The sequence below is a fragment of the Miscanthus floridulus genome, chromosome 2 (genome assembly GCF_019320115.1).
Source record: "Miscanthus floridulus cultivar M001 chromosome 2, ASM1932011v1, whole genome shotgun sequence".
Taxonomy (NCBI): Eukaryota; Viridiplantae; Streptophyta; class Magnoliopsida; order Poales; family Poaceae; genus Miscanthus; species Miscanthus floridulus.
This window is the reverse complement of record NC_089581.1, coordinates 40376702-40447719: the sequence shown is the minus strand read 5'-3', so window position 1 is coordinate 40447719 and position 71018 is coordinate 40376702. Positions and strand designations below refer to the sequence as shown.

Sequence of the window (71018 nt, the reverse complement as noted above, 5' to 3'; positions counted from 1 at the left end):
AAAAGAGAAAATTACAGGCTAGCCATCTATCAAAAAGCAGTTAATTGGAAAATCCTGAGATGCTTTTGGATCTACTGCAGTACTGCAATCATGTTACATACAGGATATATACTAATTCTTGTCTCCCTAATCAAACATCTTAAACCCAAAAATGCACTCGTTTGACTGTGGCAAGTGGACAGAACCTTCTATATCTGGTATCGTGTCACCATATACACCTTTAAACATAAGAGCTTCCCTCAAAGGTATAAATAGAATATGAATGTGCGATAGTGAACTGAATGAATACCAAAACTAAGTGATCGCTAAACCCATAGGTATGAAAATTTGGTAGTAGTTAATTGAGTAAAGGATTTCACCTCTGCAGTAAAACCAAACTATATTATTGATTATATTATACCTAACTGACAACTTCATAATGCAGTAGAGATGGCAATTGTTGTCAACCCTTTAGATGAGTAACTTAGGTGAAGCCACCGTGATACAACAATAGAGGATACACTTGAATGTCACTAAGTACTTCACATTGAGTTAAACAAAAACATGTTCTATCTTCTAATAGGGTTTCTACCTGTCACCAGAGTTGATTGTACATCTGTATTTCTGTGTTCCCTGCACATTCATGCAGTCCAAGTCCAAACAAAGAGATGTACAAGCACCTCCCCTTGAAGAGTGGTTGCCAGTTCAAAAATCAATGAGCCTCCATATCCTCATCAACATCGTCATCACTCTCGTGATCCTCGGACGCAACACCTGCTTCCATGTCCTCTTCGTCCACCTCGTCTTCGTCGTCTTCATCATCATATCCCTCCTCATTTTCATCATCCTCCCGTATGGCACCAAACTCTTCCCCAATGTTTAGTTCACTGCGACTACTCCTTTGGTCTTTGCCCTTGCCCTTTCCAACCTCCTCCATCCCCATATGCATCAGATGCAGATACTGATACCTTATCCCCATCATGGGGTGCTTGTCCACAAGCATATGCCGCCGGTATGATTCCATGAGAACTACTGTCTGTGTCCTCAGCTTGTGTGACAAGTAGAAAATCCCAGGGTGCCTAGCCACCATCTTCCTGATGATGGATAAGTCTCTGTGGTCTTTGTGGGGGGCTGCAGCAGCAGACAGCAGCATGGTGGTGTGGTCTTGCTGCCCATAGGACAGCATCCTTGACTGGATGACACCCTTGACTAGAGGACAGCATATTAGCATCTAGGACTAGCATATCCTTGACTAGAGGACAGCATATTAGCATCTAGGACTAGCATCTAGGACAGCATCTTGATATATGCTTGGCTGGCTAGCAGCCTATAAATATGTATCCCCAATCTTTCAGGTTGGCATGACATTAAGAAGTAAACCAGAAAATTGTTCCAACTCCTAATGTTATCCTCTCTCAATGAGAGTAAAAATTCTGTCACTTCCAAAAGTGAGAATTCAGCGACTAACACCTGAACCCGGTGGCAGCCGCAGCGCCTCCCCAAGCTTGAACAGCACCTCCTTCTCCATCTTCTTCCCCACCGTGAGACTCAGGACCTCGTGCAGCACCGCCACGGTACTCTTCTCCGTGATGTCACTCCTTGGCGCCAGGTGCGACCCATCCTCATAGGGCGAGATGTACGGTAGCCTCTGCCACTCGTCCAGCCATTTGCCACCTTCTTGTCGGGCTCGAATCCTCTGGGGAACGAGAGTGGGAAGGCGACCGCGTCACCGACCTTGTAGCCGCCGGTGCGCTGCGCGTAGGCCTGCATCGCCGGCACGGCGAGGTCCTTCCTGCAGCAGACGAGCTCGAGGAGTGTCACACCGGACGGTGGTGCCACGCACAGCGAAGGACACTGAAGGACAAGGAGAAGTCGTATTCCGTATTAGCTTAGCGTATTTATGCATTACGTTTTCATTTACGAACTGTTATGTGGGACTAACAAGCACATAAGTGCTGAACCCTGTAAATCGTAATATCAGTAAGCTAAGGCAGAGGGGTTTGCCCTGCCCGCTTCCTCGCATCTGTGCTTCCCGATTGCTCACGTCCACGTCGACGGCGACTCGCCGGCGGCCAAGGATGTGACAAGGAGGCTGCCGTCCGGGGAGAGCGCGAAGTAGTCCGGGTAGTTGGGGAGCAGCGAGCGTTGGAAGTCCGACGCGAGGCCGAGGTCGAGCCGGAGGCGCGCGACGAGGCGGAGCGGGAGCGCGCGGGAGGGGGCGAGCATGAGCAGCCGAAGCAGGCGGTCCGCGGCGTCGAGGAGGGTGGTGTCGACGACCTGCGCCTCGGCGGCGTGCAGCGCCGAGAGCCGGGGCGTCGGGGAGACCTCGATTGGGTGCGGGGAGAGCGCGAACGCCGAGGGGTATTCCCGCAGGAAGCGCAGCGGGCGGTACGGGAAGGGAATTGAGGAGGGCAGGGAGTGCGGCGGCACGGCGTGCGGCGGCGGCGTGGCGGCGAGGAGCGCGTCCTTGGTGAGGAGGAACGGCACCAGGTGGCCCTCCCGCTCCACGACGTGGTCGAGGGCTCGGTCTCTCACCCACGGCACGCGCGCCTCGAGGAGGCCCCGCGCAGGCACTAGCAGCGCCGCCGGTACACGCCGCGCCCGCGGCAGCGGCAGCAGAGGCATCTCTTCGTGGGGTCTTGGAGAAAAAATTATAAAAATGACGCTCGAAAGATCCCGTTACGACGACACTCGGGTGGACGACGAGTGAATATGGGTGTTTCGAGTCGGAGGCGGCCGAAATGCGGCGGCGAGTGCGAACTGGAAGGGGAGATCGGACGGTCGTCGGTTATGTCTATTTTTAGGTGGGTCGTCAGTCGTGGGTGGGTTGGACCGTGCGGTGCCGAGAGTCTCGGCCCAATTGAGGTCCAGTGGCATGCCGCAACGGCGGGGAGTGAAACGGTGGGCAAAGAGGCAAGAATCTGTCCGTTTGAACGTCTATTGATGCGGCGATTTGGGAGAAACTGCGACCTCTAAGGTGATGATGCATGTTTCAATGTCCATCAACAACAGTGCTTCGTTTTAAACCTGGATTCTTGCCGTTCATCCGGCGAATTTCTCTATGCCCATCAGCGGATTGCACTTTTGATTGTGCAAGAATTTGGCCTTCTGCTACATCGATTAGAAATCCACTCATCTTGGTTTGTCGATCACATTTTTGTTTGGTCTTCGACGCAGGAGAGATGAACGCACTCACGAACTGACCATAATCCTCCGCGACGAAGCGCGAGTGAGCATGGCACGATTGATGGCGACATGATGAATGAATCGAACAGATCCCCTGGAGGCGCCTCCTTCCCCTGCCCCGGAGCGTCGTGCCCGGTTGCGGCAGCTCATCGCCGGCCATAAGCACACGTTCATGCGCATTGCTTCCCTAGGTTCAATTTGACGACGCCGACGCCGACCTTCGGTCCAGGATGTCGTACGACCAGTCGGCTTTCCAGATGGACTACGTGGGCGTGGACGCCGGCGCCGGCGTCAGCGCGTCCCGGCGGCGGTTCATGCCTTCGGAGTCGCTGGCCCGCGGCGTCATCACGCACGGCTCGGCGCAGCTGCGCACGATCGGGCGGTCGATCCGGGCCGGCGCCACCATGGCGGCCGTGTTCCAGGAGGACCTCAAGAACACCTCCCGGCGCATCTTCGACCCGCAGGACGTGGTGCTGGTGCGCCTCAACCGCGCCTTCCTCATCTCCTGCATCGTGGCCATCGCCGTGGACCCCATGTTCTTCTACCTGCCCATGGTGACCGACGAGGGCAACCTGTGCGTGGGCATCGACCGCTGGCTCGCCGTGTCCACCACCGTGGTGCGCAGCGTGGTGGACCTCTTCTTCCTGGGCCGCATCGCGCTGCAGTTCCGCACCGCCTACATCAAGCCGTCCTCCCGGGTGTTCGGGCGCGGCGAGCTGGTGATCGACACCGCGCTCATCGCGCGGCGCTACATGCGCCGCTTCTTCGCCGCCGACCTCGCGTCCGTGCTCCCGCTGCCGCAGGTGGTGATCTGGAAGTTCCTGCACCGGTCCAAGGGCACCGCCGTGCTGGACACCAAGAACAGCCTGCTCTTCATCGTCTTCATCCAGTACGTCCCGCGCGTGGTGCGCATCTACCCCATCTCCTCGGAGCTGAAGCGCACTAGCGGCGTCTTCGCCGAGACGGCCTACGCCGGCGCCGCCTACTACCTGCTGTGGTACATGCTGGCCAGCCACATCGTGGGTGCCTTCTGGTACCTGCTGTCCATCGAGCGGGTGAGCGACTGCTGGAGGAACGCGTGCGACGAGTTCCCCGGGTGCAACCAGATCTACATGTACTGCGGCAACGACCGGCACCTGGGGTTCCTGGAGTGGCGCACCATCACCCGGCAGGTGATCAACGAGACGTGCGAGCCCAAGCGGGACGGCAGCATCCCCTTCAACTACGGCATCTACTCGACGGCCGTCACGTCGGACGTGCTCAAGACCAAGGACACCACCTCGAAGCTGCTCTTCTGCCTCTGGTGGGGGCTGGCCAACCTGAGCACCCTCGGGCAGGGGCTCAAGACCAGCATCTACACCGGGGAGGCGCTCTTCTCCATCGCGCTCGCCATCTTCGGCCTCATCCTCATGGCCATGCTCATCGGCAACATCCAGACGTACCTGCAGTCCCTCACCGTGCGCCTGGAGGAGATGCGCGTGAAGCAGCGCGACTCGGAGCAGTGGATGCACCACCGCCTGCTGCCGCCGGAGCTGCGCGAGCGCGTCCGCCGCTACGACCAGTACAAGTGGCTCAACACCCACGGCGTGGACGAGGAGGCGCTGGTGCAGAACCTGCCCAAGGACCTCCGCCGCGACATCAAGCGCCACCTCTGCCTGGGCCTCGTCCGCCGGGTGCCGCTCTTCGCCAACATGGACGAGCGCCTCCTGGACGCCATCTGCGAGCGCCTCAAGCCCAGCCTGTGCACGGAGCGCACCTACATCACCCGGGAGGGCGACCCCGTGGACCAGATGGTGTTCATCATCCGCGGCAGCCTGGAGAGCATCACCACCGACGGCGGGCGCACGGGGTTCTACAACCGCAGCCTTCTCGAGGAGGGGGACTTCTGCGGGGAGGAGCTGCTCACGTGGGCGCTCGACCCCAAGGGCGGCGCCTGCCTGCCGTCGTCCACGCGCACCGTCATGGCGCTCTCGGAGGTGGAGGCCTTCGCGCTGCACGCCGAGGAGCTCAAGTTCGTGGCGGGGCAGTTCCGCCGCATGCACAGCAAGGCGGTGCAGCACACGTTCCGGTTCTACTCCCAGCAATGGCGCACGTGGGCGGCCACCTACATCCAGGCGGCGTGGCGGCGGCACCTCAAGCGCAGAGCGGCCGAGCTGCGGCGCAGGGAGGACGAGGAGATGGAGGAGGACGAAGGCAGGTCCAACAGGATCAGGACCACCATACTGGTGTCGCGGTTCGCGGCCAACGCTATGCGCGGCGTGCACCGGCAGCGCTCCAGGCGGGCCGTGGCCGTGCCCGAGCTCCTCATGCCCATGCCCAAGCCGCGGGAGCCCGACTTTCGCGACGACTACTAACGTCAGAGTTTGGCGCGCGGGTGCATGTTCTAGTTTTATACAGGGAGCAAGACGCTAAATTCCCGGCGTACGGTGTTCTGCTTCTGCTTGTTGTACATGGGATTTGATTCAACTATCTCACTGATGACTAGTGACTTGGGCGACTTGTATCTGTTGTACTAGCTACTGGAGTAGAATCTTGAGACATTCGCTAGTGTAGTGTTGTGCACCGGAAATCCTTTTTTTTTCCCACGAAAAACACCAGCAAGAATATGTCAGGCATGTACTGACAGAGAAGGATGCACCGGCCACCGGGAAATCATGACTTGATGCTTCCCTTGGGCTCAGGTATTTGCCATAGACCATAGTGCCAGTGTCGGAGCCAAGTAGGAAATTTTGGGCCTTCTCTCTGGTGGTCGAACCCGTGATAAAGTGCGACTGAGCTGAAGAATCGATTCTTTATTATTGATGAAGGATATCATTAAACAATCATTTTTTTGTGGTTGACAAAGAAGAAGAAGAAAAAAGGCAAGACAAAACTAAATTCATTCTCCGGACCGTGCTTGAACACTTAAACTCTTACATATATGAAAGAGAGTAGTATATTATGTGTAACAACCCAAAAATCAACACACCAAAAATCACAACTACAAAATTTTTCTTAAAAACCCTCGTGTGATGATGAGTGACATTGTAGGAGCCAACCCTAAGTGTTGCATTAGAAGTAACCCAACTAGACAGTTTCATGAGCATGACATGTCATTTGTTATCAAGTGTATTTAATTACTGACAAATGAAACATAGCTCACATTGTCAACTCAATAGTGATTTGGGTTTTCATTTATTTTATGTTATGTCTTAAAACTCCTTTAAAGAAAACACCATGAAGAAATTATGACTCAAACCAAAGGATAAATATTTAAAAAGGAAAAACTAATCCTATTTATTGTATAACAAAACCACCCCATTTTTGTTATACAAAATAGCAAAATAAATTCCTAATATATGAAAGAGAATGAAGTGGGCCACATAACCAAAGACTCCAATGAATAAGGTGCACCAAATTAGAATTCAAATTTCAAACCAAATTTAAATTCAAACAAAGGAGAGGAAAAAGAAAATAGAAAACAGTAAAGAAAAGAAAAAGGGGAGAAGGACACGCAGCTCAGGCCTCGCAGCCCAGCTTCTCGGCCCGCCAGCACAGCCCCGCCAGCGCGCAGCAAGCCGGTCCAACACGCGCAGGCCCAGAGGCCAGCCCCGCACGCCGCTCACGCCCCGCGCCTCCCCGCCTTCGCTCGCTGTCGCTGCCACTGGGCCCCGCACGTCAGCCGAGCGCTGCTCACCCGCGCCCCCTTTCTCTTCGCCCGCAGTCGCTTCCAACGGACCCCGCATGACAGCCCTCCCCTGCTCATCTTCCTCGCGCTCACGCTCAACCGCCAGCCGACTGGAGGCCGACAGCGATGGCAGAGCGGGCCAGGGGGTCACGCCCGGACCATGGCCTTGCCCCCCTTGGCGCCACGCCCACGCAAACTCCGTGCCAACCACCCACGCCCCGCAATGCCGCTCGATGCGCTCGACGCAATCCCCAGCCGTCCGCCTTGGAGCTCGGAGCTCCGGCTATAAAGCCACGGCCTCGGTTGCCCTAGCGATCGTCCCATCGCCCGCCACCACTTGGTGGCCATCCACTGCGCACCCGAACCAAGGGAGGAGGGAGAAAGGGGAAGGAGAGGGGGAAGCGCCGAAGCCGCTGCGGGGGGGAAAGAGATCGCCGGAGCCAAAGACGACGCCGTCGTCTTCATCACTGACGCGGGCAACGCGGCACTACACGGCTTCCGGAGCTACACGGCAGCGACTCTCCACCGCGTCACCATCCACTCTTCCACACCACCAACGATGAGCCTCCCGGTCTCCCCCTTGCCGCCGCCGGACAATACCTTGTCTACCATGGCGCTCCACCCCGAGAGCGCAAAGGCTAGGGCCGTCTCCGGTCCGTAGGAACACATGCACCCACGCACACACCCGAGACCACACCGTGACCACCCCACCGGAGCCCCGTAGCGCACCCGCGTGCCTCGTCGTCATCTTCATGGTCGCCGTGGCCACCGAGGAGCCCCTAACGGCCACCTTGAAACCGAAGCCCCGCCTTGAGCCCTGGACGCTTTCGCCGTGCACCCACGGATCCGCTGACGCCCACATCTGCCTAGTCGAGCCACCGGAGAGCCTGCAAATGCGACCTCGCCACCGGCGAGCACTGCCGAGCCGCCGTTCGCCGTGGCCAGTGCCTTGGTGAGCCCCGACCGCCACCTATCCCCCACCATCGCAGTCGCCGTAGCCTGGGTAGCCTTTCCCCTCCCCGATTGGGCGCCAGCACCGCCATGAAGGCTCATAGCTAGCTCACCGCCGGTAGGAGCACGACCGCGGGAGAAAAACAGGGGAACACCCCCTCGTCGGCCACCCGCACGTAAACCTGGTGCACGTGAACCACAGACAGAGGGAGAGAGGGGTGGACGTGGCTCACCGGAAGAAGACGCGGTCCACCGTAGACCGGCGCACCCATCCACCGTGAACCGTGGACCACAGCCCAGTGGAGGCCCATGGCCGTGACGTGGCTGCACCACAGCACGCCACGTGTTTGGCCCGGCCCGGCCCAGACCGGCCCAACCCGAAGCCCGTTTGAGACCAGGCCGTATTGATCGTTGACCTAGACCCACCTGTCAGTAGCACAGACACCCTGGACCCACACATCAGATGCTGACGTCATGATGACGTCACGCGGGACCCACATGTCAGAAGCCAGCACAGCCGAGGTGACGTCATGCTGATGTCACGCTGACATCAGCTGCTGACGTCAGCAGCCCAGGCCCCACATGTCAGTGACCCTGACTGTTGACCGTTGACCGTTGAGTTGCCGTTGACCAACGTTTACTTTGACCGGACCCACCTGTCAGTGACCCAATAGCCTTTGGCCCCACCTGTCGGTGTGGATGACGTTGATGACGTCAGCTGGACCCCACCTGTCAGCTCGGAACCGTGATGCTGATGTCATGCTGACGTCAGCAAGCAACGTGGACCAACCACAGCAAGACACGTGTCAGCCCAGGATTAATTCAGCATTTTTTCCATTTTCAGAAATAGATTTAAACTTCGGAAATTCATAACTAATTCATATGACCTCAGAAAAATACGAAACCAGGACCAAAATTCATCTAAAATCGAGCCCTACGCAATGAACCCATGTTTGAGTGCATTTGGCTCTTTTGAATTTTCATTGCTCCTTTGTGCTATTCTATAGACGTCGCTAACGCGACTATAATGCGATCGTTTGCAGACTCGGAGGAGCACCAGACCGACGAGGATCGTGAGTACCATGAGGAGTACGGAGACGACTACACCGAAGGTGCCACATCCCACCCAATTTCGTAGCACCTATTACGCACGGCTAATACAAAATTGTTATTGGTTTACTTTACTGCTACAATAGGACTTGCATGGTAGTATGCTTTCTGGATGGCCTTTATCTTGACGCAACCTTACCCCTGCTCACCCTGCTATTAGGCTAGACACACGCTTGCTGCTATCTTACTTATTACTTCTACTATGTTTGTACTACGTTGATGCGTGGTGGAAACTGGTGTTATCTGAACGATGGGGAGAGTGCTGTGTGTGTGACTTGGGTGTGTGGAGGGTGAGGGTTGTGTCGACCAAGTTGGAGTATACGACGAGCCTGGGGCAAATCTTGCCATGGGATGCTACCTGGGCACCCTGGGAAATGAATACCTGTGGTGGGTAAATGGGATACGAGGTGGTCCTAGGTGTGAACCTATGATGGGAGGAGCCTGGGATGGAGGTGCTGTGGTGGCACAGTAAATGGAACCCTGATGAAGACATTTTGGCTTGGTCATCCTTAAGGACTTACTAGTACTCAGATTCACCGGGAAGCCTTACGTACCACTCGCTCTATATAGTGCAGGACGACCGGACTACTTGGTAGGATATTGCCACTACTGCTAGGTTGATAGCGGACAGTGTAAGGAGGTACGGGGCGTGGAGGATTTCCCCCACACCCTTCCGAGACTTCATGGAGACCTTGTGGACCCGGCTCCTAACTCACAGTTTCAGCCACCCCAGACTAGACTTGGGGTGTACCAGGGCTGAATGGTAGAGTGGCATTATCCTAGGCTAGCAAGCGGCCGGAATCAGCCCAGTTGATGACGGTCAGCGAGGAAGGCGGATCTTGTGGTTATATAAAACCTCTGCAGAGTGTATGGTTGATCGATCGATACATGTGCCGACTTGTCGGCTATGGACCTTTCCTGGGTTTCGCTTAAACTAGATAGAGAGATGAGTCCTTCTTTTCTTCCCCCTAGAAGTGAGTGTTCGGTCGTAGCCAGGGCTACGGGCCTTGAGACAGTGCCGAGAGGGAGTTGACCTGTCGATTGAGCAATAGTATGGTAGGGTGATGGTGTGGAGATGGTGGTATGTCGATCCCGGGATCGAAACCTGGCTCTAGAATGGGAATGGGTGGAATATGTGTGGGAATGGTGTTAAAACTTGACTATACTGTTATATACTTGATATACTAAAATACATAGGAAACCCCAGCCTTATAGGTTCCTTTTGACTATATATCCAACTTGCATCCAATTTCCACAAAGCAATGCTCATAGGGTTGGGAGTGGCCAGTACAAATCGTACTGATAAATTTTAGCATACAGGTTCTGCTGAGGAGTATAGCTCCGAGGAGTTTGATGGTTGAGGGGTTCGTGCCTACGCTCGAGTTTAGCGATCTTATCTTTAAGCTGTTCTGAATGAATGCTACTTTTGATTCCGCCAATGTGGCGATGTAATAATATTATATAATTCCGCACTATTTGTACTCTGATATTATCATTGTATGGATATGATATTCGACTGGGATTTGGGTAATATGATCTACCACGGTCTTATTACACTTCAACTCTGTGGATTTCCATTCGCAAAAATTAGGGTTGTTTCAGTTGGTATCAGAGCCATACTTGACCATAGGACGAAACCCTTAGAAATAGATGATAGAATAGGACATGGACAGCCCTTCTTTCGGTTATATACCGACCCTACATTTATTTTTATGCAAGGCTTATCTATTATTGACCTGCTAACACCTATTCCTTAAAACATGCAGATGGCAACGAATGTCTACTGGCCGCCTCTAGGACCGCTACCTTTGGACCACGCCAAGCTTACCTTCGACTTATGTGAGCTCGGGGGTTTTGCACAGACCCTCTGCCGAGTTCTCGTCACGTTAGGTGTCCCCGATGAGCTTGTCAAGGTCACCTGCACCGGGAAGCCAGCTCAGGAAGGAGGAATCGATGGACCAATTGTCACCTTAGTCGAGTTCCCAGCTAGCACTACCTTACCTTCTATCCCAGCTTCCACCGAGTTGACTATAGAGGACACCGTCGAGGAGGGACTGCGAGCTATCTCGCACAAGGCACTTTGTAGAGTGATGAGGGACCACTACGAGCACCTGAAGACGACAGAGTTCCGTCTACTTCCCCAGGCCCTCGACCTCAGCCTTACCCCTAGTGAGCAGAGTTTCATAGCCGGCAGAGTTATCCTTGCCGAGGAGGACAGATGCCTTCGCGTCTCAGCTATCCACCTACTGGAGCAGGACAGGTACGTGACCCAGCTGGAGCAGAGGAGACGTTAGGACCAGGCCCTCCGGTGGGAGTACCAGGAGCGAGACTCGCAGGGAGCACAGGAGCGAGCTAGTCTACTGGAGACAGTTGCCAAGCTACAGGACGAGTTCAACCATCGTGAGGAGGTCCATAGAGCCAAGGTCGCTGACTTATAGGACAAAGCAGCCGACCTAGGCAACAGGAACTGCTACCTTGACAGCAAGGTCTTGGAGTTGCAGAGAGAGTTGGACGACAAGAAGGCCGAGTTCAACCGCAGAGGAGATAGAGAGAGATCCAAGGGGATTGACATGCTGAAGATCCAATCTCGGAACAAGACCATGACTCAAGAGCTGGAGGAGTTTAGGAAGAAGGCCGTTCGCAACTAGGGTCACCTGATCGAGGCACTCAGGCAGACCGAGTACCTATAGGACAAGTGTGAGAGGACATGGTAGGCTTGGCAGAAGTCTAACAGGCAGCGTCTTAGGGAGATGAAGGGTATGTGGGATCAGCTACCCAAGGAGGTTTGCAGCAAGACGAAGCCTAGGATAGAGGAGTTTGAGTTAGCCCCGACTCGCCTCAACCTAGACGCCTGCCCTACCCTACCTGGAGCCAAGCCTACTAAGGAGCTCGCCGAGGCCTTAAAGTACGTGTCCCAACTTCACAAGTCTGACGAGGAGATCGAGATCGAGAACAGTCGTATCCCAACTGCGGTGTACGAGTTAGAGTAGATGACCCTGCGTGGTCATGAGTCATGTCAGTAGCTTTCGTAAGTTGTATCCCATGATGTACCCCTTATGAGATGTATTATGAGACACTATGCGTAGAACGATTCTCGCACGTCTTCAAGTGTAGCTACTGGAGATGATGCTATGTAATAAAACCCATGTAATGAATGTTTTGGATCTTATTGCATCTTTATGAATCTTATTGCTTCTTTGTAATGAGTGTTGGATAGCATAAATATTTTTCTTTAAATCATAAAAATCATGTAATCATATTGAATTATAAGCACTTATGGCACAAGCACTAAACTCTCTATGATCCGTGTTGTAGATGCTGAACCGCCATTCTAATCGCCTAATGAATCGAGGACGTGCGCCCACCCCTGAACCAGTTGAACCCAATGGGGGATGTGGTGGCAACAACCGTGGCCGTGGCCGTGGCTGTGGACGTGGAGGGATACCCTTCCACCTGGAGAATACTCTGCCGCTTGAGGAGAACATTCCTCCACCACCACCACCAAACCTAGCAGAAGTGATGGCACAGTAGACCTAGCTTCTTGCAGCTCTTGTTGAAGGAGCAAACCATTGCCAGGGAGGTCAGCAGAATGACTTCCAAAGGAAGCTGGAGGGATTCCTGAAGCTAAAGCCACCTACCTATGATGGCACCGACCCTGACCCACTTGTAGCCGATGACTGGCTCAAGGAAATGGAGAAGAAGCTTGACCTCACTACTTTCACCGATGATGAGTGTGTTGGAGCTGCCACACACCAGCTTATAGGTGCAGCACGCGCCTGGTGGGACAGTTTTAGTGATTCCCATGAGGACCCTGCCAACATCTCGTGGGATGAGTTCACCGAAGCATTCACTGAGTATCACATTCCTAAGGGTGTCATGGAGGCCAAAGCTGAGGAGTTCCGCAACATCAAGATGGGAAAGGACAGGGTGACTGAGTACACTACTCGTTTCACCAATCTTCTTTGCTATGCACCTCCCTATGTTGTGAACTCTGAGAAGGAGAAGCTATACTATTATCGCAAGGGACTTAACCCGCACATCAAGCTGAAGTTTGGTGGTATTGAGAGTAACACGTTGTGTGCTCTGGTGGATCGCTGCATCCAGATTAAGAAGGACCATGCTGAAGCTGGAGAAGAGTACAGGGAGAGGAAGCGTAAGCCTAAGGAGTCTCTCCACGGTCGTGATCGCAAGAGGTTCCATAGAGATGCACCATCCAGGGAACGCTCTTGTCACAACAGGGATGACAACCCTGGATCGAGTAGGGGTAGTGGAGGCTACACCGCCAAATACTCCCGCCCTGCTCAGGATCATTACACCCAGGACCGTTATGCGTAGGACCACAACACTCAGGACCGTTCCAACCGTCCCCGCTTAGCAAGTGAACGCCTAGCACAGAACCGCTCCGCACCAGGCACTAGAAACTAGAAGGCACCCGCGCCAACCCCTATAGGCGATACGCCTTTCACCTACTTTGCTTATGGCCAACCAGGTCACAAAGTCGCTGAGTGCCCTCAGAACTCAGCTGCTCAGAAGTCTCAGCTCAAGGGATCTGCTACTCATGGATGTCTCAACCATCTGGACGCTGAGGAAGCACAAGCTGCCCCTGACGTGGTGTACGGTATGTTTTTAGTTAATGGCAACACTGCATCGGTTCTATTTGACTCTGGAGCAACTTGTTCATACATATCATCCAAGTTTGCACAAGAGCATGACCTGCCTGTAACCCCACGTGAAAAGCCTATCATCACCAGCTCACCTTTAGGAGACCTAAAATGCACCCACATCTGTAAGGGAGTGAGTCTTACCATTGAGGGTCTTATCTTTAAAGCCGACCTAACCCTGTTACCTTTCACAAACCTAGATGTCATCTTAGGTATGGATTGGTTAACCATTCATCGAGGTATCATATCATGTTCACCTAGATATGTCCAAGTGACCCACCCATCAGGCCAAGTCATTAGATGTGAACCCCAGTCTGGAAAGTCCACCTCTATCCTATGTGCCCTTAAAGCAAGTTCAGAATCACAAAAAGAGGAGAAGACAGTTCATGATGTGCCAGTAGTCAGAGACTATCCTGATGTATTCCCTGAAGAATTACCGGGTATGCCACCAGACCGTGATGTAGAGTTCATCATTGATCTGTTGCTGGGAACGGGACCCATTGCCAAGAGACCCTATCACATGTCAGTTGATGAACTAGCAGAGCTCAAGAAACAGCTTGATGAGCTCATCTCAAAGGGATATATCAGACCCAGTGCTTCACTCTGGGGATCCCCTGTTCTGTTTGTCAAGAAGAAGGATGGCTCAATGAGAATGTGCATTGATTATCGGAACTTAAACGCAGTCACCATCAAGAACAAGTACCCCCTGCCAAGAATTGATGATCTGCTTGATCAGCTTCGAGGTGCCAAGTATTTCTCCAAGATTGATCTCAGATCTGGCTATCATCAGATGAAGATTCAAGAAAGTGATATCCTGAAGACAGCTTTTGTGACTAGGTATGGGCAGTTTGAGTTCACTGTGGTGTCCTTTGGACTCACGAATGCTCCCGCATACTTCATGAACATGATGAATAAGGTTTTCATGGATGAACTAGATAAGTTCGTGGTGGTATTCATTGATGACATCCTTATCTATTCACCCACCGCTGAAGAACATGAACATCATATGAGAACTGTGCTCGAGAAATTAGCCCAACATCAGCTCTACGCAAAGTTCAATAAATGTGAGTTTTGGCTACAGGAAGTTGCCTTCCTAGGCCATGTACTATCAGCTGAAGGTGTCACAGTTGACCCAGCCAAGATTGAAGCTGTGAAAGAGTGGGATCAACCCTGTAATGTGACAGAAGTCAGAAGTTTCTTGGGATTGGCTGGATACTATCGCCGATTCATCGAAAACTTCTCCAAGATAGCCTATCTAATGACCAACCTTCTGAAGAAGACCAAGGAGTTTGAATGGACGCTCGAGTGCGAACAAAGCTTCTAGGAATTGAAACAGAAGCTTACCACAACTCCTGTACTAGCATTGCCTGATATCGGCAAAAATTTCGTAGTCTATTATGATGCATCCCATCAAGGACTTGGTTGTGTATTGATGCAAGATGAAAGAGTGATAGCATACGCGTCTCGACAGTTGAAAGAACACGAGAACCGTTACCCTACTCATGATCTTGAGTTAGCAACAGTTATGCATGACCTAAAGATCTAGAGACACTACTTGATAGGCAACAAGTGTGATATCTATACGGATCATAAGAGCTTGAAGTACTTTTTCACTCAAGAAGATTTGAACATGAGGCAACACTGTTGGCTAGAGTTGATCAAGGACTATGACCTGGAAATTCACTATCATCCGGGAAAAGCTAATGTAGTCGCAGATGCTCTCAGTCGCAAGAGCTACTATCACACTTTGATCACTGAATCCATACCACCTGCGCTCAAGGAAGAGATTGATGATTTCCAACTTGAGATACTACCGCACGGCTTGTTGAATGAGCTTCGCATATAGTATGATCTCACAGAACGCATCCGTCAAGCTCAGAAAGATTGTGAAGAAATTGAATATCTTCGTGGTCTGATGAAACTAGGCTATAAGACCAACCACCATGAAGATGAATAAGGAACCATCTGGTTCAATAACAGAATCTGTGTTCCATCTAACCCAGTGCTACGAAAGGAAATTTTGTCAGAAGCTCACGATTCTAAGTACTTTATCCACCCTGGAGGTTCAAAAATGTATCAAGATTTGAAGAAACACTTTTGGTGAAAAGGCATGAAGACAGACATTATAGGACATGTGGCATGATGTGACACCTGTAATAGAGTCAAGGCTGAACATCAAAGGCCTACAGGGTTGCTAAAGCCTCTTGACATTCCCGAGTGGAAGTGGGAGAGCATATCCATGGATTTCATAGTTGGATTGCCCTGTTCACATAAAGGCAATGATTCCATCTGGGTGATTGTTGATCGCTTGACCAAGATTGCTCATTTTATACCAGTAAAGACCAAGACCAATGCCGAAAAACTAGCAGATCTATATATTGAGCATATTCTCAGACTGCATGGAGCTCCCTCTAGTATTGTATCTGATCGTGGTCCTCAATTTGTGTCCCGATTCTGGGAAGCTCTGCACAAATCCATTGGAACCAAACTTGATTTCAGCACCGCTTACCACCCACAGATAGATGGACAGACAGAACGAGTAAATCAGATCTTAGAAGACATGCTTCGCGCTAGTGTACTAAACTATGGCTCTGATTGGGAGAAATGCCTACCCTATGCTGAGTTCTCTTACAACAACAGCTACCAAGCCAGTATTAAGATGTCACCATTTGAAGCTCTATATGGCAAACCATGTAAGACACCTCTGATGTGGTCCCAACCGGGAGAAAGATTGTTATTTGACTCTGTCAAGATTCAAGATGTCGAAGAAGGAGTTGCTTAAGTGAAGGAGAACTTGAGAATTGCTCAAAGTCGATACAAGAGCTATGCTAACAAAAGAAGAAGAGAACTTGAGTTCAATGTGGGGGACTTCGTCTATCTCAAGGTATCCCCGCTGCGTGGAACTGTCAGATTCCATGTGAAAGAAAAGCTTGCCCCTAGATTTGTTGGCCCATACAAGATTTGCAAGAGGATTGGAAAGCTCGCCTATGAACTTGAGTTACCCGAGGAATTGATGGGTGTACATCCCGTATTCCATATCTCACAGCTACGCAAGTGTTTAAGAGTACCCAATGAAGTAGTTCCAACTGATACACTTGACATTCAAGATACACTTGAGTATAAAGAACATCCTATCAGAATTCTGGACAGAGATACCAAAGAGACCCGTAGCAAGACTATTCCTATGTGCAAGATCCAATGGAGCAATCACACAGAGAGAGAAGCAACATGGGAAAAAGAGTCTAACCTCCGGCTACACTATCCTTATCTTTTCAAAGAGTATGTTACGCTATAATCTCAGGGATGAGATTCTGTTAAGGGGGTAGGACTGTAACAACCCAAAAATCCACACACCAAAAATCACAACTACAAAATTTTTCTTAAAAACCCCCATGTGATGATGAGTGATATTGTAGGAGCCAACCCTAAGTGTTGCATTAGAAGTAACCCAACTAGATAATTTCATGAGCATGGCATGTCATTTGTTATCAAGTGTATTTAATTACTGAGAAAATGAAACATAGCTCACATTGTCAACTCAATAGTGATTTGGGTTTTCATTTATTTTATGTCATGTCTAAAAACTCCTTTAAAGAAAACACCATGAAGAAATTATGACTCAAACCAAAGGATAAATATTTAAAAAGGAAAAACTAATCCTATTTATTGTATAACAAAACCACCCCATTTTTGTTATACAAAATAGCTAAATAAATTCCTAATATATGAAAGAGAATGAAGTGGGCCACATAACCAAAGACTCCAATGAATAAGGTGCACCAAATTAGAATTCAAATTTCAAACCAAATTTAAATTCAAACAAAGGAGAGGAAAAAGAAAATAGGAAACAGTAAAGAAAAGAAAAAGGGGAGAAGGACACGCAGCTCAGGCCTCGCAGCCCAGCTGCTCAGCCCGCCAGCACAGCCCCGCCAGCGCGCAGCAAGCCGGCCCAACACGCGTAGGCCCAACGGCCAGCCCCGCACGCCGCTCACGCCCCGCGCCTCCCCGCCTTCGCTCGCTGTCGCTGCCACTGGGCCCCACACGTCAGCCGAGCGCTGCTCACCTGCGCGCCCCTTTCTCTTCGCCTGTAGTCGCTGCCAACGGACCCCGCATGACAGCCCTCCCCTGCTCATCTTCCTCGCGCTCACGCTCAATCGCCAGCCGACCGGAGGCCAACAGCGATGGCAGAGCGGGCCAGGGGGTCACGCCCGGACCATGGCCTTGCCCCCCTTGGCGCCGCGCCCACGCAAACTCTGTGTCAACCACCCACGCCCCGCAATGCTGCTCAATGCACTCGACGCAATCCCTAGCCGTCCGCCTTGGAGCTCGGAGCTCCAGCTATAAAGCCACGGCCTCGGTTGCCCTAGCGATCGTCCCATCACTCACCGCCACTTGGTGGCCATCCACTGCGCACCCGAACCAAGGGAGGAGGGAGAAAGGGAAAGGAGAGGGGGAAGCGCTGAAGCCGCTGCGGGGGGGAAAGAGATCGTCGGAGCCAAAGACGACGCCGTCGTCTTCATCACTGACGCGGGCAACGCGGCACTACACGGCTTCTGGAGCTACATGGCAGCGACTCTCCACCGCGTCACCATCCACTCTTCCACACCACCAACGATGAGCCTCCCGGTCTCCCCCTTGCCGCCGCCGGACAATACCTTGTCTGCCATGGCGCTCCACCCCAAGAGCACAAAGGCCAGGGCCGTCTTTGGTTCGTAGGAACACATGCACCCATGCGCACACCCGAGACCACACCATGACCACCCCACCGGAGCCCCGTAGCGCACCCACATGCCTTGCCGTCATCTTCATGGTCGCCGTGGCCACCGGGGAGCCCCTAACGGCCACCTTGAAACCGAAGCCCCGCCTTGAGCCCTAGACGCTTTCGCCGTGCACCCATGGATCCGCTGACGCCCACATCTGCCTAGTCGAGCCACCGAAGAGCCTGCAAATGCGACCTCGCCACCGGCGAGCACTGCCGAGCCGTCGTTCACCGTGGCCAGCGCCTTGGTGAGCCCCGGCCGCCACCTAGCCCCCACCATCGCAGTCGCCGTAGCCTAGGGTAGCCTTTCCCCTCCCCATTTGGGCACCAGCACCGCCACGAAGGCTCACAGCCAGCTCGCCACCGGCAGGAGCACCACCACGGGAGAAAAACAGGGGAACACCCCCTCGCCGGCCACCCACACGTAAACCTGGTGCACGTGAACCACATATAGAGGGAGAGAGGGGTGGACGCGGCTCACCGAAAGAAGACGCGGTCCACCGTAGACCGGCGCACCCGTCCACCGTGGACCGTGAACCGTGGACCACGGGCCAGTGGAGGCCCATGGCCGTGACGTGGCTGCGCCACAGCATGCCACGTGTTCGGCCCGGCCCGGCCCAGACCGGCCCAACCCGAAGCCCGTTTGAGACCCGACCATATTGACCGTTGACTGGTCAACGTTGACCATTGACCTGGACCCAGCTGTCAGTAGCACAGACACTCTGGACCCACACGTCAGATGCTGACGTCATGATGACGTCACGCGAGACCCACATGTCAGAAGCCAGCACAGCCGAGGTGACGTCACGCTGACATCAGCTGCTGACGTCAGCAGCCCAGGCCCCACATGTCAGTGACCCTAACTATTGACCGTTGACCGATGTTGACTTTGACCGGACCCACCTGTTAGTGACCCAATAGCCTTTGGCCCCACCTGTCGGTGTGGATGACATTGATGACGTCAGCTGGACCCCACCTGTTAGCTCGGAACCGTGATGCTAATGTCATGCTGACGTCAGCAAGCCACGTGGACCAACCACAGCATGACATGTGTCAGCCCAGGATTAATTCAGCATTTTTCCATTTTCAGAAATAGATTTAAACTTCAGAAATTCATAACTAATTTATATGACCTTAGAAAAATACAAAACTAGGACCAAAATTCATCTAAAATCGAGCCCTACGCAATGAACCCATGTTTGAGTGCATTTGGCTCTTTTGAATTTTCATTGCTCCTTTGTGCTATTCTATAGACGTCGCTAACGCGACTATAATGCGATCATTTGTAGACTCGGAGGAGCACCAGACCGACGAGGATCGTGAGTATCATGAGGAATACGGAGACGACTACACCGAAGGTGCCACATCCCACCCAATTTCGTAGCACCTATTACGCATGGCTAATACAAAAACTGCTATTGCTTTACTTTATTGCTACAATAGGACTTGCATGGTAGTATGCTTTCTGGATGGCTTTTACCTTGACGTAACCTTACCCCTGCTCACCCTGCTATTAGGCTAGACACACGCTTGCTGCTATCTTACTTATTACTTCTACTATGCTTGTACTACGTTGATGCGTGGTGGAAACTGGTGTTATCTGAACGATGGGGAGAGTGCTGCGTGTGTGACTTGGGTGTGTGGAGGGTGAGGGTTGTGTCGACCAAGTTGGAGTATACGACGAGCCTAGGGCAAGTCTTGCCATGGGATGCTACCTAGGCACCCCGAGAAATGGATACCTGTGGTGGGTAAATGAGATACGAGGTGGTCCTGGGTGTGAACCTGTGATGGGAGGAGCCCGGGATGGAGGTGCTGTGGTGGCACAGTAAATAGAACCCTGATGAAGACATTCTGGCTTGGTCATCCTTAAGGACTTACTAGTACTCAGATTCACCGGAAAGCCTTACGTACCACTCGCCCTATATGGTGCGGGACGGCCGGACTACTTGGTAGGATATTGCCACTACTGCTAGGTTGATAGCGGACAGTGTAAGGAGGTACGAGGCGCGGAGGATTTCCCCCACACCCTTCTGAGACTTCATGGAGACCTTGTGGACCCGGCTCCTGACTCACAGTTTCAGCCACCCCAGACTAGACTTGGGGTGTACCAGGGCTGAATGGTAGAGTGGCATTATCCTAGGCTAGCAAGCGGCCGGAATCAGCCCAGTTGATGACGGTTAGCGAGGAAGGCGGATCTTGTGGTTATGTAAAACCTCTACAGAGTGTATGGTTGATCGATCGATACATGTGCCGACTTGTCGGCTATGGACCTTTCCTAGGTTTTGCTTAAAGTAGATAGAGAGATGAGTCCTTCTTTTCTTCCCCCTAGAAGTGAGTGTTCGGTCGTAGCCAGGGCTACGGGCCTTGAGACAGTGCCGAGAGGGAGTTGACCTGTCGATTGAGCGATAGTATGGTAGGGTGATAGTGTGGAGATGGTGGTATGTCGATCCCGGGATCGAAACCTGGCTCTAGAATGGGAATGGGTGGAATATGTGTGGGAATGGTGTTAAAACTTGACTATACTGTTATATACTTGATATGCTAAAATACATAGGAAACCCCAGCCTTATAGGTTTCTTTTGACTATATATCCAACTTGCATCCAATTTCTACAAAGCAATGCTCATAGGGTTGGGAGTGGCCAGTACAAATCGTACTGATAAATTTTGGCATACAGGTTCTGCTGAGGAGTATAGCTCCGAGGAGTTTGACGGTTGAGGGGTTCGTGCCTATGCTCGAGTTTGGCGATCTTATCTTCAAGCTGTTCTGAATGAATGCTACTTTTGATTCCGCCAATGCGGCGATGTAATAATATTATATAATTCCGCACTATTTGTACTCTGATATTATCATTGTATGGATGTGATATTCAACTGGGATTTGGGTAATATGATCTACCACGGTCTTATTACACTTCAACTCTGTGGATTTCCCTTCGCGGAAATTGGGGTTGTTTCATTATGGAAACCCTTTCGTGTTTCAATTCATTTCGAAATCGGGCTCTGCACCATTTAACTCGTACAAATATGGGAGAGAATGGTGCACCATATAAACGATTCATATTTTAATTTGTTTTGAAATCGGACTCTAGAGTGTGCTTGGACACACTACTCTAACTTGTATAGGCATGAAAGAGAGTTAAGTCCTTTGGATCCTCATCGAATGGTTATGTGCGATGAACGATGGAAAAAAACTTTAGCTCTTTCGCATTAGACATAGATATGTGTTCCTGTGTTGCTACAAGTAAAATATAGACAAATCCTATGAATATAACCACCATTAAAACTGAAACCTAAAAGAAAAACTCTAGGTCCATGAAGAACTTACCTAAAAGAAACGAACAACCATCAACTATAGCCTTGAAACCTTGAGAAGCATGCATGGCCATGCTCTTCTCAAATCATGTTGCCTGTCCAAAACCCAAGCCAAATCAATATCGAAGACACATACAAGCCATCAGTAGAAAACAAGTCAACAAGTTGTACTGTATTTGTACACCCTGTCAAGGTGGAAATTTGCACATACAGAAGAGGAACATGAAAACTGAAAGAAAAAGATGGTCTCCAACCTTCTTGGTTTTTCCTTTCCCTTGTCTTATCCATTTTCTTTGCAACGACGACAATAATAATAAGTTTTTTTTGTAGCGGATGGTATAGAGTATTCCGTTTGGGGTTTTGCTATGATACGCCCAAATAACTATGTACTGTCGAACTAGATAGCTATTAGCACATATTACTTTCTTGGAGATAGTATACAAAATGTTTTTTTTTATTTTTATAAATAGGAAAATAAGCAAAATATAAGGCAATATATCTATTAATTAGATCTAATATGCATGCACACATGCATACCACATGATTTGCACGAATGGTTCCCAACATTGTCGTGTAATTCTCTAAGAAAAAAGTCTAAATAACCTCTGACGTATCGTTGGTGGCTTACTTAACCCCTAACCTATAAACCCGGGTATCCAACACATTAAACTTTGCAAAACCAGTCACTTTACCCATGAGCCGTTTTTGGCATCTGGTTTTGCCTACGTGGTGCTCCAGCTTGGGCAGCAGTGACACTGTGGCTGCAAGGCCTAGCTGTCATCCCTGACCTCTAGCTCCATCTCCTACCTTCCATTAATTGTGTTGGAGCTGAGCATCATCCCGGTCCCTCTCCCTCGCCTCCTCCTTATTGAAGCACAACCCGCGCACACGCGTTGCAGCCGCCTCGCCCCTTCACGTGCCCTCTCCCCATCTCCAGCGCCTACCCCCGCTGCCGCCATCGCCATGCCCGATGTCATCGCCGCCGGTTCGATTTCCTCATGGGAGCTGTCCCCCGCCATGATTCCACCTCCGTTCGATAGCTCGTGGACTAGGGCAGTGCCGTGTTTGAGGTGCGGAGGTGGTAGGGGTGCGCGGCGCTGCTTGGGAGGGTCCTGGGGTCCGAGTTCGTGGGCCAAGCCAAGGTCCCCTGGAGGGACGCCAGCGGCCTCAATGCGACGGTGGAGTGACAAGTCGAGCTTGCGACGCCGAGAACTGGCGAGTCGAGCGGCGAGTTAGCGGCTTTCATGTGCTATCTTCCCCTCTCCAGCGCCCACACCCGTCGCCGCCATCACCATGGCTGAGGTCACCGCCGCCGGTTCGATCTCCTCAATAGAGTCGTCCCCCGCCATGATTCTACCTCCAATCGATTCGTAGTGACACAAAGAGCCTGCCCAACCACTCCTTGGCGCTGATCCATGCTAGTAGCGTCTTCTCCCATGCTCGTCGGATCTATTCGCCGTCGAGCTTCGCTCCTCGCAGCAGCAACTGCGCCTAGCTCCCTTCTTGGCACCGTGAGCCCCCGCTGGCGACTTCGTCGTGGCCTCCTCCGCATTCTCCGCCGCTGGCCAGCTCCACGGCTTGGTAAGGTCCCGTCATGGATGGAAGGTAGGAGATAGAGGAGCAGGAGGTGAGAGATGCGGGTGGGGACCATGTATCTATGAGAGAAGGTGTGGGGCCCATGTGGCAGAGAGAGAGGAGGGCCACCTGACAGCTGTGCCCCGTAGCCATAGTGTCACTGCCTGCCAAGTTAGAGCGCCAGGTACACAAAACCAGATACCAAAACTAGCTTAGTGGTAAAATGACTAGTTTGGCAAAGTTTAATGTATTGGATACCCAGTTTTGTAGGTTAAGAGGTTAAATAAGCCACCCACGATATATTAGGGGTTATTTAGACTTTTTCTAATTTTTGGGGGTTCATTCACCTTCTTCACCTCTTGTACGTTGCGGTGAATTCGAACACGAAGCTGGCTATAGTCATAATCAAACTGGGCCTCAGTTACTACCTTAAAAGCCCATAAACCTATATGTTCTTCCTGGTCGGCCTGAAAACCCCAAGCCGACTTCGGCCGTTCGTATATTGCGAACCAAATCAGGCAATCGTGCCCAATTCCGCTTCCCCTCGCCACTTCGCCCCGCACCCCTACCGCCGTCTCTAGCCCTCGGGAGAGGCGGCTCGCCGAGACATCGATCCCCACCCCTGCCGCCATCGTAGCAGCTCGCCACTAGGGCTAGGGATCTGTCCATGGAGGATGACGAGTACGAGGAGGGGATGGAGATGGGCTACGGCGGGCATCACCAGCACGGCGGCGGCCACGCGGGGTACGGCGCGGAGGAGGACGACGAGATGGGGTACGGCGGCGGGGGCGGGGACGGGGACGAGATGGAGGAGGCGGCGGATGGGGACCCCGAGCAGCAGGAGGAGATCACGCAGGACGACGCCTGGGCCGTCATCTCCGCCTACTTCGAGGAGAAGGGCCTCGTGCGCCAGCAGCTGGATTCCTTCGACGAGTTCATCCAGAACACCATGCAGGAGATTGTCGATGAGTCCGCCGACATCGAGATCCGCCCCGAGTCGCAGCACAACCCCGGCCGCCAGGCCGAGTTTGCCGAGGTTGTTGCCCCACTCTGACCGTTGCAAGTGGCTTGAATTGTTCACTATTTGCTGCTGTTAGATTCGGCGATTAGGCTGGGGCGCTGGGGGAGCTTGGTATGACGTGGTGTCTCGGTAGCATAGGCCGTGCTGGTAACTTTGCCACCCTTTCTCTGGACACCTGCTTGATTAGATGTCCACTTAGGGTTTTGGAACTAGTGCGAAAACATGTGTTCAATTTTATGGCTGGAGGGTGAATTTTGTCACTGGTATGTAGCAACCACAAACCCTGACATTGGTGGTCAGAGGGTTGTGGAATTGTTTAGTTCTAGTGTCAGCCTCTGCTGAAGTTCCCTCGGCCTGATAGTTAGGGAATTCTTGAGTTTCACAAGGATAGCACAAGAAGATTCTAGAGTGAGTTTTGTACATTGATTGATGAGGACATCTGTAGTGATTTCAGTTGGTACTAGTCATATATGGAGTTGACCTTATGATGAAGATAGCACATCTGATGTTTCATGGGTTTTGGACCACTTGTATATTATTTGTTTGAGGAGCTGCCTGGTGTGATTTGCAAATAATGGATAATGCCAGTAGAAGTGCTTGCAAAGGAAAAACACAATTTCGCAGATTAGCGTTGTGAATTTCTGCAAAATCAATCATTAATGGCAAAGCACTCGTGATAAACAAACGAGTCTCAAGACCTTTCTGAATTCTCTTGAACAAATCATGTAAGACATGAATTGGGTTTATGGATGTTTTCCCACAGAAGTAATCACCGGTAAATACATAACATATTTATCAACAACAACAAAAACAACAAAGCCTTTTAGTCCCAAGCAAGTTGGGGTAGGCTAGAGTTGAAATCCAACATGAGCCCCAATCACGAAATACATAACATATTTATGCTTGTCTGAAAACTGAAGAGAACGAAACATTTTCCCTTTCCTTAGTAAGTATGCAAGATTATAAATTGAAACTTGTGTTAAAATGTTGAAGCTCTATACCGTTGATAGTGTCTGATTCAGCAGTCGCCTTCACTAATATGTGTGGGGCCGCAATGCAGATCCGAAATTGCATAGTAAATCGAAAAAGAATCTTTTGATCATAGCAATCTGATGTTTGGGGTCATTTTAATCCTTTGCAATTTGCAATTCCAAGCAACTTATATCATCCCATCCTAGTCTATATGTGAAAAATATCCATGAAGAAGAAAATAACATATACCAAAGCCTGTAGCATGGCCAACACAAATTTATTAATAGCTTTTTTCCTTTGGTGCTATGTTGTTTCAGTGGAACTCGAATTATCTTATTATTATGCATCATTTTGCCTGTCCTTGTGACTTATAGTTCCCGTTATATTCTTCATTAGACTCTGCACAAGATTAGCTTTGGTCAAATTTATCTCAGCAAGCCGATGATGACTGAAGCCGATGGAGAGACAGCTACTTTATTTCCAAAATCAGCAAGGCTCAGGAACTTGACATACTCTGCACCACTGTATGTTGATGTGTCATACAGAGTAATGAAGAAAGGACATGACTGTGAAGAAGTTACAGAGACTGCAGAGTATCCCAAAGTGTTTATTGGGAAGGTGCTGTACTTAACATATGAAGAAAGTTTTCTCAATTGTATCGGTCTCTCCTCAACCCTCTAATATTCTGCAGGTTCCAATCATGTTGCGTTCTAGTTACTGCACACTGTATCAACAATCTGAGAAGGATCTCACTGAACTTGGGGAGTGTCCTTATGACCAAGGTGGTTATTTCATTATCAATGGAAGCGAAAAGGTTCTTATTGCCCAGGAGAAGATGAGCACCAACCATGTCTATGTTTTTAAGAAGAGGCAGCCTAACAAATTTGCATATGTGGCTGAAGTCCGTTCCATGGCTGAGAACCAGAACAGACCAGCCAGCAGCATGTTTGTACGGATGCTTTCGCGAGCAGGAGCAAAAGGGGTTAGTGACTTATAAGTTTTCAAATATAGTTCTCAATGAATATGCCTGCTTCTGACATCTTGGACAAGTCAGAGGGTGTAGTACTGCAGTGAGGCAGCTGACCTTATAAAATGTTACATCTGTGATATGTTCCTTATGCTGCAGGGATCATCTGGTCAATATATCCGTGCTACTCTGCCTTATATTCGCGCGGACATTCCCATTATCATTGTATTTCGAGCATTAGGATTTGTTGCGGACAAGGATATACTGGAGCATATATGTTATGACTTTTCTGATACACAAATGATGGAATTGCTACGCCCCTCCCTGGAGGAAGCTTTTGTCATTCAAAATCAACAGGTACTTCTTCAGCTGCTTGATTGGTGGAACTTGTTCTTTACTTCAACCAATGCTTGCTTTGAGCATGCTGTTTTATTTGGTTGTTACTTGTGGCACATTTTGAGCTGAGCTCTGGCATATGTTTCTTCTCTTAAAAGCTCTAGTTTGACTGCTCATAGGTTGCTCTGGACTACATTGGAAAACGTGGCGCAACAGTTGGTGTCACTCGAGAAAAGAGAATTAAGTATGTCAAGCAAAGAGTTGACATTACATCACTTGGTTTGAGTTGTTCCACTCATGCTACATCTTTTTCTATTTCAGATATGCAAAGGAAATACTTCAAAAGGAAATGTTGCCTCATGTTGGTGTTGGGGAATTCTGTGAAACTAAGAAGGCATACTATTTTGGGTATGTGCTCCTTGTCAAGCCTTGTGGAGTTGTGGCGGCGTCTGCAAATATTAAATTTCTGTTGAAAGTAGCGAGGTTGATTTACCCTTTGTTTTGCAGGTATATTATTCACCGCCTACTGATGTGCGCTCTTGGTCGAAGAGCTGAGGATGACCGAGATCATTATGGAAATAAAAGACTAGATCTTGCTGGTCCACTGCTTGGAGGGCTGTTTAGAATGGTTTGCCTAAATATACCAGAATATTAAATGCTGTTAATCCCTTTTTCTGGATTAATTGCCTGATTTTGTTTTTCGTCTGCAACTATAGCTTTTCAGGAAGCTAACAAGGGATGTGAGATCTTATGTGCAAAAGGTTTTTTGCTGTCTAAACTGTGAAATTCTATTTTCCCCGCCCATTCGATCCTTGTGGTTATTAACTCTTCATTTTCCTTCATCCTAGTGTGTAGATAACGGAAAGGAAGTTAATTTGCAATTTGCTATCAAAGCAAAAACTATTACCAGTGGCTTGAAGTACTCTCTTGCTACTGGAAACTGGGGACAGGCTAACCAAGCTGGAACCAGAGCAGGGGTTTCTCAGGTGCCTATTTTTCTTAGCTTCTATGCTCATTTTTAAGGCACTACTTCTGACTTATTCAATGAAAAATTTGCTGATCTATGTTCCATAAATCTTTCTTACAAAGGTGCTTAATCGCCTGACCTATGCTTCTACACTTTCACATCTCCGGAGGCTGAACTCTCCCATTGGGCGTGAAGGTGGATATCCCAGATTTTCTCTCATCTAATTCTTCTCCATGAATACTTGATTTTAAAATTTTGTTCTAATCTAACCAATAGGAAAATTGGCAAAACCCCGCCAGTTGCATAATTCACATTGGGGAATGATGTGTCCTGCTGAAACACCAGAAGGACAAGTAAGCGATTTGGTGTCCTAACTCATTTTTCCAAGCCATAGAACATTGGTTATTCAGTTGCCCTATAATTCTACCTGCCGTGCTCAGGCTTGTGGCTTGGTGAAAAATCTTGCCTTGATGGTATATATCACTGTTGGTTCTGCTGCAAATCCAATTTTGGAATTTTTGGAGGAGTGGGGCACAGAAAATTTTGAGGTTTGTTTTCATTTCCTTGTCAGTGTGTACATGCATTTTTATTTGGTTATTGTACCCTCCCAAACCTAGGTTTTGTTTTGGTATAAGTTATTATAGTATTTTGATTTACTTTGTACTCATTTTCTGCAGGAGATATCACCAGCTGTCATTCCACAAGCTGCTAAAATTTTTGTCAATGGTTGTTGGGTTGGAATTCATAGGAACCCTGACCTGTTGGTTAAGACTCTTAGGCGTTTAAGAAGACAGGTTTGTTCCATGCTATACTTTCTAATTGCAGGCAGAAAGACAAATTAGATGAGTCACAAAAAAAGTTCTTTTAAAAATCCCTACCACTATTTATTACCCACTCACATGTACAAATATATATATATATATATATATATATATATGACTGATTGAGGTAATTGTTTTTAACAATGGTGTTCGGTATGCAATTCAAACTTCTTTTCATGACACAAGTATCTACTGGAATTTTCATTTACTTTGGTAGGTTATACATAGACAGGTAACATTGCATATTATTTAAGGGTGCAGTTCAGTGGGCCTTAAGATCTCAAATCTGCTTGGTTTTCATTTTCAGATTGATGTCAACACTGAAGTTGGCGTGGTTCGTGATATCCGTCTTAAAGAACTTCGACTCTACACGGATTATGGACGCTGCAGTCGTCCATTGTTTATTGTTGAGGGTCAGAGGCTGCTCATCAAGAAGGCGCATATCCGAGCTTTGCAACAAAGGGTCTGACATTGATCAACATGTGCTGACTTCCACTTAACTTCACATGTGCATAATTTTTCTTATAAGCTTCTTCTATCCTTTTGTCCACTTATCCAGGAGACTCCTGATGAAGGCTGGCATGAATTGGTCTCAAAAGGATTTATAGAATACATAGATACTGAAGAAGAGGAGACTACCATGATCTCCATGACCATAAGTGTAAGTGGGATATGCATGTGTACCTGATTGAACATATTCTGAGGCCCTTGTGTATGAAAGGATTTTGTCTATACTGTTCTGGATATTCCATGGAATCCCAGTATAGCTTTGCCTTTTTTTCCTTCTATATATTCACCTTCACCTACTGATGCCAATGAAACAATTTCAGGACCTTCAAAATGCAAGGCACAACCCAGAGGATGCTTACTCTGAAACTTACACACATTGTGAGATTCATCCTTCATTGATACTTGGTGTTTGTGCGTCGATTATTCCTTTTCCTGACCACAACCAGGTGAACCATTCACTTCTGCGGGGTTTCAGTTGTATAATATTTTCCCCCCTCTGACAAGGTCTAATTCTTCCCATTGATAATGCAGTCACCTCGTAATACATATCAGTCTGCTATGGGAAAGCAAGCCATGGGAATTTATGTCACCAATTACCAGTTAAGGATGGTGAGTACACTATTTGTTTGATTTTCTTCACATGTTGATATAGGTCTGAACCTTTTCAATCTGCCATCATGATCCAGGACACGTTGGCCTATGTTCTATACTACCCACAAAAGCCTCTAGTTACTACTCGTGCTATGGAACATTTGCACTTCAGACAGTTACCAGCTGGCATTGTGAGTGAGCAATTTGCCCTTAACTTCAGGGTGCTTTCTACATGTCATATTTCCTTTCTGTTCTGTCCATTGATTATCAATATTATTTTGGTGATTTGCGTGCAGAATGCAATTGTTGCTATCGCTTGTTATTCTGGATATAATCAAGAAGATTCAGTTATTATGAATCAATCTTCCATAGATCGTGGGTTCTTCCGATCACTATTTTTCCGCTCTTACAGGTATAGCACAAATTGTAAGCTGGGCTTCCATGAAGTAGTCTAGTGCTTAAACTGCTTTTAGTCTGATGATTTAAACTTCATATATGCAGAGATGAGGAAAAGAAGATGGGTACACTTGTCAAAGAGGAATTTGGTCGTCCAAATAGGGAAAATACTATGGTGTGTTTTCAAAATTGTATTACAGTTTTCTCTTTTCTTCTCACGAGGCTAATATTCTAATGACTTTTCCTGTAGGGAATGCGCCATGGGTCATATGATAAACTAGATGATGATGGCCTTGCACCACCTGTGAGTAGAGGACTTCATCTGTGCAGATTTATCTTTATCAGGGGTAATGCTGATTGCATATGTTTAATTCATGTAATGTATCAGGGAACAAGGGTCTCAGGGGAAGATGTCATTATTGGGAAAACATCTCCTATTCCACAGGATGATGCTCAAGGGCAAGCTTCTAGATACTCGAAGCGTGACCATAGTACTTCTCTGCGTCACAGTGAAAGTGGCATGGTAGATCAGGTTCGTAGTTTCTCACCTTCCTATATCAATAGGTGGTTTGTGATGGGCTTGGAACTTCACCAACAGGGCTTGGAACTTCACCAACAAGCTACTAAGGCTGCGGTATTCTGTATAGGTTCTGTTAACAACAAATGCGGATGGTCTAAGATTTGTCAAGGTTAGGATGCGATCTGTTCGCATACCACAAATTGGAGACAAGTTTAGCAGTAGGCATGGGCAAAAAGGAACTGTTGGGATGACTTACACTCAAGAGGATATGCCATGGACAATCGAAGGCATCACGCCCGATATTATTGTGAATCCACATGCTATTCCATCCCGTATGACTATTGGGCAGCTGATTGAGTGTATTATGGGTAAAGTTGCGGCCCAGATGGGGAGGGAAGGTGATGCCACTCCATTCACCGATGTGACTGTAAGTGTTCTTTTTAGAAGCTTGTTATTCTTAACTCTTGGTAATTCTTAACGAAAGATTGAATTCAAGGGCCTGTGCTGTGCAAAACATGCTATGAACAAACTGATTTGCTATGTTAATTCTGTGGTCTTGTTTATTTTGCCTTGATACCAGGTGGATAACATCAGCAAAGCTCTTCATACATGTAATTATCAAATGCGTGGATTTGAGACCATGTACAATGGTCACACTGGAAGAAAACTGACTGCAATGATTTTCCTGGGTCCCACGTATTACCAAAGACTCAAGCACATGGTGGATGACAAGATACATTCGAGAGGACGTGGTCCTGTTCAGATACTCACCCGGCAACCAGCAGAGGGGCGATCTCGTGATGGTGGTCTCCGCTTTGGAGAAATGGAAAGGGACTGTATGATCGCGCATGGAGCAGCTTTCTTCCTGAAGGAAAGGCTGTTTGACCAGAGTGACGCATACCGAGTCCATGTATGCGAGAAATGTGGTCTCATCGCAATAGCTAACCTAAAGAAGAACTCGTTCGAATGTAGGGGCTGCAAGAACAAGACTGACATTGTCCAAGTAAGTAGAATTGTTTGTGTTTTGAAACAGCTGGTTTGCCTTTTGTGGCATTTACTCTATAAATGTTGGTTTAACTGATGGGATAAAATGTTACTGTATCTACAGGTACACATACCCTATGCTTGTAAGCTTCTGTTCCAGGAACTTATGGCAATGGCCATTGCTCCCAGAATGCTTACCCATGATATGAAGACAGGGAAGGATCAGAAAAAGCGCTGAACGTGTATCACATGAGATGTGTAACCAGAACTCTTGCTCCATTGCTATAATCCTGGTTCACACGATGTGATCGTTATAGTACCCTGTTGAGGAACTTCTTTCTGGTCACTTCTTTTCTGATTTGGACTTTGGTTCTTCACGAACGATAGACAGGCCATTATTGTCTCTTGATGGGTTATCATCCCTATCTGTGTTCACGAACGATGGGCAGGCCATTAGCCTCTTGATGGGTTATCATCCCTATCTGTGTTTTGTCTCGGATCTGTGCTAGCGGATCGTTGAATTAATTTTGTACATTAGGAATGTGCTGCAATGTATTAATCTGTGAGAGTACAAGACTATGGGGCACTAAAGGTGCCAGTTTGGACACTTGGTGTAACTGTACGTTAATACTAATTGCGATGCCATTACAATTTCAGTTTTATTTTGAACTATACATGGGGTTTTAATGGCATGTCTCCAAATTATGATAATAGTAACGGCATGGTTCCAATTAATATATTTTCTTGTGCTACCCAATCCTTGGTTCATAAGACTGTCTCCAACAAAGTACCTAAACCGTGACCCATCCGCATTTTACGTCGTGCACAGTACTTTTACGGGGGAAATTGCTCTCCAACAGAGTAGCCAAACGCAGAAGCATTTTGCGTCTGACGATACACGGTACCTAAACTTGCGTCCTCTCTCCTTCCCTTTGCGTCTCCTCCACGTAGGCGGGGCCCACCACCACGACCGGAGCCAGGGCTGAGGTCCGCCCGCGCCGGGGCCGAGCGCGCCGTGGCCGAGCTCGCTGGGGCTAAGGTCCGCCTGCGCCCGCGCCGTGGCCAAGCTCGCTGGGGCCGAGGTCCGCCCGCGCCCGCGCCGGGGCGGAGCTCGTCGGGGCCGCCGGGGCGGAGCTCGCCGCGCGCCGCCAGGCCCGAGGCCGCCGGCTCCTCCTCCGTTGCCTTTGGGTTGGCTGTTGGAGAACGGAAGTTTTGGGTACACTACCTTTGTACTGTGCATAACCTAAACCACGGTATGGGTATTCGTTTTGGGGCTGCACCGTTAGAGATAGGAGACTTTTCCCTGTGTGGCATTATAAAAGATCGTAATCCCCTGTGTGCCCCTGAAAAAATTCAGCGGTCTTCAGCACCACTACTTCAACTTTTTCGTGTCATCCATGCCACTTCCGTCAGTTCGGGCTCTAACGCCGTCAAACTGCAGGTGTGAAAAGACGAAAATGCCCTTAAGTTCAAATATGTTATTAATTTTTTTGAGCATCTTAACGACTTCAAATGAAAAAACTCAAAACTAGAAAGTTGTAGATCTCATCGAGATCTATAATTTTCATATAATTTTTTTTATTTAATTTCGCAAAAAAAAATATGATTTTTCTAAGATATATTAATCATATCAAATCATATTTTTTTTTGCGAAATTAAATGAAAATAATTTTTATATGAAAATTATAGATCTCGACGAGATCTACAACTTTCTAGTTTTGAGTTTTTTAATTTGAAGTCGTTAAGATGCTAAAAAAAATTAATAACATATTTGAACTTAAGGGCATTTTCGTCTTTTCACACCTGCAGTTTGACGGTGTTAGCGTCCAAACTGACGGAAGTGGCATGGAGGACACGAAAAAGTTGAAGTAGTGGCGCTGAAGACCGCTGAATTTTTTCAGAGGCACACAGGGGATTACGATCTTTTATAATGGCACACAGGGAAAAGTCTCTAGAGATAGCCTAAGAGGATCCCTAGCATGGCAGGTTTGCATGTGGACATTCGAGACCAAAACGGAAGTCCCCCTCCTCCCCCCGCGTCGCTCTCCGTACAGGGTGACTCCCCCTCCACCTTCACCACCCCCACTGGTGTGCTCCCCTGGCCGCCGCCGCCGCTCCCCGGCCAGCGGCGGCAGCGACCAGCTGTGGCACCCAAAAAGGCACCCCACAGCACCTTCCCCTTTCTCTCTCCCCCTCCCCTCCTCTCCTCTTCCTCCAACCTCAGGCTTGGAGCTTGGATGGGCGGCGGCGTGCTCGGAACTTCAGATCAGGGACCCCTTGACCCGGATCCGGCACTCCCCGCCACGGATTTGGTTCGCGGACGGCGTTCGGGCGCGGCGGCCCGTGGGCGGTAGCCGGCCCTTCGGTCGGGCCCCCAGGCGCGCCTACCGGTAGCGGCCGCGGCCGGCCGGCTTCTTCCCATGCCGCGTCAGGCCGAGGCTCGGCATCTGGCGAGGCGACGCCGTCACGGCCTCGGGCTCCCTCGTCTCCTCATCCGTGAGCTCCGTGGGCGACGCAGGGTGCAGCCTCACGGGCGTCGTGAGGATGCCCTGCTCGGCGGCTGGAGATGGTGGTCTGCGGGACACGGGTCAGCGCGGCGGCACTGCGCAGCGCGGAAACCCCCTCCGCCGGCAACGCGCCACCGACGTCGCCCTCGTGCGTCTGTTGGGCGGTGGCGTGGCTGCGGCCGGGTCAGCGCCCCGCGTTCGCGCCGGATCTGGTGCCTACGCCGAGGCGGCGGCCAGATCCACCGTGGGCGGCTGCTGGGGACGGGGGCGCGCGCCTGGCCGCTGCACTCTGGCCGGGCGCGGGCGGCGCAACCCTGTCTTTGGGGGTTGGTGGCCGGGGCCAAGGGACACCCCAGCGACCGTTGGCGAACAAGCCCCCGGGTGAAAACCCTGCCCAGCTTCTCCCTTTGGGCCGGCGGCGGTGGTGCAGCATGCATCATTCACCTTCCTGAAGGCGTCGCCGAAGGATCAGTTCGTCATGTGGATCGTTGGGGCCGGTTCTAAGGCGAAAGTCCTTCTTGTGCCCTCTAAACGTTGTTGGCGTATGTGGACGCCATGCCCTCCTTGGAGTCTTCGTTGTTGGCCACCATCCGTCAATGCCGCTCCTTACTTGTGCTGTGCCTGCCTGCCGCTCCTTACTTGTGCTGTGCCTGCCTGCGCTTCAGTTTTCTCCTCGTTTTGGTCTGTCCGCCTCTGGTGTTCGTGTCGCCGCAGTCGTTTTTTCTTCGCAGCGGCTACCTGGTCGCCGGCGGATACGTCTTCTTCTTCGTAGCGGCTACCTGGTCATTGGCGGATACGGTCGTCTTCTTCGTAGCGGCTACCTGGTTGCTGACGGACACTGTCGCCTTTTTCTTCGCAACGGCTACCTAGTCGTTTGCAGATGGATGCTGAGCTCTCCGCAGCGGCTATCTGGTCGCTTATGGATGGATGCTGAGCTTTCTACCGGTGGATGTTTTGCCACCACGGCTTCACCCACCCTTTGTTGGCGACCTTTGCGTGAATGTATTTTTTCTTTGGCAGGCATAGTCCGTTGGTGTTTTGAGGTGGTGGTTCCCGCCTCATGTTTTCTTGCTATTTGTTTGTGTCTTTGGGATCTCGCCGATAATCCTAGGATTACTTGTGAGTCATTTGTATCCGTGTAAGCCGTTCTTTCGGCATTCCCACTTCTTAATGAAATACACGTCAATGCGTGTTCTCAGAAAAAAAGACATTTGAGACCATTTGCAATTTGCTACTTCAGTAGCCATTGGCTACGCGCTCTGCTAGCGGTTACGAGTCTTTTGAATGTTCCTATCTTTTGGATTGTGGCCTTAATTTTTCGGAAATGCTAAACATCAATTGAGTGTTCTAGGGGAGATTCACACCTGATTTTTGTGCCGTCCGATTCGCGTGGGGATGTGGTGGGGGCTGTCGGATTCGCACCCGCGCTCGCCGTCTTCTTCCACGCCCGCGGCCGCTGTCTTCTTCCTCAATTCTAGCGCGGCGGCTAGGGTTCCGACGAGCTCTCCCCCTCTTTCTTCTCCAACTCCGGGGGCTGGCCGAGGGGAGGGAGGCAGGCCAGGCGGTGAGGATGGTGGCCGGGTGGTTTATGAGCCCTGGCGGCGGTGGAGGTGGCCTGGCTAGGTCGGGGCGGGGGCACTATGGCCAGAGCTCGGTGTCGCCGGCGAGCATGGCCATGGCGGAGCTTCCGCGAGAAGGGGGAGGGGAAGAAGGCGGCCGTCGTGGACGCTAGGGATCGCCGGAGCTCCGGCGAACCCTAGCTCCCACGGCGGGGCGTTGGTCGGCGGCGGGGGCGATGAGGGGGAGAAGGGCGGGGTGCTCGATGGCCGGTGCTCGGCGGCGAGGGAGGGAGCGGTGGAGGAGAGGCGTGGGGGAGGGAGGGAGGGGTGAGGAGAGAGGCACGAGCGTCGGGAGGAAGAAGCCGAGTATTTTGGGCTAAAACACTCGAATGCCGTATAGATATTTTTCCCCTTTTTCCTTTCCACAAACTAAATCGGCCTAAGGCTCTTAATTCGTATTTTCCCGTTCACCAAGCAGAAATAGATTAACCCTAGGATCCTTTTTTCTTCCCTTTTTTTTAACGACAAATCACACGCAGCTAACAAAGGTAACTCTGTCCACGATGTTGGTCCACATCATGATTGGTTCTTGCCTCTGAGGTTCATGAGAGAACTGTAGTCTGCAAGGTTGCGTGGCAAATTGTTTGTAAACCGCCAGAGTGGGCCGGCCTAGGGATCACGAAATCTGAAGGCTTCGGTGGGAGTGGCTCAGGAGGACTGATGACAATAGGACTTGGTCGGGTCTGATCTATAAGGTGGACAAATTGATCGAAGAAGTGTTCCAAGATTCTGGCAGTTTTGTGTTTGGAGATGGGGAACGGGTTCAATTCTGGTCGGGCCGTTAGCTCAACAGCACCTCAATTCAGCTCCTTGCCCCTGCATTATATGCCGCGGTTCTGGTATGTCGGCGAAGACGATCGGTGAAATCGGCTTTGCTTAACCATCAGTAAGTTAGATACGTCCAAGGAGTTCTGACTGTTAATTGCTAAAGTCATGCTCAACTACATCCCAGTGTGAGAACTGGTCGAGGAGGTACACCTGTAGGAGGGTGTCTAAGATCAATTCCTCTTGCGGTGGTCGTGTCGTGTGATTCTGTCTACTCGGCGGCCTCTGCCGATAAAGGCCTTCTTCGCGGGCTCTGTGGGACTGGCAGAAGCACGCGAGCTTAAGATGAGAGCGCCGCCGTTGGTGAAACTTTTCTTCTGGCTACTGTTGCATAAGCGCACCTGGACCGCAGAACGAAGGCGACGGCATGGGCTCCAGGACGAGGACGCATGTGCTCTATGTAGCCTTTGGAACCGCCTGGCCGCGGGGCTTTGACTTGCCTGTACTTCTAGTCTCTTATTAGGGGATATCGAAAGAACAGGAACGCAACCAGAGGGTGTTCCATCTGTAATATGCAATGGCCTTGCAGGTAGTCCAAGCTGTTGTGGTTTTGCTGCTCTCGCGTCGCTGTTGGCACACCTATGATCGTAGGTCTGCCCTGCCTTGTGGCTTTGGTAGCAAATTGTGAAGTTTGTAATTATCTTCGATATAGTTCTTGTTGCTCTGGTGTTGCTGTTGGCACACCTATGATCATAGGTCCGTCCTGACTTGTGGCTTTGGTAGCAAATCGTAAAATTTGTAATTATCTTTGACAGTTCTGGTTACCCAACTTCTGGTGCTTCTATCGGCACCAAATTTGTGGTTTCGGAACTGGTTTCCCCTTTTACTGAAATACGTGTCAAAACAAGAAAAAAAAAAGGTGTGTATCATGGACCAAAACAATCAATGAGACATGTTCACTCTAGCTTCGTTGATGGACTGTAAAGTTACATGTGGTACCTTTTGGAAGGCCACCTACTCCGATTCTAGCTGAAGGCACACCAAGTACTGTAATAGCTTGCTATTGAGGTGTTCCGTGCTATGACCTAACCGAAACCCATCTGCTCGAATGATTTTTTCACTGCGCAGAGGGAGCCAAAATTTCTAGCTTCTCGCGGCCACTCCCCTTTGGTCCACGTGTACATTATACACATATGAGCATCAAATTGTATGTAATTACAAGATCACCCTGGATCAAACGTTCAACTCCACTAAAAAGCTGCTACAAGAGCTGTTGCCAGAGCCATTTTGGCAGGAAAAGGCCCTGCCAAAACTACTCTGATTCCTTTGCGGCTCGAAATCCACAATCACCGCATGAGAGCCACAAACTACCAGACTACATTTATACCACGATTAAATGCACCCACCTGTGTGTAATACTCCCTCCATCTAAAAAAAATACAATTATAAGATACATGCCGTTCAAACTAGTACAAGTTTAACTAAATTTATAGTAAATAGTATTAATATATATGTCTCTAAATAAATTTATTATAAAAATATATTTTATAATTAATCTAGTGATACTTATTTTGTATCATGAATATTAATACTTTTATATATAAATTCAGTCAAAGTTCAAATGATTTGACTTCTCGAAAAACGAGAATTATATTCTTTTATAGACGGAGGGAGTACACACATTCAAAAGCAGAAAAGGTGTAAATAACAGCTCTTTACCTCTGCTATAAATCAAACCGTCCGTCCTCCACCCCCAAAAAATCTCAAACTATAAGAACACAAAATTGTACACACCAGCATGTCTGAAATTACATTGAGTTGAGAGCGCTATTATACAGAACAACTGGACCGCGAGCCCTCCTGACAAATCCCTGTGGCAACTCAAAAACACTTTGCAACATGAGAAAATTCTAGGACCCGAGAAAGAAAAAGGAAAGAATACCTAGTACAATAACACTATTACCCTTGCCATTCCAATTGGATGCCAAAAACACACCATACACCCGCCCCCTATCCACCCAGCTGAGTATATACAAGTGAAGCCTCCAAGGATCTTTGGATGAGTTCTATTTGATGAAACGAATTGGAGAGCACTGTCCTAGATCAAGCTCCCTTCTACCGACTTTATAGTCCCCTCTGCTCCCTGTACACCAATCTTTCGTTTCGGTATGGCCGTGGACCAGCCCCTCTCCCGAACACAAATGAAAATAACAAGATCCTAATCACTCGGGCTTCATATGGATCATACCAACCAATGTGTGGTGAATCTACTATATCCAGGCAAGAGAGCCGCGGTCATTAGCTACTGTTTGGGGACGCCCCCTAGTCGGAGTTGGTGGTCTGTTAGCATTCAGCTCCTGCATTTCATTCCAAAAGGTCACGGTATTAAGAGGTGGACTGAAACACCAAATAGTTTAGAGCATGACTAAAAAAAAGGCAGACCCAGTGCCGGAGGCTCCCACATGAGTGGGGTCTGGGGAAGGGAAAAACCGTTACCTGCATCCATGTGCCCTCAATATGATCCGGCGACGCCTCAGGTGACGTAATTGCAGGGGGCAAAGGATGAATTAGTTTTGGCACAACCACAAGATCTCTACCCAAAACCAAGATCGCACCGGCATTATTTGCAGTACCTGTGTATGCATCCATGTCAACAAATTTGTGTTGAGTAAAGAGAATGAAGCAGATCTTCACAAGACATCTCACCGCAATAATTTGTTGCAGAGAAAAGAGTGATCAGGTGACCTTGAGCAAAGCGCTCAAAGCCATCCATCACACACTCATGTGCTCGTACAATTAACTGAAGATCATTGTTGTTGCAGAACTCCATAACCCGATCAGGCTGGTAACAACAAAATGTGAACACAAGAAACTGAAGGGTCTGAAAGGAGAGAAGACATATACGACACATGGACTAAAAAGCACCAACCCCAAATGTAACAAGACCAGGACCCCGGGCATTGGGCCTCAGTCCTTCAACACTGTCGTTCTCTGTTGGATCAGACCTGTAAAAGTCAGAACAGGATATGAAATGAAATGAATGCCAATTATGAAAGGGTGAGCTGTAGGAGTCGCTAAAAATGCTAACCACAGAAGATCCATGAGGACAACCGAGCCAGCTTCCATTGTAATTGGCCTTTGAAGATTCTCAATTTGCTCAACATGGTTGATTGACCGGCCGATGCCACCATGCATACAGATGATTTTCTTTTCTATAAGCGCAGCCAAAGGAAGCCAATTAAATAGCCTATTCATTCGATGCCATGTCCAGATACCATCTCTCTCGCCCTATTTTTTCACAAAGAGTGCCAACATAAGCAAAAGATTCTAGGTGATTTTGTAAAGAATTCAGTACACGAAAAGGTAATTACCATTCGTTCTATACACTCTATTCGGAAACCAAACAAAGCATTGATGTCTGCAGCTTCATGATTTCCTCGAATCAAGTGTACATTTTGAGGATATTCAACCTGAAATACACAGTATTTGAATATGTGAAGATTATACATTAACTAGAGTAGTCTACATAGTTTGAAGGTAAGTGCACAGTACGATACCTTCAATGCAAGAAGAAGAGTGATAGTTTCTAAACTATGCTGGCCACGATCTACATAATCCCCCAAAAATAGATAATCAATGTAACTGCATGGTAAGAAAAAAATAAAAATATGAGCTGAAAACCCAAGAAGAAAAATCTCCATCTAGAGTCAAGACTACAGGGTTAACATGGGTCATTTTGGTAGGCTCAGTGATACAAGATTACTGTGTCATGTATAAATAAAACATGAGTTAATTATGTATCAAGGAAAGATATACTTACGCAATGTCACCTGCAGTCGAAGGTGCACCATATTCATCGAATAACCTCATCAAGTCCCCAAATTGTCCGTGTAAATCTCCAAATATCTTAACAGGAGCTTTAAGCTGCAAAACACTTGGTTCGCTTGAAAATATTCTCTCAGCACTGTCACACAGATCTGCAATTTCATTGCAGTCCAAGAAGAACTGCCTCCGGACAGGGGGCTTCCAGCCACGAGGTTTCAACAGAGATGCAATTACCTAGATAAATATAGCAGCAGACACACAAAACAGGTGCAAATGGTTAAGTAACTGGTAGCTTTCATTTATCGTGTTGAAAGCTAAAATCATTTCTTATTTACCTAAACGAGCACTAGTATTTTATTGTGTGAGTATATATTAGACCGATGGGAAGTACCTTTTTAGGCACGCTATTAATAGACATTTGTCTATCTAGTAACTTCCTTGCTGCAGTTGCGTTCTCTGGGGTGCCATAGCTGACTCTTCTGCCTTCATTTTCAAATTGGTCAATTGATAGCTGCCTGACCATGCCACCTAGGGCACCTCCAGTTTCAGCAGCCACCACAACCTGCAAGGGGAAAAGGTAAAAACAAAGTGTGATGTTATTGTGCAAATATCTTCTACTAGGACGCCAGTAACAAGTTCCGAAGTAGACACACAGCAGTAAAATGTCAAGTGAAAAATAGCTATAAAGGTGAAATGAAAAAATCAAACATGTATTCTACTCACGGCTCTATGGTGCAACCGAACCCCAGGTGGAGCTGCCATGTTGTTAGAAAGAGCACTGTCCGGTTTGATGAGGCTTGAATGTTTGCTGGTTGATGTGGAGTCTGGAGACTGCTCCTTGTCCGACAACTGCTCCATCTCACCATTAACCTGCCTGGCCTTCACAGCAGCTAATGTAGCACTGATTGCCTCCGCCTCTGCTGCTGATGCTTCAACCAAGTAATCCACGCCTTTGCTTAATCTCCTGTGAAGGATTCTGAACTCATCAGAATGAAATAGCTATTGCGAAAATATTATTAACTTGCTCATAGAACAGCACAGGAATACATTCATAAAAAGTAATACATGTACCTCTGTCCTTGCAGTACAGCATTCTCAGGACTGATATCAGTATACATGTCTCCATTTACAGGAGGTGCAACTGGAGTCCCAAGAACTACAGCCCCATCAGGACCTGATTCTGTAGCTGTTTGTCTTGTTTGTTCATCATTGTACGCATACTTCCCAGGTGCTCGTCCTGCTTGCAAGTTTGTGGCAGCTGCACTTGCTGCTGCATGATTAGCAGCATTTGTTGTTTCAGCAGCAGCAAGATCCTCAGCCACAAGAAGATCATCCAGAAGTACCCCTACAATATCAACTCCAGTAAGTTAGGAACCAATAAGCAATAGTGGGTCGAACCACATCATGCAAACAAGAAACATTATAAACATGATCATTACTACTCAAAATGAGAAACTGAACAGTAGCTTTATCCAGTAATTCCACCATAATCGTTTTAAGTATTAATAAATATAATATTATGAGAATGCAAAGGCAAACTCAAGATGAATCAAGCCAAACCAGCAAAAAAGAAGAAATAAATAATTATTTGCATTAACAAAATTTATCATGGTTTACTAGCCACTCAATGACACAGTACCCACTCAATAGTGAGCAACCACCCAGATAAATAAATTATTAACATGGTCATTTTGGCCCTCAAGATCATACACTTCATTTACTCATCTTTATGTAGTGAATCTAAGTGATAAATGGTGTCTCACAGAATGTAGCTGCAATAAAAGACGGTATGTATTGATTTTAAACAAAAGCACAAAATATTTCATGATGGCCCATTGCCCTGCAAAGTCAAACCTCATCATGCAGTACACACTCAACAGTATAATGTGAAATGAATAAGCCAAGGGCAATTCACGATAATCTGTGTTTGTTTTAAAAAAAAACTATAAATGTGACAAATGACACAACACTGGTCACCAAGCAAAAAGTGGGGAAATCTAAGAAAGAAACATGTGTCTAACCCAACTATCTTACCGCCCCGTAAACCTCCATAAATGAATATTAGATCATTAACAGCAGCTGCTGCATGCCTGCACCGTCGTGTAAGCTCAACAGCAGCATCACCTCCTGCTGCATCTGCACTAAATCTTCCTGTCCTAGGAGTTGTAACAACAGATTTTGTGTCGCACCAGACTCCAGCAGCAGTGTCCAGTACTGAAACAAGTTGAACAACACAAGCTTACAAGAAAGAAAAGACTAATATCAACCATAGTTTGCCACACAAGTGTTAACCTGCGGTAATTGCAATGCGGATACATATACCAAACAAGGCATGAGTGCAAGACAATTCAAATGCTAGGAAAAAAAAGGAGGAAACCAGTTTCTATCAGCACAGCATCATAGGTAACAGGAAAGAGTACAGTATATCATGTTGATATCATTAGCAAGTGTCTTATGGAAGAAAATTGTTTAAAGTAACTAGAGCATTTATTGTATTCAAGTACATCTGCAATGCATATATGTTGACAGAAATAGATATAAACACATAACAGAACACTTATTGTGTTTTTGGAAAAAAAAAAGAACTGATGTGGCACTAAAACTTAATTGAGCTTGGAACCCATGGAATCATTCAATGACTATCTCTGTGAATTAGTGGCACCACAGGACACTTTTCAAAGGTATTAAACAACTTGATATATAAAACTTGAGTTGCTTCAATATCTTAAAACCAGAACCTGCAACACTCGAGGAGTCTTCCACCATCCTCCCACCTCCAAGAGCACCTCCTGACACATGAAGACGTGCATTCACAAAAACCTAAACAACAAATAGCAAGCATCACAACAGGACCTTACAGGGAACTAAAAAAAGTTGAAGCAGAATGAGCAATAGCTTACAGCTGCATGTTGGTATCTGGGCGATGGAGAGACACCGGGGGCAATTGCCCACTCCCAGCGCCCATCTCTATGTTTAGCAAGACCATATGCACTTGATAAGGGCTGGAGGTTTTTGCAAAAGTATACACACATAAGAATAAAACTAGTACTGATACCAAATCAACAAAAAAAAAGTGGGGTGTTCTAGTTCTAGGTTGTAGGACTAGATGTAATGAATAATGATTATAGCATAGACCATAAAGAACATAACCACTGTGCATAAACACAACTATGTATCACCGATACATCAGGTAGGCTGCCATGCGTGTATGTCCGTATCCAATACAACAGGATACAGCGATATGCGTACTGGAAAGTATCAACAACTTGTGATTTCAAAACAAAAGATTTAACTACCAATACTCGCCAATATTTCCATCCGATACGTTTCCATTCATGCGATAGTAGCAGGGAGATGGAGAACTAGGGAGAGCCTGGAAGGTGGCCGGGGTCCGAGAAGAGCGCATACCAAGGGTGATAGAGAGATGAGGAGAGCATTTTGCTAATGGGTGGTGTTAGATAGTCGCAGGCTGCGAGCAATTGGTGCTATGGTGAAGCTAATTGGGAGAGGAGAGAGTATAGTCAGGAGGAAGAACAAGTGGCGGCGGCTGGCGGCAGCTGCATGTGTGGAGGACCAAAAGAGCTAGCTACTAGGGGATCTTAATTTTAGTTTATTTATACATTTTATTAGTGATATTTAAGTGAAAAAGGTATACATTTATATATCCTCACCGTATCGGCGTATCCTTATTTTTGGACAAATGCCGTATCACCGTCCATGATGCATAGCACACAATAGATCTCTTCTGCTACTTTTTTCAATGCAAGTAAATAGACATCTCCACAACATAAAAATTTGCTTCACTGACTGGAAAGGTTGCTATTTGTCAGCTGGATTACTAGTGAATAACTATGTGCCAAACGTGGTTGAGTTAATCTCCTGATTCAGATGGACAAAGCACAACTTTGTTCAGTTTCATTGTGATGTATCTAAATTCTTCTGTAGCTATTGTTTCATAAAAAGTTCCAGCTTCAGATTTTAGATGTACTATATATTAATATGAGATTTCCATGGGAACTGCTCCATCTTTCTCACAAAAGGATGCATGGAACCTTTCTTGGATGGCACGACTATATAAATGCTAAAAGAACAAAGGCTTGGCAGGTATTACTTTCAGAGCAGTGACACTAATTAATTAGCCATTAACATTTTTCTCTCTCGAAGAGGTTCAGTGGTATCAATTACTTACCACGCTATTTGCATCCCTCCCACCACAAAGTAAGAGAAGTCCATCAGAACGTGCACTTGCAGTGGCATACCTGAACAACAGCACCCCACAGGAGAATTACAGAACAATACCGAACAAAACATTTTCAGTTTTTTTTTAAGAAAGAATGTAAACTCATGAGATAAGATCACAAGAAACTGATTAGTAGCATGGTGGGACTACACTGCCACAGCGAGCTACTTCTATGCCATACAAAATAAGTAGTAGATCAACTTGCATAGTCTCATAGAAAACTTATACAGCAATATGGCATGAGATGGTCAATGCAGTTTAATTTATTGTCATGGAAATATTTTGAAGTTTCAAATCAGTGACTAATAAATTAATCTTAGGCTTAGCTCAATTTAATATACTTCACAAATCACAAGAAAAAAGTAGTTCATATCCCTATTGGCATACTTACATGCATGGAGGTGGTCCTTCACCTTCTGGTTCAAGTTTCCTCCATTCATATGGCTTAGCTGCAGTATCAAGGGCCCATACATCCGCCAGAGGCCGCTTCCCTAAAGACATGAAAACGGTTCCAGTATCAGAAGTTTGGAACCATTCAGGCTGTGCCATAGTGAAGGGAAACGTTATTTAAAAAATTACAGATGTCGAAGAGAGGTTTTGCATTACCGTCATTTCCACCAATAGTCAACAAAAATCTCTGTCCAACCAAGGCCATCACATGACCGTATCGTGGACCTGGACCAGGTCCTTGAACCACCACTCTGCATATGTGCAGAAACTTTAGCAGCAATATGAAAAATAATTATATGCAATTCTAAACTCAGGTTGAGAATACTAATTACCTGTGCCATCGTGGTCGTTGCTGTGTAAGGTCTAGAACATGAAGATCCTCTGCAGATAAACCAGCAGGACCAATTCCACCCTAAATTATAAAAATAATGCTGAGATGAAACTTTTGAATCCACTCAAAGAGTCTCTAAGACAATCTAGTACTGAGGTTTACTAGGTGTATCAACTACTGGCTAGTGGCTACTTTCCCTGGATTTGCTTTGACATATGATTTTTGGTGTGGTAAATTGGTACTAAGTTTGGAAGTATGACAAATATTCATACTGCAATGGACAATCATTTATACCATAAAGGGGCAAATGTTTAGTCAGATAGTTGGTAATAGAACAGATTTATAACAAATGATAAGTTGAAACCAGCCTAGTCAGCAAATAATGTAACCAGTAGTAAAAATAAATACCTGAATGACCACCATGGTTCCAACCGCAGTTGCCACATGTGCAGCTCTGGGTGAAGGAGGCTCGCCAAGTGGAGTAAGCCTAACAAAGTACAGTTGTAGTTAGATATATTTGAAGATTTCTGCATATTGCCAATATAATCACCATGCTACCAACAAACTTAACTAAATCAAGGCACCAAGTACTAAATGTTGAAAAATGTCAAAATCATTTATGGAATACTCTACCTGCTCCACTTGTCCGATGACACGTCATAACAATGGACATCTGCTGTGGCACCAGCAAGACCTAAAATGGAAGAGATCAGGACCCACCTTTATGTTTGACTGGGAAACAAAAATGGCATTCCATACCCACAGCAGAACCCATTTTCTTTTTCATTATGAAGTACTATTTAAAGGTCTGAGCAACTAAATTCCTTTTGTACATTGCAAGATGTTTCAAATTGGTAACCCAAAGAAAAGCCTTTAAATTACCGACTTATGCCGGTCGTGAAATAGTTCCATACACTTTCTAACTTGCCGAAAAAGAATCCTCCTGCTATTATGATAGAAGCCTAAAACAGGCATAAAAATGATAAAATGCACCCAGTATAACACCCAATTCAGCTCCAATTAATTAAACTTTCAGTCAAGAGAACCAATCATCATAGCTTCTTGACACCCAACAACTGTAGCTAGCACCTAGCAGTGTGATGAAACCAAACTATCAGGTGGAGCACTACTGTACTTAATCTCTAAATAAACCAGCAAATCACCCAATAACACCTGAAGTCTCTGTTTTCACAAATAAAATCCAATTAAATTCCTTGTGAAGGCTTTAATTCATGCGCAGCTAGTCGAATTATAATCTAAAATGACATGACGGCTTATACTTCCCTAGTGAGTAAAAATCAGACCATCATCAGTTTTCTAACTGCCACATTGGAAATTAGCATTCAGAATTATTGCGCCCACATTATAACAAGGATTTTCTGTAGATAACCTTATATTAATCCCATAAATTCATCTGAATGCCAAACTGCTCCAAGTTATATCCAAAATTCAGCCCAGCCCAGCCCAGACCCTCATGAATGACAAGCATACCCAGAACCGCCCTAGGGAGAGACAAGGCCTACCAACATTCCAAAATCCCAAAATCAGAAAACACAAGCCATATATAAGATAGATAGAAAGCATACGGATCCCCGCGCTCCCAGCCGAAGAGGGCGGTGTGGCAGAGTTCCCTTCGAGCGCAGTGGCCCCACCAAATAGGATCAGCCGCGGTCCGATGTACCCGGGCGTGCCCTCCTCCCCGACAGCCGGCACCGCCGTGAGCGTGTGCCCGCATCGGCACCCTGGCCCGTCCTCCTTCTTCTCGATCACCGCGTTCACCACCGTGTACCCGGGCGCTGGTCTCGGCCCTGCAGCGCCGGCCGCCGCCGGATTCGGGGCCGCCGCGGGCGTCCCTGGTGTCCCAGGCGTCGAGGGCGCGGACGACGACGAGGTCTCGCTCCCGGACCCCGAGCCTCCGGCGCTGCCCCCGTGGGCGGCCGCGGCCGCCGCGTCGGAGTCGGAGTCGGACTCCGTCGTCATGCGCGAGTCCACGTCCATGTCTCAGTAGCTGCCGGCCTCTCCGGAGCTCCCTAGGGTTCGGAGGCCCCGAGATCTCCACACGCGCCGGCGGCGAAGGCAGGGACCCCCGCCCTACGACGCGGCCGGCATGGCCGGAACCCTAGATCCCCCGCACCGGGCAGCGCGATTCGCCCGCGTTCCGCCTCGCCCGCGGCGCCGATCACGAGGGAGGAGCGAGCGCAAGGCAGGAAGCGTCCCCCGCCTCGGGAATTGCGGTGGAGAGGACGAGGGTGCGCTCCGCTCCGGGTGCCGCGGGCAGCGCGCGGCGTGGCGAGGGAAGCGGGGGGCAATTCGGGGGATTCGCGGGGTGCGAGCTGCAAATCTGGGAGGGGTGGGGAGGGCGGGCCTCCGCGTTGGCCTGGCTTGGTTGGAGTGGAGGAGGCGGGGGCCGCGACGGGAGGAAGGGGACGGGAAGACGAGGTGGAAGAGAGAGAGAGAGGAGTGGGAAATGGGAAAGGAAATTTTAGCAACGTCTTTTTTGGTTTTGCTTGGGGCGGTTTTACCGTTCCGCCCCCCGCACTTCGCTCGTTTTTTGAAATGGAGCCCGGCGTGGGCGTCGTGCTGCTGGGCAGCTGGGGTGCTTGCCGTTGTTTATCGGATGGCGCGGTGAATGTGAGTGCGAGTACGTGGTCACGCAAGTAGCGCTTGCTTGATGAGGTGTTGCGCGGATCTGGGGAACGGTTGATATATGATGATCGAGAATTTATTCAAAGTGAGGTCAGTTACGTGGTGTGGAACAATTCCAAGATAATGGCCCTGTTCGTTGGAAGAAATTTGGAGGAATCTAGATAAATCTAAAGAAATCTATGAGAATATGAACAGTGAATTTCAGCCGTGAACTGTGAATTCCGGCTGATTTTTCTACCAGCCGAACGGCGCCAATGATTGGTGTACCTATCAACTCTCTTTCGTAGAGAAGGGAGCATTATTATAATAGCATATAGTATGAAAAAAAATCTGAAACAAAAAAATACATTTTATCTAGATCGTTTTCCCTAATGGCTTTCCTCAATAAAACAAATACTTTAGATGAACACGCTACCGTTAAAAACACACCAAACAATCCCCAAGCATTAAACATGCCACCCACATTACGAAATCAGTCCAAAATGTAACCAAAGCGATGAAAGAACATTAGCGCCAAATACATCATATGGTGTAGATTCAACACCTCCAACCATTGATATGTCGTGTTGGACGTTCAATTTCCTCAGGTTTATGACCTAGAGTTACTATCCCACTAGGAGTGTCCAATAGCATCATTCTTTATCACAGATAGTGTTTACAAATTGATCTCGTACCATTAGAATCGGCATCCACAATGGTGACCTTGTCGTGATCATCGCTAAAGGCATCATAGCATTTGACTTCGCTAATAAATTTATCTTGGTCTAAATTTAAGCAAACTAAATCTAAATAATAGCTGAAAATGAGGGATGGGGACCTTGTTATTCTCACTACCAGAGAGGAGGGAGAGGGCCTAGGCGACAACAGCAATGGGCTCCTGAACTTAAACGACTTTACAAATAGTGTAATTATTATCAGCTCCTTTTTTGTATAATGTAAATGAGGCCGTGAACTTAAATGACTTTACATATGACATGTGAAATTTAGTATATATTTGCTTATAAAGATGATTTGCTAACTAAATTGTTTTTTCTACTAAACTCATATGTGAAATATCTTGTACGTTATCCATGTCACATAAGTTAAGATTATATGGTGTTCCGAGCGTTGTCCCGTCAACCTGAGGTCCTGAGCCAACACGGAAGGGGCATAGAGGGGTCACCCGATATATGAACACAACGGTGAGTGACTAAGATTTTTAAATGTAGGAATGCGCCATGACTGATATCTAACGTGTACTCTCTTCTCTTTGCAAAGAAAGAGAGAAAAAAAGAAAAACCTTCCATTTTTTGCGGGGTAGAAAAAAACTTCCATTTGTTGATACTAACATATCCTCCAATCACTTACATATCCTCAAGTCATCTTTCTTTGTGTTTTAGGACTCACATTAACCTTGAAAATGTGTGGAGGCTAGGATTTTGGAGAAGCGGTCTTTTTATTACCAGCTTTTGTTGAGGTGGGTTCGTTGATTTGACACATGGGTTATAGAGAATAGAGATAGCAGACGGCTTTAACGGTTTGAACCATGGAGGCGACCTAAGGCTAAGAGTGGACACGAGACACTAGGTTTTTTTATGTCCGCAACATAAGATATATTTCTAGACCTATATCATCATACTCAAGATATAGGTTCCTCTCCCCTTGAATTAGATGCTTTGCCATATCAGCAAAATTCCTACGTGGCACCTAATTTTTGGGTATTATCTCACTCCTAAAATATAAGAGATTTTGAGCTGTCACAAGTCAACACATTCTAAGTTTGCCCGAGTTTATAAAAATAAATGTTACACATATACCATATCAAGGAGATAAATTATAAAAAATACATTTCATAATGTATCTGGTGAGGCTAATTTTTTTATTTATAGACTTGATTAAACTTAGAATGATTTAATATAGGACAAGTGAAAATGTATTAGGTTCTAAGACTGAGGGAGTATGGTATCAACAACCACTTATGACTAGCCTAGACTGCCGACCTAGCTATGCATCGTGTTTACAAAAGATTTCCACCGTATGGACTGCACTTTAATTTGTTTATAAGTGCATTTTCAACCCAGAAATTAGATGGTTTCTATGACAATTAATTAGTGTGCTAGCTAAGCAAAATAGTAATGTGGCAGTGTAGTTAATAAAGAGAGAGAAGAAAATAATTTCTTATATAGAAAACTACAAGCCGAGCTACGAAGCGATGTGATTGATAGATGATACGAGAGAAGATATTTAATTGAAAAGATAACTTGAACAAAAATCCATTAAAAATATGGCTTCTATGTGTAGTGCCTGTTTAACTTGGTAGTGTGGAAACAATCTCATATCTTCTAGGTTGGGACTACTTTTATTTCACACACATTATGCTCTGCAAATTTTTTTCTCTGCTAGTGAATAAAGAAAAAGATAAATAGAAACAAGAATAAATACTGCAAATTTATAGTTTACTGTCGTGTAAAAACACCCACCTTGTCTTGATCAAAATTCACACTTCGCGATTTATGGCCCGTTTGAATCACAAACAGATTATTATAATCTGAATTATACATAGGATACCAATAGGCGCTTTGTGCGGAGAATCCAAGAATCTGAGGTCAGAGAGGCGTTGAAAAAGATGAAAGGAGGTAAGGCGATGGGACCGGATGGTATCCCAATCGAGGTGTGGAGATGCCTCGGGGACATAGCTGTAGTATGGTTAACCAAGCTGTTCAACCATATTTTTCGATCGAACAAGATGCATGATGAGTGGAGGAGAAGTATATTGGTACCGATCTATAAGAATAAAGGGGATATTCAAAGTTGTACAAATTACCGGGGAATTAAGTTGATGAGCCATACTATGAAGCTATGGGAGAGAGTTATCGAGCATCGCTTGAGAGCAATAACGCGGGTCTCTATGAACCAATTTGGTTTCATGCCCGGAAGGTCAACCATGGAAGCCATTTTCTTAATAAGACAAGTTATGGAGCGGTATAGGGAGAAGAAGAAGGACCTACACATAGTTTTTATTGACTTAGAGAAGGCTTATGATAAAATACCAAGGAATGTTATGTGGTGGGCTTTGGACAAACATAAAGTCCCAACGAAGTACGTTGGGCTCATTAAGGACATGTACAACAATATTGTGACTAGAGTTCGAACAAGTGATGGAGACATGGATAACTTTCCGATTAGGATAGGACTACATCAAAGGTCAGCTTTGAGCCCTTATTTGTTTGCTTTAGTGATGGATGAGGTCACAAGGGACATACAAAGGGGACATCCCTTGGTGTATGCTTTTCGCGGATGATGTAGTGCTAGTTGATGAAAGCCGGACAGGAGTGAATCAGAAACTGGAGTTATGGCGGGAGACTTTGGAGTCCAAAGGTTTTAGACTTAGTAGAACTAAAACTGAGTATATGAGATGTGACTTCGGCACTACTACTCGGGAGGAGGAAGATGTTAGTTTCACTAGTACAGAGACGGGCTTTACTCTCGGTGGGGAACCCCCTCTAGTCCCGATTCTCCACCCGGGAGCAAGCATTCGGGACTAAAGGGGGTCCTTTAGTCCCGGATCAGGAACCGGGACTAAAGGAGGACCTTTAGTCCCGGTGGGTAACACCAACCGAGACTAAAGGTGCCTCCTGACATGCCACGGGGCCGACACCCTTTAGTCCCGGTTGGTAATACCAACCGGGACTAAAGGTTATTTTACCTTTTTTGTTTCTATTTCTATTTTCCTTTTTTTTCTATTTTCACGTTGCTACCAGGTTTTTTTTGTTTCTATTTCTATTTTCTTTTTTTTCCTATTTTTAATTGATGATTCGTTTTGGTTTTTGAATACGCATTCTACGCTGCTAGAATATATGTACGATTATAATGTTCAACATTTTGTATAAACTATAGTACGAAGGACCTTTAGTCAAGGATCAGCGGTAGAATCCTATAGAGCAGATCATGTTCAAGTTCGTGCTGCATGGTCCGAGAGCTGAGCTTTTAAGTTAGCTTTCACTCTTCTGAGCAAGCGAGGTGGTGCTAATAGGTGGGACTGGCCAGCAATTCTAGCATATTGCGTACTGGGCCGGCCCATCGAGGCCCTATAAACGCTCGGGACTAAAAGACCTTTAGTCCCGGCTGGTAATGCCAGCCGGGACTAAAAATATACCTTTAGTCCCGGCTCGTAATACCAGCCGGGAGTAATTGATTTGGTCTAGGCTGCTGTGCCGGTGGGGGCTGTGCTAGGCTGCTGTACGGTTGCAAACTGGAGTACGCAATATGCTTCAGTAGTTTGGCTGCTGTACGGTTGCAAACTGGAGCACCGGGACTAAATTTGAATAGGGTACCACACGTGAGGTAGCAAACTGGAGTACGGTTGCAGGCACTTTTCAGTAGTTTGGCTGCTGTAGTATATTCAGATACACCGCGACCACACACACGACACACATAAAGACTGCCGGTTACAGTTGCAAGCTTTAGTCCCGGTTGAAGACAGCAACCGGGACTAAAGGTCCTTCTAGTTCTGGATGGAGCCTCCAGCCGGGAGTAGACTTTTACTCCCGGTTGGAGAGACCAACCGGAAGTAAAAGTTAACCTTTAGTCCCGGTTGGTAGCTCCAACCGGGACTAAAGGTCCCTGCAGCAAAAGTCTGCTGCAGTAGCCGTTGGGCAGGGACCTTTAGTCCCGGTTGGAGCTACAAACCGGGACTAAAGATCTCTCTAGTCCCGGGCGCGAAATATACCGGGACTAAAGCCAAATTTCGAGCTGGATCAAAGGTCGTTTCTCTAGTAGTGTTTGGAAGGTCAAGTAGTGCCTAGGAAGGATACCTTTCGATATTTAGGATCAATGCTACAGAGGGACGGGGATATTGATGAAAATGTTAGCCATAGAATCAAAGCAGGGTGGATGAAGTGGCGGCAAGCGTCTGATGTCCTATGTGACAAAATGGTACCACAGAAGCTAAAAGGCAAGTTTTGTAGGACGACGATTAGACCTGCTATGTTGTATGGTGCAGAATGTTGGCCTACGAAAAGATGACATATTCAACAGCTAAGTGTCGCGGAAATGCGTATGTTGCGTTGGATTTGTGGTCATACAAGAAGGGATCGAGTTCGGAACGACGATATACGTGAGAGATTAGGGGTAGCGCCAATTGAAGAAAAGCTTGTCCAACACCGGTTGAGATGGTTTGGACATGTGCAACGGAGACCTCCAGATGCACCGGTGCGTAGTGGAATCCTAAGTCAGGATAGTAACGTGAAGAGAGGCAGAGGAAGACCGAAGTTGACTTGGGTAGAGACAATAAAAGGAGACTTGAAAGGATGGAATATACCCAAAGACTTAGCCTTAGATAGGAGTGCTTGGAAGACAGCTATTCACGTGCCTGAACCTTGATTGCTTCTGTTGGGTTTCAACTCTAGCCTACCCCAACTTGTTTGGGACTTAAAGGCTTTGTTGTTGTTGTTGTTGTTGAATTATACATAGGATTATTATAATCAGAACCGTAGATTATAGTAATCATAGTGTCTAGGTCCCTAGATAATGGTGATTGATTATAGTTGGTTAGAACGAGAAATTCATATCTTAGCCTTTATAATTTGGCAAGTTGAGGGGCGAGCTGAACTTTCAACAGCCATAATTTCCATGAGATTATGATAATCAAAATTTTTTTTGTTATAATAATCTATTATATAACCAATTATGTTTGGATCAGAATATGATTATATAATCTGATTACTAAATCATAGGGTATCGAGGGCCTTAGCGCTGCAAATCTGCAATGCGAAGCCTAGATCACCTACAGCATCCGTATTTTTTTTATCAGTATAGCATCCGTATTAGTACTACTGAAGGAGAAACAGGAGAACCGGAGGTCGCATTTGCAAAAAATCAGAACGAGCATAAAAAACAGAAGCAAAACGAACAAGGTGCGGAGACCGTGCGATGCTAGGAAGACAGTAGTCGAGGCGTTGGACAGCCCTGATAGCTCCATCCAGCACTCGCGTGTCGCGTGGCTACATCTTCCATTTAGACCCCTCACATCCCAGAGAAAACACACGACACGTCCTTTTGCGGTTTTGCCTAGAGGCGCTCGCAGCCGTCCCACGGCCACGGGACGGGGAACGGGGACACGCGTGGCGCAGGTCAGCACAGCGGGGGAGGGATGGAGCGGAGCTGGCGACTGGCGACGGCGCGCCAGGCGGGCCCCGCCGAGCTAGTGGATGGGACGGCTTTGCTGCTGTGCATGCAGCCTGTGCTGCGGCCGAAGGCTGCAGAAGATCCGCCCCCCGTACGAGCGACGTCAACCCAAAATCCCAGTTGTGTTTGACGAGGTCAACCAGCCCGCAACCAGGCAGGCCGCAGTCGACAGGCCAGGGCACTTGGATGCTGCGGCGTCACCTGGACCGCGGCTTACCTGGCGAGCTCGTGACTTGGGACTTTTGCGAGGAGGAGCAGGGCGTCTGCGGCCTATATTGTCTCTCCGACAACCGCTACTCAAAATACAAGACTCATTTCATATTTAGGTATGGCTATATATAAAGGGTTTAATACCTATTTTTGGTCTCATCAATAATAAGACACAAAAGAGAACCATTTTTGCAAATGAGTTTTCAGGAGAGACGATACTTAAATTTGAGTTATACATCTCCTTACATCTAAAATGGGTCTTTCATATAAATACTCTGCTAGAGACTTTAGATGTTCTGTTGAACACCTATTTTGATTTTACCCGAAGGTGAGACCGTGAGAATGTGTCGGGTACCATAAAAATGGTCCCCTAAGCAAAAACCGAAAAAACGCTTAGACCCTGTAAAAATCAAAGCCAAGAGACAACTACCGGCAAACCCCCACCTTATCCGAAGCTCAGCTAGGCCGCCCGGCCCACCTCGAACAAATCCGGACCTACCCGAAGCGGGCTCGGCCCAAAATGAAACCGTAAGGCCTCGGACGGGGTACCGATTCTCCGTCTCGCTCGAGGCCCCACACGTAAGGCCTCGGACGGGGTACCGATTCTCCGACTCGCCCGAGGCCCCTCCTGCCAGGCCTCGGACGGGGTATCGATTCTCTGTCTCGCTTGAGGCCCCGCACGTAAGGCCTCGGACGAGGTACCGATTCTCCGCCTCGCTCGAGGCCGGCTCGGCAGCCACCCCGTCTCCGCCGCCTCGACCGGGACGTCACGCCTAACTAACGCGGCCAACCACTCCCGCGACATCAGCCGAACGACGGCCCGGTACAACGGAGTGGTCGACGAGATGGGAGTCACATCAATGCCACACCGTCCGGGACAAGACGGGGCGGGGCTTACCGGTCGCTGTGCTCGGCGCTGTGCCCACGACCGACGCCCGCGCTGCACTGTGCTGCCTAACTCCAACTGCTCCGAGGACAGTGCGGCGTGGGGAGTCAAGTCCGAGTACCTGTAGCCTCGGAATCAGTGTACATGACCAACTGCTCCCTCCGAGCCTCGGCCATCCGCTTCGGGGTCTCGATAGCCTCGGGATTCGTGCCCGCCGAGCCCCCCACGATGGTTCGGCCTCTGCACCGACTGAGCCTCGGCTCTCTACGCTGTTGACATACAGCGACCGACACGTCGTCCGCCATGCCCTGCGTCAAGCTATCACTGGAGCTCCCACGTCGCACAGGATCGGGCGTGACCGGCGCGTCGCTCCAGTGCATCAAGGACAAGACCGCTCCGTCGACCATGCCGCTACAGTGGCAAGCTACAGGGCTCAGACACGCCACCTCCGCTCACAAGACGCCGCGTAGCGAACGCATGTATCGCCCCTGTCCCCCTTCAACTATAAAATGGAGTGACCGGGGCCGTTTCTGGACATGAGCTCACGGGTTCACGAACTCACGCATAGACGCACACACACACAGACGGAGATTCAAATACACACACCCACAAGCAACGTGCAACACTCTGTAATACGCACGCTTCCTTGCTGCCTGAGATCAATATCTCAAGCAGCCCACACTGCTCCACACAGAGACCTAGGACTAGCTCCCTCTCTCGCCCAGCTTGTAACCCCCTACTACAAGCACTTCGGTGCAAGGAATACAAGATCGATCTCTCAGACTGGACGTAGGGCACCTATTGCCTAAACCAGTATAAACCTTGTGTCTCTTTGCATCACCATCCAGGATTAGGGGCATGCAGTACATCTTCACTAGTTGATTGAGGACCCGCCGGTCAAAAACACTGACAGTTGGTGCGCCAGGTAGGGAAGATACTGTGTGTTAGCTTAATCATCCCAGCAAGTTCCGGATGGCAGACCTCGTGTGACCACTACGTCTCGGCACGGTGGTCTAGTTCGAGAGCCTATAGTTCATGTCTCTAGGATATGAGTACGATATGGTACTCCTCCCACCCAGAGCCCCATCGACCGACGACGACATCACGCACCAGTAGCCCAGGCGCAGGCGGCGCCCGAGCCGCCGCTCTCGTCACGCTCGCGAGGCACGACACGGGCGGGACCACCCGGACATCGCGCAAGCTCAGGGCGACGCACTGCGCTCCGCCAGTACCCTATGCCCAGCTGGCGGTACAGAGTCCCTGGTTGGGGACCTGTCCAGCTTAAGCCTGGGCAAGGGAAAGACGCCGGTGGCATGCAGCGACGCCCCGTCATCAAGCCCTGCCCCGCCACCTCCTGAGGGTCAACTCCGGCGGAGCAAAGCCCGGCGATGGCACCATCCCCGTACCCCTTCGGGTTGACTAATGCCGCCGCCTATGCTTCCGCTCATGCGGAGCCCTTAGGACGCCACCAACGCTTCGCCCTCGACCTCGATGCCACTACCTCGACCCACACCTACGCCGACTCCTCGGAGGAGGACGAGGCATGGGCCAGAGCGAACTTCTCTAGGCTTCGCGACCCTGAAGCCATGCGCCGCTTCCTAGCCGCGAGCAACTACTGCTTCGGCTACTCCGACTTCGACGACGAAGGCACTTACGATCCCACTCGAGAGTGCTTCCACATCGGGCTCGGGATGTCGAGAACGAGCGATGAGGACAAAGGGGCAGGCGACACCACACCTCCATGCATCGAGCCTCCGGCAGCGCGAAATGAGAACCCCGCCCACAAGGAACTTTAACGCCTTGACCTAGAGCAGCTCCATGAGCTTCAGGCCAAGGTCGAACAAGACCGACTCCTTCTGCAGCAGCTTCGAGACACTCTCGAGCAAGAGCAGCGGGGTCGCGGTGATGGCAGAGTAGCCCGGTGGAGGGCTCGCGATGTCAACCGCCGCATCAACAACGACGAAGGGGACGATCAACCCCCTATCTTCCATCGTGCTAGCCAGAACATCGTGGCAGCGGCGATGCTACTCCGAACGATGCCCGAGCCTTCTACCTCGGAGGGGCGACGGGCCCACGGCGAGCTCTAGGACCTCCTCGAGACTGCCGCGGTGTAGCAGGCCGAGAGTTCTGCCTCTCGACGACGCGGAGGTGCCTCAGAACTTCCCATGGCACCGCCTCGGCAGGATAAGGAGGCCTCGGTTCGTCCCGAGCCCGCTCGGGCACCGATGGCCAATAGGGCCCCCTCTGTGCATGACCGCCTCGGCGACCGTCACGAGGTGCAAGGTGACCACGACGTGGTCAGCAGGCGACGGCGCCACGACAACGAGGGGCCCGCCCGAGGCTACCACCCACACCGAGGCGGTCGCTACGATAGTGGGGAGGACCGCAGTCCTTCTCCTGGGCCACCTGGCCCTCGAGTCTTTAGCAGGTCCATCCGCAGCGCTCACTTCTTGGCCCGGTTTCAGCAACCGGCCAACCTCACAAAGTACAGTGGCGAGACCAACCCCGAGCTTTGGCTGGCCAATTACCGCCTGGCTTGTTAGCTAGGCGGTGCGGACGATGACCTGCTCATCATCCGCAACCTCCTATTGTTCCTGTCAGACTCGACACGAGCCTAGCTCGAACACCTCCCTCCCTCGCAGATCCACAACTGGCGTGACTTGGTAAAGGTCTTCGTCGAGAATTTCCAGGGCACATACGTGCGCCCGGGGAACTCCTAGGACCTCAAGAGTTGTCGCCAGGGGCCGGACGAGTCTCTCCGAGACTTCATCCAACGCTTCTCCAAGCAGTGCACCGAGTTGCCCAGCGTCGGCGACTTGGAAATTGTCTAGGCTTTCCTCTCTGGCACCACCTGCCGAGACCTGGTCCGAGAGTTAGGCTGGAATGTGCCAACCTCGGCGGCCGCGCTCCTCGACATCGCCACCAACTTCGCCTCGGGCGAAGAGGCCATCGGGGCCAGCTTCCCCGACAACGACGCCAAGGGCGAAATCTTCACCAACGCTTGGAACATAGAACAGCTACATCGCTTCTACCCTTTAATTTCCAAGCATTGTATATATTGTTTCTCGAAATATAATAAAGAAGCGTTCTTTAGTTATTCTAATTTTTTGAGAACCTCCCCCGAACCTATCGATGGGGGATCAGCGTTACGATAACGCTACAACAAAGACTCGGCTCTGCCTCTACAGAGGTGCCCACCACGGGGCTCGAACAAGACTCAGCTCTGCCTCTGTAGAACCGAGCCTCCCTCGGGGGCTAGAAGGGGGGAACCCCCCTAAGTCCCAGGCACCATTTTTTAATCGTTTTTCGAATAAATTTCTACGCCAAACTCTCTAGCGTGCTCTGACAAATTGATTGTAAAAAACCTGAGGACCAAAAGTCCGTCTCAGGGCCAAAAGGCTGGCCGAGCCGCGAGACGGCCTACGCCTCCGGGCTATGGCACTCCCTCACCACCTTTTCCCCGAGGGGCAGCTTAGGTTCCGAGGAAGTTTTTTGCAAATGATATGTTCAGGAACGAGACAGAGGGTAGAGGCTCGGAAATACAATAAAAAACGATTAAAAAGCGTAGACGTATAAGTACTTTAAAAAAGGCCTCGACGGCCACAAGCATCATGGTACGATAATAATCCTAATCTGTTTACATGGCCCCTTTGGCCTAGGTCAAGGCTCAGGGTCACCAGCATCGACGGACGGCGTGGGAGGGGCCACCTCCTCTTCGAACAGCTTGGCCAGCGCCATGCCGGGGCCCTCAGCCACCTCCACCAGCTTCGTGACCTCCTCATCGGCCTCCTCATCATCCTCGACCAAGACGTAACCGTCACAGATGGCCTCGAGGTCGATGCCGACATAGTGCGAGGAGACGATGGCCAGGGCGCGCTTGACGCCCGTGTGCAACGCCCCCCGGAGTCGCTCGTGCACTTGGCCGCTCAATGCGATCAGGTGGCTCCCAAGGGAGCTGCCCGACTCGACCCCCTCAACCTCCAGGGCCTCGCAGGCGGTACGAGCGGCACTCTGCAGCATGTTGTGCTCCCCAATCTTGGCCTCGAGCACCGCCTGCACTTCAACAGAGGCCTCAGCTGTCCGGGAGACCTCCTTCTCCAACCCTGCGCCAAGACAAGCAGGACGGGGTTAAGCGCAAAAGAAAATAAGCCAAATAGGGGCGAAGGCCTACGGACTCACCCTCGGCTTTCTCTTTCCAATGCTGGACCTCGACCCGAGAGGCCTCGACCGCCCTAGAAGCCTCCCTCTCTAGCTCTGCATCACATCGGGGAGTTAGGGATCGAACGCAAGAAAAACAAATAAAACAAGGGGAACATGACTCACCCTCGGCCTTTCCCTTCTAGACTAAAGCCTCGGCCCGGGAGGCCTCGGCTACCTTGAGGGCCTCTGCTAGGGCGCCTTTCGTCAGCAGGTGCGCGCCCTACTCCGCCCCCAGCTGCCCAGCGATGGCCTTGGCAGAAGCCATTGTTTTTTCAGCCTGGGACCTGAAGGTGTCTCGCTCACCGGCCACCTGGGTCAGCTCCTCCTCTAGCTCCTTGATCCGCACCGCCAAAGGGGCATCCTACTCCTGAGCCGTGGCCGCCTCGGCCTTCATATCAGCACAGCGAAGGCGGAGGTCCTCCACCTCTGCGCTCCGCGCCGATAGAAGCTCGTTGGCATTAGCGAGCAAGTCCTTCTGCTGCCGGAGCTGGTCCCAGACGTCCCTCTCCCGCTGGAGGAACAACGACTTCCCGAGGGACCGGGCCTTGAGCTCCTGGATAGGCAGAACGGACGTCAAGCGCTGCGAGAAAACTCGGGAAAGAGACGACACCGCACGAGAAAAGAAGGCGCGTACCTGGGCAACGCCGGGCAGATCGTTGGCCATGACGGACAGCGCTGTCCACAGCGACCGCTCCACCAGCTGGCGAAATTGCTCGAAGGAGCCCCAACGCCCCCCTCGGCCGTGTCCTCAAGGGCGAACAGAGGCTCCCCCTTAGGGTCGTCCTGGCTCCACCACAATACACGCGGGTGATCCTACCTGCGGGGCTCAGGTTGTACCCACACAAGGGCCGAGCTTCCCTCGCCAGAAGTCAGAGCTGGCTGCTCCGCGGTGCTGGCCGCCTCGGCATCTGCCACCTTCTTCCCCTGGGAAGTATCATCGGAGGAGATTGAATGGACCTTCGCTTCCCGAGTGCTCTCCTGCGACAGTGGTGGGTCTTGGACCGGGGGCGATACTGAAGCTTGCCCCGCCCCCATCTCCGCATCCTAGCCCGTCGGCTCCACCATGCCCAAACTGGCCTCCACCGCCTCGACCTCGGTAGCCCGGGGAGCCCCGACGCCCGCCACTTCGGCCTCTGAAGCCCTGAGGGCCTCAGCCTCTGTCGCCTCAGCCTCGGAAGTCCTAAGGGCCTCGGCTTCGGCCTCGGTGGCCTCAGCGACTGAGGGCGCCTTGGCTTCATCTGACTCGTGGGCCTCGGCCTCGCGGGGCGTAGGCTCCTCCTCCTCCGCTTGCTTCGTGGCCACCTCGGTAGCCTTTCCCTAGGTGACCGGCTCCTTCGGGTCGGCCCTCGCCGACGCCGCGCCACGCTGTATGGCGGCCTGCGCCTCCACCACCCATTGAGTGGTGGAGCCGGTGCTCACCTTGAGCGCCTTACGTGGTGCCAGGGCGGGCGCTTCCGCCTGATGCTTCCGGTTGAAGGCAAAGCACTCACAAGGTCAGCATATGCCCAAGGAACGAATGGGAGATGCTACCAACTCCGCCGAAAAAAACACTCACCTCGAACGGGGACACAACCGCTTCAGCACTGCGTCCCTCCTCCTCTACAACGGCGGTGGCGGCGGCGGTGGCACGGCCTCCATGTCCGCCGGTGTTGGCCGGCCTTCGCCGGACTCCGGCGCCCCCTCGACCCTCTGCGGAGGTGGTTGCGTCGCCCCCGCCGTCGCCTGCTCCACCTCCGCTGTTGAGCCCACCAGGCTGACGGCGTGCTTCCCTAACGCCCATGCCACGGGTGCCTCGGCCTCGGCCCCGGGGTGGGCGATCGCCGGCCTCGAGGCGTCCTCTCCTCCTCCCCCTACAAACGCCGGGCTGCTCGCCGACGCCCTGAACGCCGTCCCCCTGATGTCAGGGAGATGGTCCAGGATACCACGTGCCGCCTCGCTCTCGTCGTCATCGCTCGAGGGATCCGACAACGACGGTGACGGAGATGGCTCCACCGGGAGACCCTCGTGCCTCTGATGCCGGCGATGTTTCTCCAGCTCTTCGCGCTCAAGGTTCTTCCTCTTGCACCTAGCCTCCTCTGCGTCCTTCCGCTTCATCTGCGCCTCGGCATGCGCTCGGTTCACCGCCCACCGCTCTGCGTCCTCAAGAACGGGCGGTGGGGAGGCTCGCACATCCCACATCCCCTGTAGGAACGATGAACACAAATAAGGGAATAGGAAAATGCGTGGAGCAAGGAGGCCTCAGGGGTCGTAGCGGCGCGTGACTTACCAGAGAGAGGTACCCCCGCGACGGGTGCATCGCGAACGGGGTCAGACCACCGCTCCTCAGCCGCCCCTCCACCGTCTCTCTCACCCGACGTAGAATCTCCTCGTCAGAGAGGGCGATGGCGGACATCCGGATGCCCTCGATCGGCTCATCCGATGTCATGTCGAACAAGCGCTGCTATCGAGCCATCAACGGCAGCACCCTCCGGCGGTGGAAGGCCGCCATGACCACTGCCGCCATAAGGCCACGGCTACGTAGCCTCTCCAGCCCCTCCAGGAGCGGCCGCAGCTTGGGATGATCAACCACCGAGACGTCGTACCTCCACTTCTCCGGCTGGCTCTCCACGACCCGCCCGGTGTAGGGGGGAAGTCCGCCGTCGTCGTTGCAGAGGTAGAACCAGCTGTTGTACCAGCGATGGTTGGACGACGTGAGTTGGACCGAGATGTAGAGGAGCTACCGGTCTTGGCACACTTAGAGAGTGCAGCCGCCGGCCCTTATCGCCTTCCGTGTGCCCGTCGTGCTCGTCGGCTTGGTGGTGAGCCCCACCCGAAAGAGATGGAGCCATAGCTCCCAGTGGGGGGCAATGCCCAGGTACCCCTCGCAAACGACGACGAAGATGGCTGCCTGCGCGATGGAGTTGGGGTTGAAGTTGTGGAGCTCCACGCCGTAGTAGTGCGGGAGCGCCCGCATGAACCGGTCCGCCGGTAGGTCGAGACCACGCTCGTGGAAAGCCATGAAGCTCAAGATGTACCCATCGCGTGGCCTTGGCTCCGGCTCAGCCCTCAGAGCAATCCACTCCAGTCTGGTGGGATCAGTAACCGGGCGGAGGAGGCCGCCGTCGACAAGCGACTACAGCTCTGCCGCGGACACGTTGGACAGACCCCAAGGGCCCGCCTGAATGACAACAGCGCCGCCGGCCATGGGTGCAGTGGAGAATGCGGCTATGGTGGTAAGCGACGGCAGGCGCCGTTCCATCTCCCCGAGAAACCGCCTCAAAAGGTGCACCTGCCGTTGTTAGCCGATGGGAGGGGAATATCCCCCACCCGATTCCTTTCAGATGAAGGAACTGGGCACTGAGCCTGTTATGGTCCAGGGGTTCGAAGGCTGGGCCCCTGAGGGTCTCGACAGCCGCCCTAAGACAATAGAGTCAGGGATGACTATGGGTGAGCCCATACATGGCCGAGGCCCGAGCAAGCGATCGCTCGGGATGCCCTAAGTCGTGTCCGAGACCAGCAGGGAGGTCTCTAAATGGGATCCCACCGAAGGGAGGCATCGAGCCCCTGGGGCCAATCGAACGGCCCTGGGACCCACTAGAGAAGCCCTCTTGTACTTTTGGAGTGCGTCTCTGGACCACCAGCCGACCCCTATCGAATGGGGCATGGGCCTCCACTCGGACTTACCCGATAATAGCTCACCAGAGGTGTCACTGCTCGCGCCCACCGAGGGTAGCCTAGCATACTCCACCCCTCCTTACGAACGAAAAGGATGTATGAGGGCCGCACAAAAAAGACAGGGAAACTCCTGATCGCCCTCTTGCTCCGCGCAGAGACTCGGGGGCTCTTCCTGCAACCAAGCCGAGACCCAGCCACCCGAACTCGCACTCGTGGGCTCAGCAAAGGCGATAAAACCCCTCGCTCAACATGAGAAAAGCCCCTGGAGGAATAAATCCACTCCTCCAGGGCCTCGGGGGCTACACCCGGTGGGTGCGCTCGCGCGCACCCACCGAGGCCTCGAGTACGAAACACCATCTCGCCAGGAGCTGCCGCGAGCCAAGTCTTGTCAAAACCTCGCTCACACTCTCCCCGAAGCTCGGGGGCTACTGTCGGGTACCATAAAAATGGGTCCCCTAAGCAAAAACTAAAAAAACGCTTTGACCCTGTAAAAATCGAAGCCAAGAGACAACTACCGGCAAACCCCCACCTTATCCGAAGCTCAGCTGGGCCGCTCGACCCACCTCGAGCAAATTTGGACCTACCCGAAGCGGGCTTGACCCAAAATGAAACCGTAAGGCCTCGGATGGGGTACCGATTCTCTGTCTCGCTCGAGGCCCCACACGTAAGGCCTCGGACGGGGTACCGATTCTCCGACTCGCCTGAGGCCCCTGCCGCCAGGCCTCGGACAGGGTATCGATTCCCCGTCTCGCTCGAGGCCCCACACGTAAGGCCTCAGACGGGGTACCGATTCTCCGTCTCCCTCGAGGCCCCACACATAAGGCCTCAGATGAGGTACCAATTCTCCGCCTCGCTCGAGGCCGGCTCGGCAGCCACCCCGTCTCCACCGCCTCGATCGGGACGTCACGCCTAACTAACACGGCCAACCACTCCCACGACATCAGCCGAACGATGGCCCAGTATAGCGGAGTGGTCGACAAGATGGGAGTCACATCAATGTCACGCCGTCCGGGACAAGACGGGGCGGGGGTTACCGGTCGCTGTGCTCGGTGCTATGCCCATGACCAACGCCCGTGCTGCACTGTGCTGCCTAACCCCAACTGCTTCGAGGACAGTGCGGCGTGGGGAGTCAAGTCCGGGTACCTGTAGCCTCGGAATCAATGTACATGACCAACTGCTTCCTCCGAGCCTCAGCCATCCGCTTCGGGGTCTCGGCAGCCTCGGGATTCGCGCTCGCCGAGCCCCCACGATGGTTCGGCCTCTGCACCGACTGAGCCTCGGCTCTCTACGTTGTCGACATACAGTGACCGGCATGTCGTCCGCCATGCCCTGCATCAAGCTATCACTAGAGCTCCCACGTCGCACATGATCGGGCGTGACCGGCGCGTCGCTCCAGTGCATCAAGGACAAGACCGCTCCGTCGACCATGCCGCCACAGTGGCAAGCTACAGGGCTCAGACACGCCACCTCCGCTCACAAGACGCCGCATAGCGAACGCATGTATCGCCCCGGTCCCCCCTTCAACTATAAAAGGGAGTGATCGGGGCCATTTCTAGACACGAGCTCACGGGTTCACGAACTCACACATAGATGCACGCACAGACAGACGGAGATTCAAATACACACATGCGCAAGCAACGTGCAACACTCTATAATATGCATGCTTCCTCGCTGCCTGAGATCAACATCTCAAGCAGCCCACGCCGCTCCACGCAGAGACCTGGGACTAGCTCCCTCTCTCGCCTAGCTTGTAACCCCCTACTACAAGCACTTCGGTGCAAGGAATACAAGATCGATCTCTCAGACTGGACGTAGGGCACCTATTGCCTAAACCAGTATAAACCTTATGTCTTCTTACATCACTATATAGGATTAGGGACACGCAGTACATTTTCACTAGTTGGTTGAGGGCCTGTCGGTCCAAAACACCGACAGAATGTGACGTAGCCTACCGACCAAACCATGCCTCTGCCTCTGAATGATTGATGGGCTGTTAAACCGTCATGCAGCTGCTTAGGGAAACAGTAAAAATAAAAAAGTGTACGGAGTACGTAATAGTATACAGTGGAAAATGCAAAAACCCACCTGCGAGTGAGAGTTTTCGGGAAAGCTACACGTTGCTCGAGTGATTTTAGCCCTCGGCTCACTCGATCCGAGCGTGCACGCTGGGAGCCATGAGGGGCCGCCACCTGCTGAGTTCGTGCATGGGAGGAGCTGTGAGGGAGCGGCGTGGGCCCAGGCACGACGGTTGATAGGGCATGCGGTAGGCAGGCAGTAGGTGCATGCTGACCCGTGGTGCAGGCGGGTGCAGGTGCATGCTGTGGTGTGGTCCCGCCATCACATCACCTCGCTCTCTAATATATGATGATTTATTCATGGAGCACATTACATCATATTTCATCATATTTTACTATTTATGTCGAATGTAAATTCTTCGTTCAATTCATGTAAATTGATTGTTTATAAATGAGAATGGCCAGAATTACTTTAAGGGGTCGTTTGGATCCCTTCATTTTGTTGGAATTGAAATCTACATAATGAATTATGCTATTTGGCTTGGAATTTGACGTTCCATAACTTTCTCAAGCTCACGAATAAACATATCTCAAATTTATAGGGTGGGAGATAGAAATGGATTCTATATATCTCTGTGCTATAATTCTATTCTCTAACTTATAACACACTCTTCAACTCGTTTCCCTACAATAGAAATACAACATATAAGTATGTCCCTTGTATACCTAACAATAAATATACAAATATATTCCATATACAACTATATTAGCTTAATTAATCTATACCTAAATTGTAATTATTAGAATGAATTCAATTCCAAGGATCCAAACAGGCCCTAAGGCTTCGTTTGGATGTAGATATTGGAGGGCTTGGAATTGAATTGGGTTGAATACCAAATCAGACTAGTTTTGGAAATGGATACAATACCAAAGGTATTGTTTGGATGCAGATGAAATTACTAGATAGAATTCAACTGAGTGGCAAATACCAATTCATGTTTGGATATCTATATTATCAAATTGGAATTGATAGACAACATCTCATCCCCTTTGCCGCCCGTGGAGCGTAGCCCGCCAGCAGAGGAAGGCAGGGAGCGACAGTAAGGCCCACCGACGATGGAGGCAGGGAGGGGCGGGTGAAAGGTCCTAATATGGTTAGGGGGTGAATAGCCTATTTAAGAATCTATAAATCAACTAGAGCAATTTGATTAGTATGACAAATAGCGAAATGCAAACTTGCTCTAGCTCTACAAGGGTTGCAAGCCACCTATCCAATAATTATAGTTGCAATGATAGCTAGACACACAATTTGCTATGATACTACTCACTAAGAGCTCTCAATCTTTCTACTCTAAAGAGCTTCACTAAGCAAACTTAAATACCAAAGCAAGCTCTCAAATCTAATTACACTAAAGAGCTTGCTACAACTAATTTGGAAGAATGTAAACGAGTGAGTAGGATGATTATACCGCCGTGTAGAGGAATGAATCAATCACAAGATGTATATGAAACCAATCACCGGGAGAATATCAAATGGCAATAGACAACCGATTTTTCTCTCGAGGTTCACGCGCTTGCCAACACGCTAGTCCCCGTTGTGTCGACCAACACTTGGTGGTTTGGTGGCTAAGAGGTGTTACACAAACCTCGTCCACACAATTGGACACCGCAAGAACCTACCCACAAGTAAGGTAACTCAATGACACGAGCAATTTACTAGAGTTACCTTTCGGCACTCCACTGGGGAAGGTACAATTCCCCTCACAATCATCGAAAACGCCCACGAACAATCACCAACTCGTGCCGATCCTCCACTGCTGCACCGAGCCGTCTTGGTGGTGGCAACCACCAAGAGTAACAAGCGAAATCCGCAGCGCAACACGAATACCAAGTGCCTCTAGATGTAATCACTCAAGTAATGCACTTGGATTCTCTCCCAATCTCAGAAAAATGATGGATCAATGATGGAGATGAGTGGGAGTGCTTTGGCTAAGCTCACAAGGTTGCTATGTCAATGAAAATGTGCAAGAGAGTGAGCTAGAACCGACGATGGGGCTTAAATAGAAGCCCCTACGAAATAGAGCCGTTGTACCCCTTTACTGGGTACTGATCGGGGTGACCGGATGCTCCGGTCCTGTTGACCGGACGCTGGATCCAGCGTCTGGTTTCCCGATGTAAGCCACGTGTCATTCTGAGTTAAACCTAAGCCGCCAGATCTCAACAGCTATTAACTGACCTGACGCTCCGGTATAAGTGACCGGACGCTCAGACCCTAGTGTCCGGTCGTTTCCAGTAAGCTCCCAAAACCGTCTTTTGCCGACCGGACGCGTCCGGTCATGCTTGACCGGACACAGACCAGCGTTCGGTGCTTAACCCTAGTCACTGTGCCGTCCAACAACTCGACCGGACGCAGCCCTTCAGCGTTCGGTCGCTGGGTGATCCAGCGTCCGGTCAGTTGACCGACGCTAGCATCTTTGCGACCAACTCCATTTTACTTCAAACTTCTTCACCCTTGCTCATGTGTGCCAACCACCAAGTGTATCACCTTGTGCACATGTGTTAGCATATTTTCACAAATATTTTCAAGGGTGTTAGCACTCCACTGGATCCTAAATGCATATGCAATGAATTAGAGCATCTAGTGGCACTTTGATAACCGCATTTCGATACGAGTTTCACTCCTCTTAATAGTACGGCTATCTATCCTAAATGTGATCACACTCACTAAGTGCCTTGATCACTAAAACAAAATGGCTCATACATTTTATACCTTTGCCTTGAGCCTTTTGTTTTTCTCTTTCTTCTTTTCCAAGTTCAAGCATTTGATCATCACCAGTGTCATGATCTTCGTCATTGCTTCATCACTTGGAGTAGTGCTATCTATCTCATGATCATCTTGATAAACTAGGTTAGCACTTAGAATTTCATCAATTAACCAAAACCAAACTAGAGCTTTCAGCGGGGCGGCCCGCCGGCGAGGGAGGCAGGGAGCGACAATGACGCCGCCAGCGATGGGGGCAGGGAGGGGCGCCGCGGCCTGCCGGCAAGGGAGGCAGGGGGCGCCGGCGACGCCGTCGGCGATGGAGGCAGGGAGGGGCGGCGCGGCCCGCCGACCAGGAAGGCAGTGAGCGACGATGACGCCGCTGGCGATGGAGGCAAGGAGGGGCGGCGTTGGCCAGCTGGTGATGGAGGCAGGGAGGGGAGGCGTGGCCCGCCGGCGAGGGAGGCTGGGAGCGGTGGCGCAGTTTCTCATGTCGAAGACGAAGGGGGTGAGAGAGAGACGCGGGGGGACGGGGGCGACACGATTCCAGTGAATACGGAGGGGCTCGGCTCGGTATCAAGGGTGAAGGGGTGAGAGCGGGACCAATACCGGTTGGTATTGAGTTTCATTTCCAATTCCAAATTCCATGACATCTAAACAACGGCATTCGGAGTTAGCAATTCAAATTCCGAATTCTGAGTCTCAATACCTACTTCCAAACGCAACCTAATAGTTATTTGATCTTTTTGTTTTTTATTTTTTTGTATGTTTTATTTGGTTCCTCTTTGAAATCTTCCAATTTAGCTCCCATAGAAATAATCTGGTTATTTTCTGTATTTGTTATTTGCTGCTTGTACGTTTTATTTGCCTTTTCTCTGAATTTCTTTCAATTTGCACTTCATAGTAATTATCTGGTATTTTTTATTTTATTATTTGATTTTTGTATTTATTCGATATATTTTATTTGCATCGTCGGATCTGGAACGAGTGGCTATAGAAATCGAGTGTTTGTTGGGGATCTGTCACTCGATTTGTTTGTTTGATGCAACAGAGTGATTCTATGGGGTCTGACACTCGAGTGTCGTTTGTCCCTGAAACACCCGACCTACTAGTAGATACTCCCTTTTTTAATACCCTTTCTACCCTAAATTATAAATTGTTTTGGCTCTACATAATTTTTGGTACACCTACTATGGGGCCGTTCGGATGGTAAGAAGTTCAGCCGGAATTCACTGTTCCCAGCTGAAAAACACTGTTTACTCTCTCACAGATTCCTCCCAGCGAACAGGGCATATCTCTATCCCAAAATAAATCAATTAGTAGAATCGCCATATGTTAAATTATCTTAAGTTTGATCAATAAATAAGCACATTACGAAAATATATTTTATTTACTCCATTCGTCCAAAAATAAGTGTTGTTATGTTGTGCAAGTCAATCAAACTTTCTTAAGTTTGACTAGATTTGTAGAAAATATTAGCAACATATCTTCAAATAAGTTTATTATAAAAATAGATCCAATGATCTATCTAACGATACTAGTTATGTAATATGAATATTAATATTTTTATTATATATACTTGGTCAAATTTAAAAGCGTTTGACTTCTCGGGAAGCAAGAACAACACTTATTTGGGGACAGAGAGAGTATCTAGTAACACTAATTTAGTGTCGTAAATATTATGTTTTTTCTATAAATTTGGTTAAACTTAAAATACTCTAGAAATTGATTTATTTTGGAACGGAGGGAAAAGCCAAAACAACCTTATTTGGAACAAGAGAGCACAAATGAAAATGTCAAAACAACCTTATTTGGAACAAGAGAGCACATCTAAAAATGCCAAAACAACCTTAATCTGGAAGAAGAAAGCACACATGAATTTCTTGCAATTTAACATATGCTAGTTTTACTTGTTTTTGTGTTCCATTTTGTTCCTCACTAGTCAAATAATAACATAAGCTATTCTTTGTTTATACTATCTGAAGGACTGAATTGGCGACAAGGTGAGTGGAGTCTTAAATTTTTCTCACCAACAAACGAAAAGGTCACGTAGACGAAGGCCAATCTCAGTGATGGTTTCATGTCTCAGTTTTCAACGTACTCATATTTTGAGAAACAGTGCAGAGCATAAAACTCTCTCTACTTATAAAACTTTTATCATCTTTCTCTTTATCAACATTGCCATATCAACATATTTAATGTCCATGAAACTCTCGTGAAACCACTTAAGATTGACCTAAGTCTGATTATCACTTGTTTTCTAGCAGGACAAGTCCACATAGCCATTGTTTAGCTACTAGATAGAAACTTTGCGATGAATTTTTACGACGTGATGTGAAAAAAATTGTCAAGAAAAATAACTCAGTGCCTCAGTGGACACAATAGTTTGACCACGTGCTACGCTTATAACAAGCAAATGAGCGAGTACTAGGAAGCAGTACTACCCACACAGCACACATTGATCAAGAATACATTAACTAGTACTCAATGATAGTGCTAGTGATTGCTGGAATAGTTCACTGCTGCTTGAAAAAGACATGGTACAGTACCTCCACGTTTAGTTCGCCCGAATCGGCGCTGCCAAACACACTGTAGCAACACCAAATAAAAACAAAACGACACTGTATATTTGGTAATAATTGTCCAATCATTGACTAATTAGGCTCAAAACGTTCGTCTCGCAAAGTACAACCAAACTGTGCAATTAGTTTTTGATTTCGTCGACATTTAGTACTCCATACATGTACCGCAAGTTTGATGTGACAGAGAATCTTCTTTTTGTATAATGTCAAAGTTGGGAATTTGGTGGAACTAAACAGGGCCAAGAGTACTTATTGCTGTAAAACTGTTGAATACAATTGCAAAGAGCAGAACTTGCATGTACCGAACATTTGGGCTATTGGGTTGCAGTAATCGGCCTGGTGCAGCCTCACTCAAGAGAGGATAGCAAAGCAATTGAAAATTGAAGCTTTTCCCAACTGCGGTGCGGGGTGGAGAAACACATAACTGGGCCGTTGTCGCTGAAGAAAAACTGCCTCTGTCAATAGATTTCCTGCAAAAGAAAAATCGTGAGCAAAACAAGGGAACAAAGTAGCAGCGCAAGGCCTGACGAAATGCACAACAATCAACTTATTTTGCCCATGAAAAATCTGACCACAAAACAGTTAACATATAATACCAGGGTTAGCAAGATGTCTCGTGTCTCAACCAACCATATTCACATACAGTGGCGGAGCTCGTCAATTTTGATGCCTAGGGCCTGTCAATTGACGAGCTCTGTCACTGACTATCAAAGCATATATATACCGTCCACACCGGGTTAAAATACCACCCACAATGGGACTAATAACAATAAATAACAAAGCAAAGCTTATAGATGCATAAGTTTAAATGATATCTCGATTTCATATTTAAATCCATGATATAATTGATGGAACATGAAATTGGTTAAAAAATA

General features: G+C 49.2%; 3 protein-coding genes and 1 pseudogene across 5 annotated transcripts; 2 read left to right on the top strand and 2 right to left on the bottom strand.

Moving 5' to 3' along the window:
- Positions 1-453: 453 nt before the first annotated feature.
- On the bottom strand, positions 454-2604 carry LOC136538565 (protein WHAT'S THIS FACTOR 9, mitochondrial-like; annotated as a pseudogene).
- A 229-nt stretch (positions 2605-2833) lies between these two features.
- LOC136538564 (putative cyclic nucleotide-gated ion channel 9) lies at positions 2834-5689 on the top strand. Its single transcript, XM_066530515.1, has 2 exons — positions 2834-2956; positions 3157-5689. Exon 2 carries the CDS (start codon positions 3396-3398, stop codon positions 5517-5519), a length of 2124 nt encoding a protein of 707 aa, XP_066386612.1. The 5' UTR covers positions 2834-2956; positions 3157-3395; the 3' UTR covers positions 5520-5689.
- Positions 5690-23703: 18014 nt separating this feature from the next.
- LOC136522431 (DNA-directed RNA polymerase II subunit RPB2) lies at positions 23704-31943 on the top strand. Its single transcript, XM_066516254.1, has 25 exons — positions 23704-24238; positions 25592-25813; positions 25887-26177; positions 26322-26519; positions 26678-26742; positions 26820-26906; positions 27006-27126; positions 27215-27259; positions 27347-27484; positions 27588-27660; positions 27742-27818; positions 27906-28013; positions 28143-28259; positions 28594-28749; positions 28846-28947; positions 29117-29242; positions 29328-29405; positions 29483-29578; positions 29684-29799; positions 29889-29958; positions 30034-30087; positions 30172-30315; positions 30431-30730; positions 30884-31306; positions 31412-31943. The coding sequence occupies exons 1-25, from the start codon at positions 23870-23872 to the stop codon at positions 31523-31525; spliced, it is 3690 nt and encodes a 1229-aa protein (XP_066372351.1). The 5' UTR covers positions 23704-23869; the 3' UTR covers positions 31526-31943.
- A 5929-nt stretch (positions 31944-37872) lies between these two features.
- On the bottom strand, positions 37873-47422 carry LOC136522414 (serine/threonine-protein phosphatase BSL2 homolog). Of its 3 annotated transcripts, XM_066516237.1 has the most exons (21): positions 46611-47417; positions 45658-45718; positions 45433-45511; positions 45026-45105; positions 44850-44944; positions 44635-44734; positions 44193-44262; positions 42904-43005; positions 42742-42823; positions 42038-42217; positions 41075-41348; positions 40727-40967; positions 40395-40565; positions 39999-40237; positions 39736-39820; positions 39550-39648; positions 39267-39466; positions 39108-39183; positions 38885-39020; positions 38675-38811; positions 37873-38535 (listed from the first exon to the last, which is right to left on the bottom strand). In XM_066516237.1, exons 1-21 carry the CDS (start codon positions 47020-47022, stop codon positions 38449-38451), a joined length of 3006 nt encoding a protein of 1001 aa, XP_066372334.1. In that variant the 5' UTR covers positions 47023-47417; the 3' UTR covers positions 37873-38448. The 3 variants fall into 3 exon arrangements, 2 of the variants coding, with proteins under 2 accessions (XP_066372334.1, XP_066372338.1); XM_066516241.1 differs by lacking the exon at positions 38675-38811 and having other exon boundaries at positions 38812-39020; positions 46611-47422; XR_010775892.1 differs by lacking the exons at positions 37873-38535; positions 38675-38811 and having other exon boundaries at positions 38964-39020; positions 39108-39169; positions 46611-47422.
- Between the last annotated feature and the right edge of the window lie 23596 nt (positions 47423-71018).

What these genes read in the sequence shown, in the direction of transcription:
- LOC136538564 (XM_066530515.1), top strand. Translation starts at nt 3,396, where the DNA reads ATGTCGTACGACCAGTCGGCTTTCCAGATGGACTACGTGGGCGTGGAC.
- LOC136522431 (XM_066516254.1), top strand. Translation starts at nt 23,870, where the DNA reads ATGGAGGATGACGAGTACGAGGAGGGGATGGAGATGGGCTACGGCGGG. An exon ending in CCAAAGTGTTTATTGGGAAG is followed by an intron (nt 25,814 to 25,886) that starts GTGCTGTACTTA and finishes AATATTCTGCAG; the next exon opens with GTTCCAATCATGTTGCGTTC. An exon ending in CTCCATTCACCGATGTGACT is followed by an intron (nt 30,731 to 30,883) that starts GTAAGTGTTCTT and finishes CCTTGATACCAG; the next exon opens with GTGGATAACATCAGCAAAGC.
- LOC136522414 (XM_066516237.1), bottom strand. Translation starts at nt 47,022, where the DNA reads ATGGACGTGGACTCGCGCATGACGACGGAGTCCGACTCCGACTCCGAC. An exon ending in GCTGTACTGCAAGGACAGAG is followed by an intron (nt 40,968 to 41,074) that starts GTACATGTATTA and finishes AATCCTTCACAG; the next exon opens with GAGATTAAGCAAAGGCGTGG. An exon ending in TTGAGGGCACATGGATGCAG is followed by an intron (nt 38,536 to 38,674) that starts GTAACGGTTTTT and finishes AATGAAATGCAG; the next exon opens with GAGCTGAATGCTAACAGACC.